This window comes from Neltuma alba, unplaced genomic scaffold, assembly GCF_004799145.2.
Source record: "Neltuma alba isolate B1F8T4 unplaced genomic scaffold, ASM479914v2 tig00011400_pilon, whole genome shotgun sequence".
NCBI lineage: Eukaryota > Viridiplantae > Streptophyta > Magnoliopsida > Fabales > Fabaceae > Neltuma > Neltuma alba.
This window is the reverse complement of record NW_021636088.1, coordinates 1-72,089: the sequence shown is the minus strand read 5'-3', so window position 1 is coordinate 72,089 and position 72,089 is coordinate 1. Positions and strand designations below refer to the sequence as shown.

The 72,089-nt window shown below is 32.9% G+C and overlaps 4 protein-coding genes and 1 long non-coding RNA gene across 5 annotated transcripts in view; 3 read left to right on the top strand and 2 right to left on the bottom strand.

Annotated features, from left to right (window-relative positions):
* The window catches only part of LOC114712926 (probable pectate lyase 13), a 5,084-nt gene extending 1,921 nt beyond the window's left edge, over window positions 1-3,163 (bottom strand). The window contains 4 exon segments of the mRNA XM_028897483.1: window positions 461-666; window positions 1,618-1,650; window positions 1,652-2,525; window positions 2,961-3,163. Of these exon segments, the coding sequence (XP_028753316.1) occupies window positions 461-666; window positions 1,618-1,650; window positions 1,652-2,525; window positions 2,961-3,094 (1,247 nt within the window). The 5' untranslated portion in view covers window positions 3,095-3,163.
* Window positions 3,164-35,532: 32,369 nt separating this feature from the next.
* Window positions 35,533-36,421, top strand: LOC114712925 (uncharacterized). The gene is made up of 2 exons (XM_028897482.1): window positions 35,533-35,589; window positions 35,687-36,421. The coding sequence occupies exons 1-2, from the start codon at window positions 35,533-35,535 to the stop codon at window positions 36,248-36,250; spliced, it is 621 nt and encodes a 206-aa protein (XP_028753315.1). The 3' UTR covers window positions 36,251-36,421.
* Window positions 36,422-42,636: 6,215 nt separating this feature from the next.
* LOC114712928 (uncharacterized) lies at window positions 42,637-43,167 on the top strand. Its single transcript, XR_003737292.1, has 3 exons — window positions 42,637-42,725; window positions 42,818-42,880; window positions 43,036-43,167. It is a non-coding gene; the product is annotated as an uncharacterized LOC114712928 (long non-coding RNA).
* Window positions 43,168-44,560: 1,393 nt separating this feature from the next.
* On the top strand, window positions 44,561-60,578 carry LOC114712932 (pullulanase 1, chloroplastic). The gene is made up of 28 exons (XM_028897492.1): window positions 44,561-44,661; window positions 44,687-44,862; window positions 46,087-46,228; window positions 46,348-46,400; window positions 46,576-46,684; window positions 47,028-47,164; window positions 47,270-47,469; window positions 47,630-47,779; window positions 48,491-48,551; window positions 48,882-49,002; window positions 51,271-51,361; window positions 51,494-51,587; window positions 51,770-51,865; window positions 52,003-52,143; window positions 52,335-52,385; window positions 52,806-52,876; window positions 53,039-53,131; window positions 53,544-53,634; window positions 55,325-55,396; window positions 55,827-55,883; window positions 57,950-58,018; window positions 58,195-58,251; window positions 58,334-58,408; window positions 58,958-59,046; window positions 59,194-59,271; window positions 59,468-59,606; window positions 60,245-60,354; window positions 60,437-60,578. The coding sequence occupies exons 2-28, from the start codon at window positions 44,857-44,859 to the stop codon at window positions 60,576-60,578; spliced, it is 2,595 nt and encodes an 864-aa protein (XP_028753325.1). The 5' UTR covers window positions 44,561-44,661; window positions 44,687-44,856.
* A 1,019-nt stretch (window positions 60,579-61,597) lies between these two features.
* Window positions 61,598-63,094, bottom strand: LOC114712931 (uncharacterized mitochondrial protein AtMg00810-like). The gene is made up of 4 exons (XM_028897490.1): window positions 62,891-63,094; window positions 62,207-62,335; window positions 61,871-62,125; window positions 61,598-61,744 (listed from the first exon to the last, which is right to left on the bottom strand). Exons 1-4 carry the CDS (start codon window positions 63,092-63,094, stop codon window positions 61,598-61,600), a joined length of 735 nt encoding a protein of 244 aa, XP_028753323.1.
* Window positions 63,095-72,089: the final 8,995 nt, after the last annotated feature.

Here is a 72,089-nt window from a genome sequence, read left to right as displayed (position 1 = left end):
CTAAGTGAGTGTGAGAGCGTGTGGCTTTTTGGCTGTTTGGTCCCACAATCCCCTGTAACCCCTCTTCTTCTTTCATTCTTTCTTAAAATCCATTTATTATTCAACTTATAATCAAAATTAAAAAGACTAAAATATATATTTAGTCCTCTAATTTTATACAAGATTTTAATTTGGTTTATCTATCTTATGAATTAATATATGACCTAATACAATTAAATAGTTTTTATGTTAAGGGTGAAGTACAACTATTTTTAATGACAAAAAGGACAGAGGTCAGAGGGAGAGAGAATAATCAATAGTGCAAAACTGCAAGGTCCCGTAAGGGAACGGCCATGCTGGAGAGAGGACAAAGGCCAATTAAAAATTTCTGAAATAAGAGCGGTGGCCAGCCCAGTACAGATATTTCTGTGAAAAGACGATAATAGCCTTTTGGGATGTGGGAGAGGGAGAGAGACAGTACCTGGGATCGCCAAAGACGCCGGCGTTGAGGGTGAGCTGGTCGATCTGGACGGCGGACTTGGGATCGACGCTGGAGGCTTTGGCGTACTGAGCGCTGAAACCACCGCCGGACGGCACGAAGAAGGCGCCGTTGACCATAATGTCTCCCTCCGTCCGCCAGTTCCAGTCCGCCCACTCCCCCTCGTCTGTGTCCACACGCTTCGTCACCTGCCCATCCATCCACCTCACACCACTTCATTAAATTCTTCTTATTTAACCCATAAATAACTAGTTATTTCTCATCCCTTTACAATCATTCAGTTTTATTCGATATTTAAAAAATCATTCTTATTTATTCTAAATAACAATCCTTCTTTTTAAATGTCCCATAAATTAAAAAATTCTTCCATAAATATTTTTAATTTCTGTCCCACTGCTACAACAACAAAATTTTTATTTTGTTTAACTTCTATTAAATAGCTAGCAAAAAAATTCTATATAAATAAAAAAATTGAAAAACCCATTTTCAATAGGACTAATCTCTGGACATTACCTAATACTATCTCTAATCCTAATTATAAGAATCAGTTAACTAATTTAAGGAGATTAAAAAGTAATTAGTTAGTTATTTGTCCTAAATAAGTGTTGTCTTTCTTAAAATATCTTTGCTAATCAAGTGTATTAATTAGAACTATAATTATTAAAAGGATTATCTTGAAAAAAATTGAGTAAATATGAGAGACAAAATGGATTGGAGTCTTATATTTAGGACTAAAATAAAAGTCAAATAAGATCTTATATTAAAGAGCGAAGGTAGTATATGTTTTAAAAAAAATACTATATACATAAACAAGTCAAACAAAATGAACTCTTTTAGCATTTGATAAAACAAACACCTCAAGAAATTATATTAAGGGAGAAATTATATCAAGAGGTGTTCCTGTTTGGGAACACCAGACAAATAAACAAATTAAAATAAATTTTTTTATATTCACTTTAAAAATTATAGTTTGATTTTAATACTTAAAAAATTCATCTGTAAATCAAAATAAATTTTTTTATATATTTATTTTATATACTGTAAAATTATTTTAAAATTATATTTTGATTTCAATCTGACCTAAGTAAAAGAAATAAGTAATTAAATTAAATTAATTTAAAATAAATTAGTAAACTCACCTCTTTAGCATCGGGACTGGGCGGCGCAGTATAAACGATTACCCTGGCTGTTGATGGTGGGGTTAGCGCTGCCGCCGATGGCATACATCTCCCACTGCGTGAAATCGTTGTTCACCACATGAATATAACCCAGTCTACATCTCGGCATTCTCTGAACCAATCCTTCTCCGAAATGGTTAAACGCTATCGTCACCTGCATCCCCGTGTCCGGCAAGAACTTATCGTCGTGCCCCAGAAGCATCACTTCGTCGTGGTGCCCAAAGTGGTTGTTCGATATCGTTATCCCCGTCGACCCCATTATCGCGTCCACTAGTCCGTCTGTGCAGTATGACAGCGAGCAGTGGTCGATCCAGATCTTCCGGGACGAGAATATTGAGATTCCGTCGCCGTCCGATTTCCCTCTGTAACCGACGTGTGTTGGGCTTGACCGGATGTTGGTGTTTCCTGAGGGTTTGCAGTGGTGGATGTGGACGTTGTGGATGATGATGTTGGAAACGTACTGGAGCGTCAGGCAGCCGTGGCCAGTTATGTGGACGTTGGCGCCGCGGCCGTCGATGGTTTTGAAGCTGTTGAAGATGAGCTCGTGTTTTAGAGTGATGATCATGCTGCCGGAAAAGATGATCCAGAGGGGCTCTTCTTGGATCACTCCGAAACGAAGTGTCCCCGGAGTTGGGTTCGCCGGGTCGTGGTCGGATGAGTCAGTGACGACGTAGATCCGGCCGCCTTTTCCACCCATGGCGTCGCGGCCGAACCCAATGCCGCAGTCCGCGAGCTTCTGCCGGTTTGCCGCCCAGTCAGGGTCGCATCGCCAACAGTCGTCTACTGGATTGCCGGTGAGACAGCTACTACTGAGGTCCTTTCCGGAGCCGTCGAGTAGTTGCCTCCGGGAAAGAGATGCATTGACTCTCCTGCAAGGTAAAAAGAAATAAAAACTCAGTTCACAAATTAGGAGGCGGGAACACAAAATGCTCCGTCTCAGTTCGGATGCCGAGAAAGGGCTTTGGTTTAGCGAGATCAAATTTTTCAAAATGCAAAGAAAATGACGAAGAATACCCAGATGGGATTTTGCCGTTTTAGATGAAAATGCCGATGAATACAAGACAAGGATGAAGCAAGGTTCAGATTCCAGGTCGGAAAAACAGAGATGCTCTGTTTCTGACTTCCTGTTTCGAAGCGGAGTATAAAAACATGAGATTTTTGAAGAATGCCCAAATGAGATTTCCTTTTTGAACAAAATGTTGAGGGGTGATACAAACCCAGATGAGAATCAAAGCAATGCAAGTGACTGGAGCTGGGGAAATATATTCCCAGAGGAAACGGAAGCCATTAAAGAGAGAGGTTACCTGTGAACTTCATGAACCACAGCTTCAGGGTAAGGATGCTGGTGGGGCAAGGTGAGGTTGAAGGAAGCTCTAATGGAAGGAGAGAAGGAACTCAAGATACATAAGAACAGAATGCAGGCAATAGGAGGAAGCATTCTTGAAGGAACAACAATGATGAGGGAGATTTGTGGGGTTTAATATTCGTGTCCCTTTTCAGTAAAATGCTTCCTTCTTCCTTCCTCTTCCTTCCTCCTTCCTCCCTCTTCAGTGCGCAAGGAACTGACTTGCTGGATTAAAAAAGCCTGCAAATTGTTGGGAAAAGTGTTGGGTGTATTTATAATAAGCCAAGGATTATAATAATAAAAATTAATTAAATGATGACGGCAGCCGCAAAAATTACACAGGAACAACAGAAATAAGTTACTTTGGTGGTAGGGTTTTGGTTTTGAGGGTTTTGTTTAGTCCACCAAGAAAGCTGTCACCAAATTGTGTTGAGGATGGTGAGAGAGCATGAGAGAAAAAGAAACACACATTCTTTCTCTCTCCTCCTCCATTGAAGTTTGCCGTTGCAGGCTCTTTCGGTTTCTCACATTCCTTGCCTTGCTTCCAGGTATTGCGAGCATAAAACCAATCTGAAAGACAGGGAAGTTATATATTATGGGCTTATCCGAATTGTGAAGCAGTCTCATTTGCATTGTAAGTTTTTTTTTCTTTTTCGTTTTTGTGAATCAAAATAAGTTTTGAGGGGCGGGTTTGATTAAGATTCTTGGCCGGAGCAGGGGAAGTTCAAAGATTCGTAGATTAACGAGTGTCCAAAAAAGCGTTATCAGTAAGTAAATTGACTTTTCGGGAAGATTGAGGGTAGATGCAGCTGAAAAGTTTGCATCTTTCGGGTAATATTTCACGCTTGAGAGGTCGGAAACGGAGGCGGGCTTCGTTGGAGAAAAGCGCGTTTTTTCCCTATCGAAGATAAAAACTTGAGAGGAGCGGGCCATAAAGTTTTAAAAAAAAATATCTGGGGATTCATCTGCAATTTAGCACAAAGTTTTTTGTTACTTTTTATTCTATAGAATTAGGGAAAATGCTGGGAATATTAAATTTTTGTTAATGATAATTATACTAATTAAACAATTCTTTTTTTACTTTTTTTTTTGTTAGTTTTCATTCCACCATTTAAATTCTTTTAAAAAACAATAATTTAAATATATTTTTAATCAATAATAATTGTATGATTATTTGATTATTTGATCCTTAAAATATATTAAGCAATTCAGAAAATATAACAAAAATAATGTATTTTAAACATTATTGTCCATTAACTTGGATGAATAATAAATAACTATTTCAGTAAGTTAAGTTGATGCATGTTGAAATTGAAACATACAAGAAGTTATCTTTGCTTAGGGGAAGACAACAAAGGCGAAAAAAAAGGAAATTTGGGAAAGATTAGAACAAAAGGGTAATAAAAGGGAAAAGTCGAGACTGCAATATTCTAATTTAAGTATCTAAGGGTTCAGAATCTTAAAAGAGAAAGTGATTCTGATATAGTATTATACAAATATAGTTAAATGATTAAAATGTTTTGTATAAAGTTTGAAAAAAAAAAACTATCAAATTTGTTATTATAAGTATGTTTTTTATTACTAATTGTTTAATATTTGTTATTGACAATACATTTCTTTTTATTTGTTGATCAACACTTATGATTATTAGTTCATAATTATTAATAATTTTTTTAATATAAAGTTTTTTTTATAACTGTATTTGGCAAAATAGCAAGCAGATATTATTTCCTTCCCTAAGATCTTAAAATTTAAGTACCTGAATTAAAATCAAGTCCTTCGTATGTCATTTTTCCAGGGGTGAATGTGATGGGTCTGATGGGAATCAGATTCACTTCATCCTCGTGAATTTTGTACGGAAGCCTCTTCAGAACATGATCGCCAGCTCATAAATATGCCTGCCAAATTTTCCAATTGGATGCTTGAAGTCTGAATGTAATTTTGGTTCCTGTACATTTTATTTAGATAGGCAGTGTTAAAGGTTTCTTATAAAAATAAAATCATAATTTTAAAATATTTTTAACATATAAAATAAAAATGTTAAAAAAAATTTCTCGTTTTGCAGAAAAATATTTGTAAAAACACTTTCATATGTACCACATATCTCTGAGTAAGAACTTAGCAACATAATTTTTTTTACCAGCTTCGACATAATTTTTTAAAAAATAAAAATTTGAGTAAATATATATATAAAAAGAATATGCACTTTTTAAATACTGTATACTATCTGAGATCAAATTTAGCTAATAAAAACAGGGCAGTTTCTTTGAGTCCAGAATGCAATGCAATATTTTATTTTGGGAGAATTATATTGGGGTCCTAAGAGAAAAAAATTATCCTAAGAAAAAAAATACCTGTAAGTCATAATCACAAATGAGTAGTTGTTATTTACTACCCTTAAACTTGTTATTGGAAGTTACTGAGATTTTTTACTAATTATCTTTCTTATTTGAGATTTTATAGCAATTCCACAGTATGTTTCTTCATAATTTTAATATGATAATGCACATACTTGTACAAAAGAAGCATTGGGATTAAAAAAAAATGAGAAAAATCAAACTCCTGTGCGTGCGAGTGTATAAACTCTCTCTTTTTTCTTCATAAATAAATTTTTTTAAAAAATAAGTTGTCCTTTTTACATATTTATTAATTTAACTATTTTTTTATTTATGCAAGTTGATTATTTGTATTTCATAAAAAATATATATCAAATCAACAAAGAAACAAATTAGAGAAAAAAAATCATTGAATAGTCCTTATTTCAAATTTTATTCATCAAAATGACCTGATATGTTTTAGGAGTATTACAGTATCATGGAAAGAAGCGGGGTCGGCCCGCCGTGCGTCGTTACTAGAAAGCCCAACCGCATTCATAGTGTCTTATGTTTAAGGTCACTTGATTATATCAGATTCTTTTGTCTTGTTATTGGGTAGCAAAATTAATTAACATATTAAAAAAAAACCTTTACAGTCCAAAAGTGTTTATTTAGAAAAATGGAAGAAGTGATAGCCGATAGGTCTCCATAGCTACAAATTATATACTGGCCCTCTTGCTTTTATTTAAAATAAATTTTATTATTCATAGCTTTTGATAAATTTTGTGTACTACTATATATTATTATTTCTTGTCTTAATTATAAAGTCTTTTTGTAATCTACAAACGAGATCTTATAATTAAGACAGAAGCTAGTATTACAACTTGCAACGTATCGAGTGTTGAAAAAAATTTAATATAGAATATTGAATAAAAAAAATAGAGTATTTGTTACAATTTGCGACGTATATAATCAATTATACGCCAAGGAGCCGACATGCTCATCTGCTTCATTGTTTTTATATAATAAAATGTCGGCTATATACTAAAATGGATGGATATGAATACTTTAAAAAAAAAATCACCAACTCAAATTATTCTTTCATAGAAAAATGTTTGTGTTATTATTTAATATTTATGTGTTATTATTTAATATTGTAAATACCAGCTAATATCATTGTTCACATAAGTTAAAATTAGCTGCTAGTTTTTCAGAGTGTGAATGGCATCTATCTCTACACACACACACACAATGGTATTGCAAGGTGCCAAAACACTAGATTACTGCCTCATTATCAATAGCATATATGCAAGTTGCAGTACTGTTGCGAAACACAACGAATGATGGGACGGTCAAATAGAACCAAAAGCTAGAATAAACCTGAAAAAAAATTAATTTTACAAACACACAAATATCAATGATGCTTAAAAATTTTATAGAGAAATTTAATTAAAAGTCTCTGATTATAATATAATCATGCTAAGATAAGCGTGCAATTCTTTTCTAGCTGTTCACCGATGTTTTATGGTCAAACAAAATTAAAGATGGATCGCATGTAAATAAAAAATGATTGTTGTTAGTAAAAATAGACCACACGAGCACTTTTAAACTGTAAACTAGTCTTTACCAGATCGGAAATGTTAAAATTAAAAGTTTAAAACCTTTTCAATAAATATATTTTTTGAAATTTAAATTTGTAATTTTTTTTTTACAGAGGTGATACCATCATAATCTTGATTGTTTACTGTTAACCTTATTAGTAAGATTCTTTAGTGTCCGGCAAAAAATAAAGGAAGATTCTTTTGTCTGAAAATATGTACGTGGATATTGTTAAACATTGTACAAGAGGTCTTATCACTTACTTGATTGAATAAAAAAATTACATGGAAAGTGATTTTTTTTTTTCCTGCTTTGAAGGCAGGTGATAATTTTAACAGTTTTTTTTTTTTTGCCAAAATTTTAAGAGCTATTAATGATTGCTTATTTGTATTTTTTTTAAAATATATATAAGATATTGGGCTGTGCAAAAAGCCGGTGAGTAGGTATGACTCGGTCCAACCTGAGCAAGCTTGATCTAGTTTGATCCAGAGACTAATCTTATTGGGCTAGACTAAACTGGGGACTAACCCTTCAGACCAGTTGGTCTAGTCTAATCTAGGCCGAGTTTTTATTTTTTTAATTTTCAAATATCATTCATATAATTTAAATTTTTTTTAATTTTTCTATATAAGTTTTTTGTCAATTCAAATAATAAAGATATATCTATTAACTTCCTAAATGATAAGAATGTGTACATATTTTCTTCAAAATATTATCTATATTGATAAGGATTAATAAATGAAACGTGTAATTATTGAGAAACTGAAAGGGAGCCATCAAATTTGATGAAGTTTTGATCAAAAGTTGTGCAAAATTTTATGTCGTAAGTTGCAATCTTGCCTCCCATTGAATAAAAATATATTGAAGTTCTAGATTGGTTTGAAGCAGTCCACTAGACCAATTTTAGTTCAACCCAGCCTCGGTTTGATACTAGACTGAATCAGACTTTTGGCTATCTTTTTTAGTCCAAGATCTTTACTGGATAAGACTTCAAGTTGATAACAAACCCCATCCAACTTGGTCCATACACACTCTTATAAGATATGATTATGATTAATATGAGTTCTTAGATAGTATTCCCTATGATCCTATTTAAAAGCATCAAATTTGGAAAGTGGTGTGTCTATTTTATAAGCTTATTTTAAGTTTGTCTTCATATTTAATACATTTTTTCAATATTGTTTTTAGTTGCTTCTCTCTTGTCACATTTTCTTACACATTCTCTTTCATCTTTTTCTGTTTATTACTCCTAAAATTCTTAACATAAGACCTATTTAACTAATTTGATTAGATTAAGGAAGTTAGGTAAGTTAGTTAATTATAAGAAATATGACATGTTTTTCCTAAAACACCATAATCTTCTTTCTCAATATTTTTCCTTCCTCACTTACTTGATTATGGCTGAGGGAGTATCTATAAGAGTAATTTAGAAAAAATTAATAAATATGAAAAATAGGTCTTATATTTAGGATCAAAATTAACTTAATCATTAGGTCCTATATTAAAGACTAGAGGAATATAAGAGCATATTTAGAAACAAAAGTCTATTTCTAACATATTTATTGTTTTTAATTATTTATTTATTATTCATAAATTAGTTATTTAAAATTTATAACAAATATCGAAGGATCATTTTATGTGAAGCGAAGTTGGAGAATGCAGTATTAAGAAGGTCAAAACTATGATCATTGCAACTCTGCAAGTTGAATATTTATAAATTGTTAATTACATTTCCACCACAACTAATTTCTCTCGAGACCCAATTGACTTCAAAACCCATAATTGACGTCCAACATTGTCTATCTGGATGCTCTATATATGCAGAAATAGCAGCTCATATTTTTCAGATATTTAAAAGCTAATTAATCATATTATTTGCTCAATAGAGAAAACTAAGCACTTACCTAAAGTACTATCAAACTTAATATTATTTTAATCGTTATAATCTTATTTATGTTTCAATTTAATCACTATAATTTAGCATTTAAGTTAGAATATATATATTAATTTTAATCAAATCAAGACATGTATATTTTTTATGTCTCTTTGTTTTATGATAAACTCTTATTATTATATTTTTAAAATTCATTTATTTTGATTTGATTGGATAAAAATATATTAAGCACATAAAGCTAAGTACTTGAGTCTCTTTTTCCTTTAAATAATTAAGTCTTATGGGTATAGCATATTTTAATTGAATTGTCATCTTCGAACTTTTTTCAATTTATAATTAACTTTTGAAATATGACTAATAATTCTGGAGCCAGTATCTTCACAGTTTAATAATACAAATAGACTGAATAAAAATGATTGATGCATTTATATATGTTATGCAGCACCGGTTACTTAACTACACTAATACGTAGTTGAAACGATGAGGTGGAATGTGATGATGATGATGATATATCATATATGTTTAATTTTTACTATAATTTGGCATGAAAAAGGATTTATGTTAAATTAAATTAAAACACAATAATATTGATGATAATTAGATTATAATGACGTTGGTGATGACCCACATCAGCAAAAGTCACCACTCATAAAGTCCCAATGGATGATGTTAAAGTTTGAATGATTAAGAAGCATCATGATTATCACTGAAATTTAAGTAGATAGTAATAATTTCGCCAATGCAAAAAGGTCTTCTTCTTGTCTGTTTTTTATTTGACCTGAAGGTCTTCTTGTTGTTCTGCCTTTTGGCTTTTGCATAATGGGACTTGGAATTAAAATCGCATGATTGCTTATAAATTACTTCTCATTATTAAGTTTTAGATTATTCAACATTTGGACAATTCTTCTTCCCTTACTGCTCATGGCAATAATATTTTCTAGCATTGCTTTTTATCAGACTAGTTAGACTTAATAATTATGTAAACAATATCACTTTCTTTTTCCCAACAACTTTTATTGGAGAGAACGAGCTTGAGAGAGAGAATTTATCGTCTAGACATTTTTTTATAATAAATACAATGATGTTAATATGAGGACTTAAATGGGATAAAACGATGAATTAACAGACAAATTTGATGCAATTTTCAAGTATCTCTCGTAATTACGGGGGAAAAACAATTTATATCCATAAATTATCTGTTATAAAAAAAGGGAGTGCTATAATTTTTTCAAGTTTATAATTATAAATATTTTATATCCGTACCATCTTAACATTCATGATTAATCTCAACTGTCTATTTTGAGGTCAAAAAAATTATAATTATTATGTTATTTGTAGAGGGACCATGAGTATTTTATAGTAGTGGAAGACTGGAAGTTAAAGACCAATTTAATTTCCCCTGAGATATGAGAGGCAAAAGGGAGAACTTTCCTAATTAAATTTGTTCCAGGCATAACAATTATAATTCATTAAATTATTTATTCATCTACTTACTTATTTGTTCAATTTAATTCACATTAATTTGTTATTTAATTTGTTTAATTGTGCTATTCAAAAGTAATACATCGATATAAAAAAAAAAAAAAATGAAATATGTATAATGCATTAAAATATATAAGTGTTCACCCTTACACTGGGAGAAAGAGTGCATGGAATTTAAAATATGAAAAATGCATTGAAATTGACATGGAAAATGAATGTAATCTCAAAGTATACAGTCAAATTAGCGTCATAGGACTTGTTTGTTTAATACTTATTCACCCCAATATAACTAATTATGTTTTATTGAATTGAAGGTCTTAGAGAATTATCTGCTTGATAGAAAAGGACTACCCTACTTCAATGAATTTATATAAGTAATATTTATATTTTGTACATAATTTATTATTTATTTGTTTTTTTTTGCTAAGCACTAGTATCTTCCTATTAGAGGTAATCTGTTTGAGATACTGTCGAGTACTGAATGTGAAAAACTCTTTCAACAAAATTTAAACTTTAATTTGTCATATTATGAAAAACTACCCTCTTCTGCTAGATTCAATTCCTTTGGTTTTATTTTTTTCTTAAATTATTCCTCACGTAACTTTACATATCACACTCCAATGAACAGGCTTTGTGTGTGTGTTTTTTAATTATGATAAGGTCTTCACGAAATATATATATATACACACACACCTAAAAGTCACAAAAAAATGAGGTTATTCTAGGGCTTTATTTTGAATTGGAGAAACATATACCATTGATTTGAAATTATTAGGGGTGCTCACGGGACGGGACGGGACCGGGACAGGCCCGTCCCGGTCCCGTCCCGGTGAGCAGGGACGGACAGGGTTTTAGTCCCGTGTCCCGTCCCGTTCCCCTCCCCATTTTTTTTTTTTTAAAATTATAATTTTTTATATGAAATTTTTTTATGTTATAATGCTTATTTTTTGTTAGGCTTCTAAAGATAAAAACATTATAAAATTTATGTAAAAACTCAATTATATAGTATAAAAAGGTGTAAAAAAATACTGTAAAAAAAATACGACAAAAAAACACTATATAATGGCTTATGAATTATTTTATTGAGGAAGAGATATTGTTGAGATAATATTACAATTTAAGAGTTAAAAATCACTATAAAAATAATTATTATTATATAATAAACTGAATAATCTAATAATAATATTAATAAATAATTTTTTTTAAAAAAAATATCCCGGGACGGGACGGGACGGGACAACCCCGTCCCGCGTCCCGTCCCGTCCCGTACTTGTCCCGTCCCGAAATTTTTTTGTCCCGTCCCGTCCCGTCCCAAACTCACCGGAACCGGGACGGGACGACTGGGACGGGACAAATTGAACATAAATTATAATGAATTGTGACCTCCTATTCATAAGTAGCTTTCATGTCACTACAGTCTACAACAGAGTAAAGGCTTTATTGTTTGTCAAAGGAATAGGGTCCACTCTATAACTAAAAACGTAAGAAAATAAGAGCCTGGGAGCCTGCGAAGCCTTTGATTTGACGGATGCATCAAATGCTTACTACTCAAACTGATCTTTTTCTACAAATTCGGTGCTTGCTTACTTTGCTTAATTAGCTCATTTCTTTAATTAATTATTCATAATTTCACAAGCACCATTATTTTTCTTAGCACGGGTTGTTCAACGTGTGACTAACTATATTTATGGTATACATTTCCTATTATTGCACATTGTTTATTGTGAGATGCGTGGTTGGGTTATAAATAATAATGTTTTGTTGTAAATTTCATATCAAATTTTAGATGGCAATAATGAAATTTGTAGAGTCTCCAGAGCAATAATTCAGAGGTTGGAGAAAGCAAAATTAAAGTAGGAAAAGAATAGGGGGTGATGTCTTTTCGGATTAAGACCAAGGCTTTTCTCTTGGACCATTAACCATTTTCCATGAAGTTTTTGTAAACAAACAAACAAGTGCATTGCACCTCTTTTATTAACATCCCAATATACTTTATCTTTTAAATTTATAATTTTTTTTATTGATTAAACATATTAAAATATTTTTATTAAGAAAACAATATCCAGTACAAATAAATTTTGAAAAATTTAATATATATTTATTATAAATAATTAAATTACTTTTTTTATAGATTAATTATCTAACTCTTTGATGCACCAACGACAAAAGAGTATTGAATTAAACCCAGTAAACTTACTAAATAGAACAAGGTTATTGGCCCGTAATTTACATCATATGTAGGGTTAGCTATAATATTATTTGTAGAATGTGAATAATGCAGTTTATTGTAAATTCTTATTTTGCGTATACATATATATATCTCCAGTTTTAAATATAAGATTTAATTTGTAGCATAAATCATAATATAAATTAGATCTTATATTTAGGATTAAAAGTAATATATTGACATAAATAGAATGGCACCAAAGGTAACCTGTTTTTGTTAATTATAATTTTAACATGTTTAATTTTCTGTTTTTAGCAGTCTTTTTTTTCCCCCGATAAAGAAGAAAACTGTAAACACTATCCTACATTACAATAAAAAATAAACAAATAAAAATAATCTAAAATAATCAAATGAAATTCGGGAGTATAGCCAAAACACATTTGGCCAACATATCAATTTCAGAGTTCTTCACTCTTTAAGTGTGTTGAAGATGAACAAATCAATCTCGTTGAAGCATTGTATGATTTTCTAGGATTAAATTCCAGTTTATCTGTTACAAGAATTTATATTCTTATACCATTAATTTAGCTTTCAGGCCCATTATTTAGCATTCGTCATGTTGCCCTCAATTTGTCTGCATGATAACTACGAGCACTATCGAAAAGTTTTATATATGGGGGAATTTTTTTTTTTAAAAAAAGTTACTTATTAATACCTCCGGTCTTTAATATAAGAGTTAATTGACTAATTTAAGTAGATTAAAGAAATTAATTATGTTAGTTACTTGTAATAAATAGATGCTTTTTTTTCCTAAAGTATCTTTACTAATCAAGTTTATTAGCTAAAACTATCATTATTAAAAAAACTATTTTAGAAAAAACTCAATAAATATAAGAGGCAAAATGGATTTGGGTCTTATATTTAGACCCAAAATAAAAATCAAACAAATTATCATATTAAGAACCGGAAGTTGTAATATATTTAAAATTAAGATATATACTAGGTTAATCAAAAGTAGTGTAATTAAATAACTTGCTTCCAATATATTTGTTCATTTAATCCACATTTTTTATGCCAGAGATATATTCAAAAAATATCTAAGGATATGAGGATATATAACAGCATCTATTTTCTTTATTCTTGAGTGCATGTTTAGTCTAGATTAAATTGGTTAAACTTTTAATGTAAATACATTTTAAAAGTTCTTACTCGAATGACAATAGCCATTCATTCTGTGTTTTGTTTGAAATAAAAATACCAAATGAGTAAAATAAAAATTAATAAATTATTTCTTCCTAAAAGCATATGTCATATCAGAAAATAGGACCAAGAATGTATTTAAAAGGCGTATATATATTTTTTTGTTTTTTTGGAAAAAGAAAAAAACAAAGAAATGATCAAGTAAGAAACTATTGCAAAGATATGAAATCTGCATTAGTATATACATCTTCAGAATTACATTTTTTTATAAAAAAAAAATCATTTGACATATATATAAATTCGTGTCTGAAGAATTTGAATTGTGAGGTATTTCGAATGCGCGTTTTGGTGCGTAAAATGTTAGGATGTAATAGTATTCTCACACTTATTATATTATTTGCGATTCTTAATATAAATTTATTTTTATTTATATTAAGAATCAGATGTGGTATTTTAGAAAGGGACAATGACAAAAAAAGAAGTTAGAATTTTACAAATGTCAAATGAGAAATGTCAACAAAAATCTGTTGTCATTTATAAATTTAGACTTGTCAATATTAAATAAAATTGTGTTATCAAATCTGATCTGGAATTTCTAATTTCCAACTTTTTTTTTCTGTCATTCTTCTTTTTTGAAAAGCTTGAACTCACCATTTCCCATTTAAAAAAAATATTTAAGAGAAATGTTCTTTGTCATTGGATTATATAGCCAGGCTTGTGTCTTAATTTTAATCCAAAAAAAAAAAAAAGCCGTTGGATTTGTCATCTCCGAATAGCGTGACATGCCAGTAATGGAATTGTGTCCATATTTGTGTGCGCGCCGAAAGTCAATTGTGATCTTGTAAAAAACGGAAAGCTAGTTTGGTTATATAAATATATATGTATGTATATATAAATTATTAAGTAACAGTTTGACATTATATGGGAAGTGAGTAGGATCCATGAAAAAGTAGAGCAAAAAATGAGTAAACTCATGTGTCTTTGCTTCCCCCGGGAATAGAATAGAAGCGAAGGCTAAAAATGGAGGAGACAACAAATGAGCCAAGATGACCTTGAGTGGAAAAAGGAGAGATTAAGACACATGAATCAATAATATCTTTCTGTTAAAATGAGAGGAGTAAAGCCTGAAACAAAGGGAAAAGAGAACTAATGAATGGGTATAAGAGTCACACAACTAATTTAAAAAGATTAAAAAAATTAGTTAAGTTGATTAATTGTAACAAATATGTGCTGACTTTCATAAACTATTCTCTTTAATCATATGCATTGAAACTACTTATTGGTAGGAACTCTTTATAATCAATAGATATTTTAGAGGAAAAAAAGCTACTACCATTAGTCTTTAATATATAACCCAATTGATTAACTTGAGAAAATGAAAGAAGTTGTTAAATTACTTTAAAGTATTTATATTTATCATTTTTCTTCAAAGTAATTTGCTTCACTTATAAATTGATATATAATTTAAGGATATACATAAGTATTTTAGAGAAGTCATGAAACATGTGTTATAATTAAGTAATTTAGGAACTTTTTTAGTCTTTTCAAATTTTTCAGCTGAGTCTTATATTAAGAACTTGAGATAGTATAAATTTGAGAGACAAGAGAGACTAAAGCCTTATATGTAAAAACTAAACTTAATCGTACAACTAACTCTTAGATTAAAGACCATGAATAAGTCTATAACTGTACTCGAGATGAAGAACTTTTCACATTTCGACTAGAGTCTATTAACATTTGCACATTCTAATACTTTCAATTCAAGTAAAAAGAGAATCTCTCTGTTATAAATATTAACAACCACGATCAAAGGACCCTGTCTAGGAGGATCGTACATATCAACTTGGTTGTATTATAATAATCAGAATGCAACTAGGTCTGTATATTGGATGACTAAATATGAACACGGTTTCAAGGTTGATCAGACAAAGGAGCTTGATATCTGTGTATTATTGTATCTCAGGATAAGAAATATGTGAATGAGATGACTGTGCATGGAATGCCTATCTACGTGTATTTAGTTTGTCTTTGTAAAAAGCAGGAAAAGAGGAAAAGAAAAGACCAAACAGATAATAATAATTATGCATATTTTGAATCAGAAAGATGGGGCGAAGATGGAGAAAGCAAAATTTGACAAGGTTGCTATGTATATATATAATATGATGTGGAAAGACAAATCAATGAGACGAATACAATTGATGGATTAGGAAGAGAGAAATTAAAGGTTTGAAAATTGTGATATGAGTATTCGACTTTATGAGAGTGTGACTGTGAAAGAAGAAAAAAGGGGAGCGTAGTTATATGAGATGAGCCCACAAGCATGATTCATTAATAACTTATCTTGTGCTGAGACATGTCCTACATCTATCACTTTCTTTCTCTTTAATCAATTAATTTAATGTTAACGAATTCAAATTTAATTATTAGTTGTTAGGTCTAAAAATAGGTATTAATTTTCTTTTTGCGATTTTTCGCTATTTATGCGACTTCAATTTAAAATTTTGATTGAGGAGTATTGGGTATTTTTCATCATTTAATTCAATTGCATGAAGCATAACTAGGGTACTCAATAAGAAGGAGAGTATCTTGTTTCTTGAATTGGAAAGGAGGCCAAACTAAAAGGCGGGAATAGAAGTATAGAACCTCCGCCTCCCCCATGCAAGACTTCTCCTTTAGATTTTTTTGGAATCACATTTAAAAGTACTTATAAATACATTTTGTATAAGTCGAGATAAAATTTTTTTTATATATTTATCTCGTATTCTATAATTTACGATTGAAAAATTATTTATAAATTATTTTAAACCGACCCAAAAGAGTTTTTGACTAGTTGAAGTGGGAAAGTGTGATTTATGATGAACGGGCCTGGGGCCTAATCCATAAAGAATGGATAAACTATAATCGAACAAAGTATGATTGTTCTGATCTGTTTCCAGATCCCTATGCCTTTAGTTAGGGTCAACTCAAATGACTCATTAACATTACTTTAGGGCATTAACGAATGTTCATAGTCCTTATAAAGGGTTACTCACCAATGTAGGACTTTAGTGGTCTTAGAGGATTTGAAATTGCACCCAAGAAAAAGGGCAAGCTTTATTCACAATCTTTCAATCACTTGTGTCGATCCGCTGTGACATAAAATGAGAAACTTTAATCCTTTCAAAAGAGTGTCTACTTTAGAATATGGGTGGGCTATAAAGTTTTTTCTTTCCAAGTTCATGCATGAAATCTGACTTAAGAGCGGGGAATAAGCTCCTATTAAAGTTTCCCGCTATTTTTGTTTTTAGGGAGAATCATATATGTAGAGCTTTCAAATGAGAAAATTAATTATTTATAAGTTCTGTTGGTAAAAAAAAAAATTTATAAGTTCTAAATATTCCAAACTTTTATTAACATAATCCACATTCTTGTTGTTTTAACTAGTTCTAGGTCACTTTTATACCACTACAAAGTATGTGGTTAGGTTGAGACACCGTAGGGCTTAAAACATTTTTTTTTCCTCATTTACATGGTCTTGCCCCTTAATTTTAATTAAGAGGGCTTCTGTTTCTTCCATTTTACCGGCAGATTTCTCAAATTTTTTGTAGTAACATTCAGTGGTTAAAAAAAATCACCAACTCAAATTATTCTTTCGTAGAAAAATGTTTATGTGTTATTACTTAATATTGTATATACCAGCTAATATCATTGCTCACATAAGTTAAAATTAGCTGATATACTTATCTTTTCAAAGTATGAATGGCATCTGTGTGTGTGTGTGTACACACACACAGTGTTATTGTAAGAGGCCGAAACACTAGATTACTGGCTGATTATCATAGCATTTATTCATAATTATAGGCCTGCAAGTTGCCGTAGCGTTGCGAAGCACAACGAACAGGACGGTCGTCAAATAGGACCAAATGCTATAATAAAACCATGAAAAATTAATTTTTCATGGAGAAAATTAAATAAAAGTCCCTGATTATAATATAATCGTGCTCAGATAAGTGTTCATGTTTACACAAAATTAAAGATAAATTGCATATAACTAAAAAACGATTATTATTAGTAAAAATAGACCACACAAGTAATTTTGAACTGAAAACTATTTTTAATCAGGTTGATAGTGTTAACATTAAAGGCTTAAAACTCTCTCAATAAATACACTTTTTAAAATCTAAACTTGTATTTATCTTCTTCTTACGGATGTAAGACTGCTTATCATCATAATTTTTGTTGTTTGCTGTTAATTTTATTAGTAAGATTCTTTAGTGTCCGGCAATTTGCATGCAGATATTGTTAAACATTGTACAAGAGGTCTTATCACTTATTTGATAAATAAAAAATCACATGGAAAATGATTTTTTTTTTTTTGGCTTTGAATGCAGGTGAAAATTTTAAGGGCTATTATTAATGATTGCTTATTTGTATGTTTTTTTTAAATATATATAAGATATGATTACCATTAATATGAGTTCTTAAATAGAATGACATTAAAATAGAGTATTTTTGATTCAGAAGGTCAAAACTATGATCATGGCCACTTTGCAAGTTGAGTACTTAGAAATTGTTAATTACATTTCCACCACAACTAATTTCTCTCGAGACCCAATTGACTTCAAAACCCATAATTGACGTACCCCATTGTCTATCTGGATGCTTTGTATATGGCACCAATAGCAGCTCATATTTTTCAGATAAACTAGCGTTTAAAAACTAATTAATCGTATTATTTTTTTTTGAGCTGTAATCGTATTATTGCTTGAAGAAAAAAAAACAACTAAGCACTTCACATTATTTATGTTTCAATTTAATCACTATAATTTAGCATTATATATATTATTTTCAATCAAATCAAGACATGTATATTTTTTATGTATTGTTTATTCTTTAATAAAATCTTATGATTAATATTTTTAAAATTCATTTATTTTGATTTGATTGGATAAAAATATATTAAGCACATAAAGCTAAGTACTCTAGTCTTTTTTTTTCCTTTAAATAATTAAGTCTTATGGGTCTAACATATTTTAATTGAATTTTCATCTTTGAAAATTTTTCAATTTATAATTAACTTTTGAAATATGACTAACTCTGGAGCTGGTATCTTCACAGTTTAAATACATACAAATAGACTGAATAAAAATGATTGAGGCAATTATATATGTTGTGTAGTACCGATTATTTAACTACATTTATCCACATTTGAAACGATGAGATGGAATGTGATGATGATGTATGTTAAATTTTGACTATTATTTGGCATGAAAAAGGATTTATGTTAAATTAAATTAAAACATAATAATATTGATGATAATGAGATTATAATGACGTCGGCGATGACCACATCAACAAAAGTCACAACTCATGGAGTCGTAATGGATGATGTTAAATTTCCAATGATTAAGAAGCATCATGATTATCACTGAAATTTAAGTGGATGGTAATAATTTTGCCAATGCAAAAAGGTCTTCTTGTTGTCTTGCCTTTTGGCTTTTGCATAATGGGACTTGGAATTAAACTCCCATGATTGCTTATAAATTACTTCTCATTATTAAGTTTTAGATTATTCAACATTTGGACAATTCTTCTTCCCTTACTGCTCATGGCAACAATATTTCTAGCATTGCTTTTTATGAGACTAGTTAAAATTAATAATTATGTAAACAATATCACTTTTCTTTCCAACAACTTTTATTGGAGAGAACGAGCTTAGATTAGAGAATTTATTGTCTAAACATTTTTTTATAATAAATACAGTGATGTTAATATGAGTACTTAAATGGGATAAAACAAGAAATTAACAAACAAATTTGATACAATTTTCAAGTATCTCTCGTAAATTTAAAAAAAAAAACAAGTTATATTCATACATTATCTCTTATTAAAAAAAAAAAAAAAAAGGGAGTGCTATAATTTTTTCAAGTTTATAATTATAAATATTTTACATCCATACTATCTTTACATTCATGATTAATCTCAACTGTCTACTTTGAGGTCAAAAAAATTATAATTATTATATTATTTTTAGGGGGACCATGAGTATTATATAGTACTGGAAGTTAAAGACCAATTTAATTTCCCTTGAGATATGAAAGGCAAAAGGATCAGCTTTCCTAATTAAATTTGTTCCACACATAAAAATTATAATTCATTAAATTATTTATCCATTTACCCAATTATCTATTCAATTAAATTCTCATTAATTTGTTATTTAATTTGTTTAATTCCACTATTCAAAAAGTAACATATTGATATATAAAATTAGTAAAATGTGAAATATGTATAATACATTAAAATATATAAGTATTCGCCCTTATACATGGAGAAAGAATGCGTGGAATTTGAAATATGAAAAATGTATTGAAATTGATATGAAAAATGAATGTAACCTTAAAGTATACAGTAAAATTAGCGTCATAGGTTTTGTTTGATAATACTTATTTACCCCAGTATATATAACTTACTATGTTTTATTGAATTTAAGGTCTTAGAGAATTATCTGCTTGATAGAAAAGGACTACCCTACTTCAATGAATTTATATAAGTAATATTCCATATTTCATACACACCTGAGAAAAAACTCTTGCTCATTATTGGCTTCTCTTCTATGCATAATTTTTTTTTCTTTTTTTTTTTTCTGTTAAGCACAGGTATCTTCCTATTGGAAGTAATCTTATTCAAAGCACTATCAGGCACTAAATGTGAGCAACTCTTTCAGCAAAAATCTGAACTTTAGTTTACCACATTATGAAAGACTAGTCATTTCTACTAAACCCAACCTGTTGGTTTTATTTGTTCTTCTTAAACATGCTCAACCAACTTCACATATCATACTCCAATAAATAGGCTTTTGTATTTCTTTTTAAAATTATGATAAGATATATATACCTGAAAGTAAAAAAAAAGAAGAAGGTTATTCTAGGGCTTTATTTTGAATTAGACAAACAGACACTAACGGTTTGAAATTATAAATGAGATTGAACCTGTACCCTCTATTTATAAGACGCTTTTTATATCACTAAATTACAAAACGAGGTAAAGGCTTTATTATTTGTCAAAGGAAAATAAGAGCGTGGGAGCATTTGAAGCCTTTGATTTGATGGATGCATCAAATTCTTGCTGCCCAAACTTGAACTTTTTCTACAAATTCGGTGCTTGCTTACTCTGCTTAATTAGCTCATTTCTTTAATTAATTATTCATAAATTCACAAGCACCATTATTTTTTCTTAGCACGTCTTGTTCAACATGTGAGTAACTATATTTATGGTGTACATTTCCTATTATTGCACATTGTTTATTCTAAGATGCATGGTTGGATTATAAATAATAATGATTTGTTGTAAATTTCATATCAAATTCTGGCCATAAATATGTTGTAAATAATGTATATGAGTGTATCAAAAGAAGAGTCTCATATTACTTGGGATTATAGGGGTCTATGTAATAAGTGATATTAGACTACTAAATGAGTCAAAAGGAGGAGTGGGCTCGCATGCAAAATGGGTCACTAGAGACAAATCCGGCAATTTACCCTCACTTCTTGTGCATGAGTCAAATGCGATACTAGGCACTTTATTAGAGATATTTATCTAATTAATATATCATTTTAATTACAATTATGCCTCTTCAATGTTTATAATTGAAGATTTTATTCATCTTAAATAGTCATTAAACAAGTTAATTACTACTTGAAACTGTTCACTTAATTATGAGTTAATTGCCGTTAAGTGCGTTTAAATGTGCCTAATGGTATTGTGATTCGCAACCTATAAAAGGGGCATGAGAATGAAATTCAGAAGAGACATTGAGTTTTGAGTTTTCAAGCAACTCTCTCTTCCCTCATCTATTGTTCTACCTTGCTGAGTTCTTCTATCTTTTGCTGTTCTGCTCACCTTGCTCTTGCAGAAAAAATCTGTTTAATTCTGGGGAGTGTCACTTCTTGTTTTGCCGGTAGTTGCAGAGTAGCTCTCAAAGACAGTGTAAGTAGGATACGACTCAGATTTACTATTGTTTTACAAGTGTTGCGGTCAACAAAGTTTGCATAATAATATTATAGAGGAGGTGGAAAATTGCTAGATTTTGGAGAAGTTCGATGCTGCCGCCAACGATATATTTTAGATGGAAATAATGAAATCTGTGGAGTCTCCAAAGCAATAATTTAGAAGTTGGAGAAAGCAAAATTAAAAGAGGAAAAGAACAGTGGATGATGTCTTTTCGGGTTAATAAGAGACTTTTCTCTTGGACGATTAACCATTTTCTATGTAGTTTTTACAAACAAACAAAAAAAAGTGGCACCTCTTTTATTAACGTTCCCATCTATTTTATCTTTTAAATTATAATTTTTTAAAAAAATTTTGATTTATTAAACATTTTAAAAAATTTTTCATTAAAAAAATATCCAATACAAATAAATTTGTGAAAAAATAATATATATTTATGAAAAATAATTAAATTAATTTTATAAATTAATTATCTAACTTTTTTATCTACCAACGAAAAGAGTATTGAATTAAACCCAGCAAACTTACTAAATAGAACGAGGCCATTGGTCTGTAATTTACATCATATGTAGGGTTAACTAGCTATAATACTATTTGCAGAATGTGAATAATACAATTTATTATAAATTCTTATTTTGTGTGTACATATATATTATCACCGGTTTTAAATATAAGATTTAATTTGTAGGGCAAATCACAACATAAATTAGATATTATATTTAAGATTAAAAGTAATATATTGACATAAATAGAATGGCATCAAAGCTAACCTGTTTTTGTTATTATTTTAACATTTTTACTTTTCTGTTTCTTGCGGTCCTTTTTTTTTCCCCCGGATAAAGAAGAATACTGTGAACACTATCTTACATTACAATAAAAAATAAACAAATAAAAATCATCTAAAAGAATCAAATGAAATTCGGGAGTATAGCCAAAACACAATTGGCCCACATATCAATTTCAGAGTTCTTCACTCTTTAAATGTGTTGACTCTTTAAATGTGTTGTAGACGAACAAATCAATCTTGTTGAATCATTGTATGACATTCTGGGATTAAATTTCAGTTTTTGTAATACAGGAATTTATATTCTCATACTACCGCTAAACTTTATGTATTTATCGCTAAACTTTATTTATTTATGTTCTTCAAGAAACTGATTAAAATTAGTTTAAAATAATAAATATGTAAAACATATACTCCTCTTGTCCTTAATATAAGACCTAATTGTTGAATTAATTTTGATTCTAAATTATAAGACATATTTCTCATATTTATTAATTTTTCCTAAATTACCCTTATAGATACTCCCTCAACCACAATCAAGCAGAAGAGGGAGGGAAGATATTAAAGAAAATGATTATGATGTTTTGAGAAAAATATGTCATATTTCTTATAATTAACTAACTTATCTAACTTTCTTAATTTAATCAAACTAGTTAAATAGGTCTTATATTAAAGATCGGAGGAGTATCTTTTTCCCAAATATGTCATTTAATGAAGAGAATAAGTAAAAGATCCAATAAATGAATCAAAAAGGAAAGAGAATAAATTGGGATAAAATTTTAAAAAAAAAATTAAATAGTTAGATAAAAATAAATGTTATCTTATAAAATAATCAGACCCTGAAATAAAGTTTAGCTTAATGGAAAGAGTATTAATTTAGCTTTTAGGCCCACTATTTAGCATTCGTCATGTTGGCCCCACAATTTGTCTGCATGAACTACCGGCACTAGCGAAAAGTTTTAGGGTGTGTTTGGTTGGAGGGGAGGGGAGGGGAGGGGAGGGAAAATGAGCCCCTCCCCTCATTTGGTTAAAAATTTTGGAGGGGAGGGGACATTTTTATGTCCCCTCCCCTCCCCTCCCCTCCCCTCCCCCATTTTGGCTCCCCTCCAAATTGGGGGTTTTTGGAGGGGAGCCAAAATTTTGGACCATTATGCCCTTATGGTTTTTTAATATTCCACTCCTACCCATAAAATATATTATTATAATATTTATTTCAAATAAAAAATATATTATCCTAAGTAAAAAATAAAAAATAAATACATTATTATAATTAAAAATATATTATAAAAATTATTTTAAAATAAAAAATTATTTAAATAAAAAATTATAATATATAAAATTAATTGTTTTTTATAAATATATTATTTATTAAATATATTTTAAAGCTGGAAAAAAAGATAGCCTAAAGAAAATAAAATTTCATTTTTCTTAGAGCATATAAAATTTGTTAATTTGATTATTTTAAATATATTATTATATTAATTAGAATAAAAAATTACTATACTAATTTTTTAATACACATATTAACATGATAAGACTGAATTTTTATTAAATTATATAATTTAAATTAAGATGTAAATTAATTTATATAATATATCAATAAAAAACATAAACTAATATGTAAGGGTAAAATGGTAAATTGATTATTACTATCCCTCCCCTCCCCTCCTTGAACCAAACAAGGGATCATTAAATACCCTTCCCTCCCCTCCTTTTTAATCAAACAAAACAAGGTGAGGATAAAACCTCCCCTCCCCTCCCCTACCCCTCCCTCCCCTCCCTCCCTCCCTCCCCTTCCCTCCCCTCAAACCAAACAGACCCTTAGGGTGTGTTTGGTATGAGGGATTTGGGGGGGAGGGGAGGGGAGGGGAGGGATTTTAATCATTTTCCCTTGTTTGGCAACACACAAATTTTAGGAGGGGAGGGAAAATTTTTTAAAATTTTCCCTCCCCTCCCCTCCTCAACCTCCCCTCCAAAATTGAGAGGATTTGGAGGGAAATGGCAATATTTTGTCATATTATGACCATTATGCTCATATTTTGTCATGTTATGACCATTATGTTTATATTTTGTCATGTTATGACCATTATGCCCACGCCTTAAATAAAATAAGAGCAAAATTGTCCATATTAAAATATTTTTCCCTCCCCTCCCCTCTTTTTTTATAAATCCAAACAAGATAATATTAAAATCCTTCCACTCCCCTCCCTTTCCCTTCCCTCCATTAAAATCCCTCCCCTCCCCTTCCTCTCATTGAGCCAAACATACCCTTAGGGAAAATCGCAATAACCAAAAACTGTAAAAATAAAAAAAAGTTACAAATAAGGACACGTAACGATATTAATATGAGTTTTGATAACAATTTTTATGAACAGGTTCTTGTATGCAATTTTTTTATTTGGCGATCTTTTTGTGTGATTTTTCTAAAATTTTACATATGGGACAATTTTTTTTAAAAATGTTTATTAATATATTTAAAATTAAAATATATACTAGGTTAATCAAAAGTAATGTAATTAACTAACTTACTTCCAATATACTTGTTCATTTAATCCACATTTTTTATACCAGAGATATATTCAAAAAATATCTAAGGATATGAGCATATATAACAGTATCTATTCTCTTTATTCTTGAGTGCATGTTTAGTCTAGATTAAATTGCTTAAGCTTTTAATGTTAATACATTTTTAAAGTTCTTAGTCGAATGACAATAGCCATTCATTCTGTGTTTTGTTTGAAATAAAAATACCAAATGAGTAAAATAAAAAATTAATAAATTATTTCTTCCCAAAAGCATATGTCATATCAGAAAATAGGACCAGGAATGTATTTAAAAGGCGTGTGTGTGTGTATTTTGTTTTTTTGGAAAAAGAAAAAAAAAAGAAATGATCAAGTCAAGAAACTATTGCAAAGATATGAAATCTGCATTAGTATATACATCTTCAGAATTACTTTTTTTTAAAAAAAATCATTTGACACATATATATAAATTCGTGTTCTGAAGAATTTGAATTGTGAGGTATTTCGAATGCATGCTTTGGTGCATAAAATGTTAGGATGTAATAGTATTCACACAATTATTAAATTATATCTGATTCTTAATATAAAATTTATTTTTATCTATATTAAGAACCAGGTGTGGTATTTTATAATAGCTTGAGCTCACCATTGCTCATTTAAAAAATATTTAAGAGAAATGTTCTTTGTCATTGGATTATAAAGCCAGGCTTATGTCTTAATTTTAACCCAAAAAAAAGAAAGGCCGTTGGATTTATCATCTCCGAATAGCATGACATGCTAGTAATTTATGGAATTACGGGGATGTTTGGGTAGAAACAAAAGTTACAAAACTATGATTTTAAAAATGTTTTTATGGTATACGAAGTAAATATGTAAAGGAGTTTGTTTCGATTTGCAAAAAAGTACTTCTGAAAAGTACTTCTGAGATTATCTAAACACCCTGTGTCTATATTTGTGCGCGCGCCGAAAGTCAATTTTGATCTTGTGAAAAACGGAAAGCTATTTGGTTATATATATATATATATATATATATATAAATTATTAAGTAATAATTTGACATTATATGGGAAGTGAGTAGGATCCATGAAAAAGTAGAGCAAAAAATGGGTAATCTCACGCGTCTATCTTTCCGCCAGGAATAGAATAGGAGCGAAGGCTAAAAATGGAGGAAACAACAAATGAGCCAAGATGACCTTGCGTGGAAAAAGGAGAGATTAAGACACATGAATCAATAATATCTTTCTGTTAAAATGAGAGGAGTAAAGCCTGAAACAAAAGGAAAAGAGAACTAATGAATGAGTATAAGAGTCACATAACTAATTTAGAAAGATTAAAAAAATTAGTTAAGTTGGTTAATTATAACAAATATGTGCTGACTTTCCTAAACTATTCTCTTTAATCATGTGCATTGAAACTACTTATTAGTGGGAACTCTTTACAATCAACAGATAGTTTAGAGGGAAAAAAGCTACTATCTCCAATCCTTAATATATGACCCAATTGACTAATTTGAGAAAATCAAAGAAGTTACTAAATTACTTTAAAGTATTTATATTTATCATTTCTCTTCAAAATATTTGCTTCACTTATAAATTGATATATAATCTAATGATACACATAAGTATTTTAGACAAGTCATGAAACATATGTTATAATTACGTAATTTAGTAACTTTTTAATCTCTTCGGACTTCAAATTTGTCAGTCGAGTCTTATATTAAGGACTTGATGTAGTATAAATTTGAGAGACAAGATAGATTAAGGCTTTATATGTAAGAATCATGCAACTAACTCTTAGATTAAAAAACATGAATCAAGCCTATAACTGTATTCGAGATAAAGAACTTTTCACATTTCGACTCAAGTCTATCAACATTTGCACATTCCAATACTTTCAATTCAAGTAAAAAGAGATTCTCTCTATTATAAATATTAACAATCACGATCAAAAGACCCTGTCTAGGAGGATCATAGATATCAACTTGGTTGTATTATAATAATCAGAATGCAAATAGGTCTGTATATTGGATGACTAAATATGAACACGGTTTCAAGGTTGATCAGACAAAGGAGCTTGATATATGTGTATTATTGTATCTGAGGATAAGAAATGTGTGAATGAGATGACTGTGCATGGAATGCTTATCTACGTGTATTTATTTTGTCTTTGTAAAAAGCAGGAAAGAATTTAAAGGTTTGAAAATTGTGATATGAATATGCGACTTTATGAGAGTGTGATTGTGAAAGAAGAAAAAATGGGAAGCGTAGTTATATGAGATGAGCCCACAAACATGATTCATTAATAAGTTATCTTGTGCTGTGAGAGGATGGCCTACATCAATCACTTTCTTTCTCTTTAATCAATTAATTTAATGTTAACTAATTCAAATTTAATTATTAGTTGTTAGGTTTAAATAGGCTTTAATTTTCTTTTTGCGATTTTTTCCCCATCCATGGGACTTAAATTTAAAATTTTGATTGAGGAGTATTGGGTATTTTTCATCATTTAATTCAATTGTATGAAGCATAACCAGGGTACTCAATAAGGAGAGTTTCTTGTTTCTTGAATTGGAAGAATAGATCCTCCACCTCCCCAATTCAAGACTACTCCTTTAGGTCTGTTTGGAATCACATTCAAAAGTACTTATAAATACATTTTATGTAAGTTGAAATAAAACTTTTCTCATATTCAGTAAATCATGATTGAAAAACTATTTATAAGCTATTATAAACGAACCCAAAAGAGCTTATGACTAGTTGAAGTGAGAAAGTGTGATTTCCATCTCGATTTCCTTAAACCCACGTACATTAACAACCCTTACATGCAATTTTGAATTAAAGAGCATATCACAGTTAATTACTCATAATGACTATTATTTTGCATTTGAACCCTATGATGAACGGGCCTGGGGCAGGCCTAATCCATAAAGAATGGATAACTATAATCCAACAAAGTATGATTATTCTGATCTGTTTCCAGATCCCTATGCCTTTAGTTAGGGTCAACTCAAAGAACTCATTAACGTTACGCTAGGCCATTAACGAATGTTCTTAATCCTTATAAAGGGTTACTCACCAATGTAGGACCTTAGTGGTCTTGGGAGGATTTGAAATTGCACCTAAGAAAAAGGGTAAGCTTTAGTCACAATCTTTCAATCACTTGTGTCGATCCGCTGTGACATAAAATGAGAAACTTTAGTCCTTTCAAAAGAGGGTCTACTTTAGAATATAGGTGGGCTATAGGGTCTTTTTTCCCAAGTTAATGCATGTAATCTGACTTCTTTTTTTTGCGCCAAAAGCATGTAATCTGACTTAAGAACGAGGAATAGTTTCCCATGAATTTTGTTTTTCCGGAGAATCAAATATATACAGGTTTCAAATGAGCAAATTAATTATTTATAAGTTCTATAAAAAATAATATTTATAAGTTCTAAATGTTCCAAACTTTATTAACATAACCCACATTCTTGTTACTTTAACTAGTTCTAGGTCACTTTTATACAATTACAAAGTAGGTGATTAGGTTGAGACACCGTATGGCTTAAAACATTTTTTGGCCCCATTTACATAGACTTCACCCCTAATTTTAATCAAGAAGGCTTCAGTTTCTTCCATTTTACCGGTAGATTCCTCAATTTTTTTTTTTTATAGTAACAGTCAATGATGCAAATAATTTTTTTTAAAAATATTAATAAATCTAGTTATTAAAATTTTATATAAGCATGCAGACCATAATTAACGTCAAGGTTTATAATATTTGTCCTTGCTCCGTTTCTCTATTGCGTGATTGGTTGGTGTCTTAAAACCACAACCAAAAAGAAAGTGCCCATAAGAGTTTTGTTGGGCTTAGGCCATGACGTACTGGGCTCTAATATAGGCCGGCCCATAAAAAAGATGCCTGGGCATGTCCATAAAAGAACTCTTTTTTGGTAAAAAATACAAAGCAACATACAAAACAGGAACGGAGGAAAAGAGACTAGCCTGAGCACGAAGTCAGGCTAGAGTTCCTAACATGCAGGATATGTTCACTTAAGGCTAAAACATCATTTACTACCAGTACCTGCAGTATTTAGTATAAGAATTAGTTGATTAATTTGAATAGATTACAAAAATAGTTAAGTTAATAATTTGTAATAAATAGGTGCTGTCTTTCTTAAAATATTCTTACTAATAAGGATATTGGCTAGAATTACTATTATAAGAAAGATTATTTTAGAAAAAAATGGATAAATATAAGAGACAAAATAGATTGAGATTTTATATTTATGACCAAAATAAAATTTAAACAAGTTCTTATATTAAGGATCAGAGGTAGTACTTTTCAACATCATTTTTCCCTGCTAATTGTGCCCAATTGTTATTACTTATCAGGTTATTTGCTAATACTGAGAGTTAAATAATTAATTTAAAGAGATTAAAAAATTATTTAACGTAGTTATTTGTAATAAATATATGTTAAATTTTCTTAATTATCTTATTCAATCATATGTATATTAGAATCACCTTTTGGTAAAAATCTTTTATAATTAATACGAATATTTTGAATAAAATATTATAAATACATTGTGATTAGCTAGTGTGTTGCGTGGATTAACAGACGTAATCACATAATAAAACAGAACAAGATGGAACGTAATGTCATAAGCTTTTTGACATTAAACGATGTCGAATTTTGGACCACAGCTAAAAAACGCGTCAGTGCACGACTAATTATTTACCAAAGAACGGGTCATCAAAAGATGGATTCAGCTTCTCTCCTTTGGCTTTTTCTGCTTGTCCGCTACTCCCATACCAAGTCGTGCGCCTTGCAAAATGGTGTCAAGTAACTAAATGAGGGAGGAGGCGGTGAGATGAAAAAAACGACTAGTTATGCTAATAATAAATTCATATAAATGATTCCTCCTCATATTTGTCTTTGATTAAAAAAAATAAAATCACAGAAAATTAAAAAAATTAAGCGAGTAAAATAATCGTAATAAGTAACATTCAGTATCCTGAAATATTTTTTTTACTAACAATTAATGTCGTGGAATAATTATTTATGCATTCAACACTGTAAAATATTTTCTAGTAACAATCTGCGCCTCTAGTTCTATATACAAGGCACTTCCAACATATTTGACACTGATAAAAAAAAAACTTAAACCACATTAACTCTTCATTAAAATATACGATTTTTCAACTTTACTCTTATTTAATATATAAACCTTTCAAAAAATATTTATCTACACTGTAATAAATGAAAAACAGTACATTCATACTAAAAATTTAATAAGATGATTTTTAAATAGGACAAAAAAAATTCTTTCTCTACCTTATAAATAGAACTAATGGAGTATATTGTAAAATAATTTTTTATGACTTCCAGTATTCTAAAATATATTTCTAGAAGCACATGTATCCTAAATTTAGTGTGGCCATTGCTATTGAGAATATTTCAAAGGCAAAATTGCATTAAAAATTATTTTAGTATATTGGGTGCTTTTTAAAAAATACTTCAAGATATTGATCGCACCAAAACTTATTTTAAGATACTGAATACTAATTAAAAAAAGACTTAAAGATACTAAATAAAATCTCCTAAAAATATTTTCTCAGTAATATTGAGGACACTAAATGTGGGATACTGGGTGTTTCTAAACATATTTTTAGAGTATTAGATATCATAAAAAATTATTTTGGGATACAGGTTGTTACTAAAAAAATACTTTAAGATGTTAAATACATAAATAATTATTTTAGAACATTGAGTGTTACTGAAAAAACAATAATGTTACTTATCACAATTATTTTACTCACTTACGATTTTATTTTTCCAATGAAAGAGAGATTTTTATGGTTGCATAAAATGTATGGGAGGAGGAATCATTTTTATTAATTTATTATTAGTATAACTAGTTCTTTTTCATCCGCCCGCCTCCTCCCCCTCTCATTTAATTTTTTTGGCACCTTTTTGCACCGCGCACAGCGTCGTATTGGGGCAGCGGACAGGGGTGGATGAAAAGGGTAAAGGAGAGAAGCTGAATCCCAAAAAGACGCGTGGGCATGTCCATAAAAAATTCATTTTTTGACCAACAAAGGCTCCGGATTCAAACCCCAAAAAAGAAAATAAGAAAAAAAAATTAAAGAGAGAATGACAGAAAAAGAAGCTGAAATTACAAATTCAAAATAAAATTTGGTAACACAACTTTATTTTATATTGACAGTTTTGAATTTGCAAATAACAACAAATTTTTGTTGACATTTCTTGTTTGACATTTACAAAACTCCAACTTCTTTTTTGGTCATTGCCCCCTGCTAACTGTACCTGATTATTATTACTTATCAAGTTTGTCAATAATAGTGAGTTAGATAATTAATTTAGAAAGATTAAAAAAATTAGTTAATTTAGTTATTTATAACAAATGTATGCTGGCTTCTCCAAACTATCATATTTAATTATATATAATAAAACCACTTTTTAGTAAAAAATTTATAATTAATAACAATATTTTGAATAGAATATTATAAACATATTATGATTAGCTAGTGTGTTGCATGGATTGATACACGTAATCACATGATAAAACAAAAGAAGATGGAAGGTAATGTCATGAGCTTTTTGACATTAAACGATGTCGAATTCTGGACCACAGCTACAAAACGCGTCAGTGCACGACTAATTATTTACAAAAGAACGGGTCAAAAACACCAGAACTTTTGTCAAAGGATTCAGAAATAAATAAATAAATAGTTATGACTAATTAGTATTTTTTTTATTTTATATGGTGTTTCACTGTTTCGAGGTCCAAACAGAATGTGCAGCCAATGATTGTAAGCTTTCGTGCATGCATGCTATGCTCCCATTAACATCACTTCTGTCTACTTCACAGAGAAAAGTTTGCCACTGAAGTGATATTTACAGTAACATTAACTCACTTATTCTTTTGCTTTTTTAAAAAATAAAGTAGAAAGAATGATCTATGGAAAAAATGCTTGGTGGTCTTTTTCAAAAATAAATATTAGTGGCAATGACTCAGGAAGTTAAAAATTAAATTAGACACAAGATTATCAAAATATATTGATCCCAAGTTTTTTCCCTTTAAAAAAAATTGAATTACAGATTTTTTTTTTATGTTGATATTAATGTGGGTATAAAAGGGGGCAACTTCCCAATCAACCACCAACGTCCAACACACATACAAGTATAGTGGTCCCTTGATTGTTGTAAGATTTAATAATTAAGTTGATTTTAATTTTAAATATAAAATATTTTTATTATATTTATTAATTTTTTTAAATTATTCATATTGATACTTTTTCAACTATAATCAAGTAAAAGAAAGGGAGAAATATTAAGGAGGATAATTATGATGTTTAAAAAAAAATATGTTATATTTCTTGTACTAAATTATCTAATTTTTTAAATATTATCAAATTAATTAAATAGGTTTTAGCCATACTTAGAGGAGAGGGAGCGTGTGTGTGTGTGTATAATTACATGAGTATCCAAGACACAAGCCTCATAAGTCAAATTTAGATTTTAGATACCTTATAGGATCTAAATCTGTGCTCAATGCTAGTTTGTTTAAAATTCATATTAAAAATAATGATTTTAGTTTGGGGAGTAAACAGGAGAAAACCCTGAGCTAAATAGTATATTTTTAACTTATTAAAGCAAGATAAAAATCGATTATTTTCAACACATTCTCATATTTATTCCGGAGTTTTTTCCCTCTCCATTTTGTGCCTTACTTCTTCAATTCTCCTTTATTAAATTGACTTTTGATAAATGAACTTTTAACGAACTGACTTTTGCTAAATTAAAATCTAAACACACCGTCACATGTAATGTCATATAGCCATGAAACCATTTAGTTTAATTGGTAAGAAATTATGGTAATTTAATTAGAAGTCTCGAATTTAATTTTAGAAATAAATATAACGATGTTAAATACTTAGTGCTGAAATTTATTGCCAAAAAAAGGGACAAAAGGACAATAAAATATCTTAAAAATTGTTAAAAGATAAATCACTGTGGGTGACTTTTAAAACAATGACCGATCACTAGAACTCTAGTGATTACTCTTTCTTATATGTTGACTATTTTTTTTAATTATTGACTATATTTATTTTTAGAACTCTAATGACTATTTTTATTTAGCTATTGACTACTTTAGTATTGCGATTGACTGCTTTTATCTTTAAATTTTTGGTGACTACTCTTATTTAGCTATTGACTACTAGTTTGTTATTGTTTGTTATTGACTATTTTTATTTCAAAATTCAAAAAATACATTAAGTATTGTTGAAGACCTGGTGACTACTTTTTGTTTAGTTATTTACTTCTTTTTTTTGGCCAAATTTGTTTAGTTATTTACTATTATTATGTAATCCATAGCTATATAAAAGTAGTTATCATAACTTTAAAAATAAAAATAGTTAATAGTTAAATTAGAGTAGTTAATAGTTATATAAAAGCAGCCACTAAAAATAAAGATAGTGTTATCATTTTATAATATTTTAAAATTATAAAATAGTACAAAGGGTCTTATTTAAGATTTTAAAATTTACCTACCTTAATTTTTCTTTTAACATTTTTAAGAGTATTTTAGTTTTTTTTTCCTAAAAAAAATCCCACTCGGTTTGATCAAATTAGTTGTTGATGTGCAGGACAGCTGCTTCAGCCTTCAAGCACCATCATCCCACCTGAGACGCTGTGGGGTCCTTATATTTGGAAAATAACCATTAGCATTCAAATATTCTCCTGTCTTTTAGAATTAATTTCTATTTTTCTCTGCTTTTCCCCTTTCTTTTCAAAGATCTGATTTATGATTATGACCAGAACTGGATACCCTGAGCTCAAAAATAAAAATAAAAATTCACAAGTTTTAGTCATTTTCACCCCCTTTAATTTTTAGTCATTTTTTCCATCTTCCAACCAAACCCCGCTTAACTCGTATACGTAGTCATGTATAGTTTCTTTTCACAATGTTTCTGGGTTTTCATTTCATTCTCAATTCATTTTTGCATACAATTGTGACTTATTAATTAATATGTCCAGTCTCTAATACCACTCGCTGTTATGAGTCTTATATTGTGGAATCTCACAAGTGTTATGGGGTTTATAAGTTCAAGGGGTTCTGCCTTTTAATAAGTTAGTCTTTTGGGATTGGGCTCTTCTCTTAGACTTATGCTTATCATATTGGTACTTTCATTGGGAGTCGACCAACCGAAAAGGATTACCTGCGAAAAGTTCTGACTGGTAAGAAGACTAAGTGAAGTGCTATAGAGTGGAGCAGTTGGGGCGTCGGCTCTCGAGATGGGTGCTCTGTTATGAGTCCCATATTGGAAAATCTCACAAGTATTATAGGGTTTATAAGTTTAAGGAGTTTTCCTCCTAATAGATTAATCTTTTGGGATTGAGTTCTCCTTTTGAACTTATGCTCATCACACTCGCTCACAGGAAAAAAAAATATATAGGGATAAAAAATTAACATATCCAAGCTAGATAACTAATTTCAGGCCAAAAAGAGAAAAAGCCTGGACAGCCAAATTTTTTTAAAATAAAATTTCAGGCTATATTTATAAGCACCGGATCGGCTGTAGTTTGCTTACTTGACCCAAACTCGAATCATTCACAAAGCCATCGAAGAAAAAGCCACATTTCAATACTTTTAACATAACTTTACTGCTATAAAATACAATAATGTGAATCGTTTATGTATAACCTTTTGAGTTCAAACTGGGAAATGGACGATGAAAGAAAGAAAGAAAGAACAAAGGAAGAAAGGAAACCAAGATAGAACGAGTTTCCACATAGCTTTATTGGTCAAAAAGATAAGCGCAAGCACGTACACACAGCTTGATAAAATAGACCCGACATCTTGAAGCTTTAATCATTCCTCATGCCACACTTCCTCACCTTTCCTTCGTTCTTGTCATCAATCGCTATAACTCCTTGGCCATTTTTCACTCTTCCCATTCAACATTTGCTTCCAACAACTCATATATCCTCCTTTGGTATGATGGAAGAGTTTTTGATGAAAATAAAAGTGAAAGTAAAATTGAAAATAAAAACAAAAGTGGAAGAGGAAGTAAGTTTTTATACTATTCTCTTTCCTCGTAGCAGCTAGGTTTATTGTGAAAGTAGTAAAAGCATGTTCTTGAATCGAGTATAATGGTATTGTGCCATTTATGTAGCTGAGTATAAAGTCTGTGTCTAGTGAAAAAAGGTTTGTTACTGTTATTATTGTATTGGGATGACCAAAATGTTACTTTGAGTTTCACACGCACGTGCTATCTGCCACCCACTACCTAAAAAGCCAGGAAGAAGAAGATAATAATGATGATTCAATAAGGTCCAAGTTTGCCTACTTGATAAATCATCTTACATTTCCCATTTTTCCCCACCGAATTCCCCCCTCCTCTTTTTTGGTACACGAATCCTTTGTCCTTTGTGCTTTATTAAGAGCTTTGGAATTTTGTGACCCTTTTTTTCCAACTTCCTGTCCCCATGAATCAAAGTTAAAAGGGGAGCGTGCCCTTGCAAGACACTAGTACAAACTTCAATTTCCATCCCTTAGCATACACCCTGCAGAAAAATGGAAGATGAATGCTTATGCAGCCCTCTTAACTGGGAATTCTACCACCACCAAGAGGTATATACATGAATTGTTAGTTAGTTAGTTAGTTAATTCAGTTTTTGGTTGTGTCCTCAGCATTGTGATGTGGTAATTTGTTGAGCTGATCTTGCAGGGATTAGAGGAGCTGAAGCACGCTATTTTGCAGACAACCTTGGAGCTAGAGGAAGCGATTGTGTCTGCAAAAGAGGAGATTACAAGAAGAGAATGTGAGTTGATGGAAGTGAATGATGCTCTAAGCAAAGCCATTAAAGAGAGAGATGAATCCTTAGCACAATGCCGGAAGCTAGAGCAGGAAAATCTTCAGATCCAGCAACAAACTCTTCATCTGCAGACCCATAATGAAGATGGAGGCTTAAAGAAGCTGAAGTGTTTATCATCATCATCATCACCAGATACAGAGGCTTCATTATCATCATCAATAATATCATCCGGTTTTTATGAGTGTGAAGATGATGATGAGAAGAAGAAGAAGAGGAAGAAGGCATTGCCAGAGAAAGGGAAGCTTCTCAAGGCAGTGATAGCAGCTGGGCCTCTTCTTCAGACTCTGCTTATGGCTGGAGGACCCCTGCCTCAGTGGCAGCATCCTCCTCCTCTGCTTCACTCCATTGACATTCCACCATTCCCATCTTCTTCTTCTTCTTGTTCTCTTACTTCTTATTTCCTGCCTTCAAAATAAACACCGAATCTGATACTAACAATGTAGTTTAGCTTCTCCCTCCATTATTACCATTATGCATGTTTACGCCAAATATGTAAGTGTGTGTGTGTATATATACATAAGGGAGAATGGGGTAATGTGAGGTAAGTTCCTGTTAAAATATGGATGGGAATTGAGTAAGCTTTTTTAGATTGCGACCCAATTTTGTGCTTTGAGAAATAGATGGTGATGTAAGGTATTGTTGTAAGGTTAATATAATCTTTGGTCCTTCAAGTTTGTTTTTATTTTAGTTTTTGCCTTTTAAGTTTCAAACCATAAGTTTTGATATCTTAAATTTCTTTTTTTTTTTTATGAAGGTGAGACTGCTTATTATCTCAACTAACAGTTTATTGATGTCTATTTATTATTTAATTGTTATAACTTCATATTTGAAAATAATATAGTATATATGTTTTTTTTAAAAAAAAAATTTGATGAAAAGGCTCGTTATTGTTTTTTCAACCTAATTAAAGTAATTTATGCAGTTGCTTATACTAAATACTCCTTTTGCCTCATGTACGGGCTACTTTGTTTTTTATTTTTCCTTTTTTAGCATAAGTCATCTTATCAAATTTATTTTAGGAATGTACGATTTTATATCTAATTTTTTGTTCTATATTTATTATTTTCTTAGAATGAATATATATTAACTATAAATAAAATTAAAATTTTAAAATAAAGTTAATAAGATTTAATATTTTTTATTTTAATAAAGTATATTGAAAATGGCTCATGAATACAGTGTATTGCTGGCAGATAGAATGGAGTGCAGCAGCATAAAATGAGATGGAGGCGAGGGATCTGTAGCTTCTCGCGGCATTCTGTTTTAGTTTTTCTTGTTTGGGCTTTGGCCCTGTTTGTCTGCCAAACAAAAACGAAAAGGGATTGAAGCAATAACTGTTACTATTATTGTTTAGAGCGTCATTTTTTTTTAATAAAAGACTGAGTATCATAAATTCACCAAGAAAATTATCTTTCCTCATCAACCACCCCCTCTTGCCTAAAAAGTAGAGGTTGATCAAGGATACAAAAGTTTGCCTTCATATGGTGAGAGGACATTGCTAGGTAATCAACCAAAAACAAGTTATTCTTAGAGGAGTGTCTTACAATAACCTACCAATTCCTATGTAAGGCTAACCTAGTTTCCTCAGTAATATCTCTGAAAGGATGATTAGCATCACATCCTCTTACAACCAAATTGATCGCCTCAATAGAATGACAATATAGCATAATGGATCTATGTCCCTTAGCCCAACATATGTTAAGGCCATAAAGAATAGCAAAAATTTCAGCAACAACAGGAGGAATTGAAGTGAGTTTGCAGCTGAACCCTGTGATCCATTGTTCTTTTTTATCTCGATCGCTCCACCGCATCCGCTTCTTCCATCGTGCGGAACTTGTCCTTCTACCCCCAAAGTGATATAATCTCATAATGGCTGTGAGGGATTCACGGATTTCATGCTCATATTGTTGAAAAATGCCTCAAGCTTTAACTATATCATTATCCATACAAGCTCTTAAAAGACTCAACTGGACATTCTAAATTTCTGATCCTCACTAAAATCCGTCATCCTAAAGAGCTGATTACATCTTACGGTCCAAATGTCCCAATAGACGTAGCCAAAGAGTGTGGGCCATTGGAATTTTTTTAGTAAACTGCTTCCCCGCTTCATGCTTCAAGTCCTAGTGAGTCTATTCTACTCCTAACGGTTTAGAGTGTTATTTCCATACGCATATGTCACATAAGGATTATTTTTCCTTTTTTTTTTTTGTGTTGGCAGGTTGGCAAAAAATTATATATTTGTTTTGCCCTATTTATTTATGAGCCACATTGTTAAATTTTTTATATAAATATATAATTTTATCTTTTATTTATTATTGTTTGGACTGCAATTTTTTTTTTAAAAATTAAATAATAATGAAGTTGAAAAATTATTAAATTTTATACTAGAGTTAATGAAATTTAAAATTTTTCTTAATGTAAGAGGTAACTTATAAATATGATTAGAGAAATAGTATATTGGAAATTTAATTTAATTTTTTTGAAAGAAATTATGTTGGAAGAGCTGCTTTTAGTAACTGGTTCCGATACTTTGTTAATTAACAAGTACTATTCCGGTCCTTAATATAATATCTATTTAACTAATTTGATTAGATTAAAAAGTTAGGAAAGTTAGTTAATTATAAAAATATGACATGTTTTTTTTTCTAAAACACTATAATAATCTTTCTTAATATCCTCTCTCCCTCTTCTACTTAATTATGGTTGAGGGAGTATCCATATAGATAATTTAGGAAAAATTGATAAATATGAGAAATAGGTCTTATATTTACGACCAAAATTAACTCGACAATTAAGTCCTATATTAAGGACCGGAGAAGTAATACATCATTACATTAATCCTAATTCTAATCAAAACGAATATAGTACACAAATATAGAGCTAGTTTCAGTACTTACCATCTTGATGAGCACCTTAAACTAATCAGATCTGAATATCTATATCTTATTTGAATAATTCAAATTTATAATATTTAATTAATTATTTTTAAATAAAAAATTATTTTTTTGAAAAAATAATAGTTAAGAGAGTATCTCTATTTAGATTTTATACATATTAAAATAATTATTTTGAATAAATAAAAATGAAAAAAATCAAATCCAGACTATTGAATTGAAATATATCGACGATTAGGATCTAATAAGTTTAAAATGCTTAAGGGATGAGCACTCCCACAATATATATCAACTAATCACTATCACTATTCACTATTACATTAACATTAATTCCAATCAAACAGATACACAATTTGCCAATCAGAATCTCTACTACATTAATGTTAATTTCCACCAAACAAAATACTTAATCAGTAACGGATATATAATTTGCAATCAACAGCTGGTGCATATTAATCAATCTTGACTCTTTTTATTGTCTTTTAATCTAATTATAATGAATTATAGTAATTTTTATAGTACTTCATACTAAATATTAAATTTAAATAATATACTAAAGAGTCAGGTCCTTTAATTTTTTTTTTGTCAAAAGTAATTTAATCTTTCTATCTATCTACTTTTATATAAAAAAAAAACGTAGGAAAGGTGGTTTTAAGAATTGATTCCAATAATGCTTATATAAATTATTAATTACTAAGCAATTCATTATTTAATGTCTGTGATTTATAATAGTAGTAAGTGATATATTATTTAATATATTTTTATATTCAGTGTTACTTAATTTCAATAAAATAAAATATATAACCAGCGAACAGTATCCATAATTACATTTATGTTAATTTCCAAAGGGTTAATTAATCCACAAGTCCTTATAATTTTAATGAATTTTGAATCAGGTCCTTATAGTTTTTTTTCTTTTTATGAGATCCTTATACTTTTACTTTTTTTTTAATTAGGTCTTTGTATTTATTTTTCTTTTAATTAAGTCCTTATAATTTCACTAAATTTTTAATTAGGTCCATATAGTTTTAATTTTTATTTATTAATTAAATATAGGCTTAATTAAATAGATTAATATTGAAATATAAAATATTAATAATTAAATTAAATCAATAATTATGTAATAAAAAAGTAATGGAATTAATTAATTCAGGAAAATTTTTTAGAACGATTAATTTTTTGCTGAAAAAATTAAAATCATTATAATAATTCAATATCTTTAGAATATTATTGTTTATAAACTAATATTAAATAATATATACTATTTTATGTTTATATAATAGTACTATTAGAATTTATAAAATAAAGAATAAAAATTTAGGGATTTAATTAAAAATAAGGTGAACTTATAAAGACTTGATAAAAAGAAAAATAAATACAAGGATCTAATTAAAAACAAGTGAAAGTATAAGGACATGATAAAAAGAAAAAAAATTATAAGGACCTGATTCAAAATTAGTTGAAACTATAAGGAGCTGTGGATTAATTACCCCATTTCCAAATTAGTTAATTCATTATTATTGGATTTAACGTTAACACGTTATTATCGGTAATGGGTATGGAAATGTCAATCAATAACTGGCCTCCGTCAATCAATAACGGGAGGATTATCAATCACCAACGGTCGGATTCTGGAGCGGGAAAACTCACTTCCCCGCTCCCGCCAGAGCCACTTGCTTATATATACACTCCCGCGGTACTTTTAATTTAATTTATTTTCCAAGCCTCCTCTTTCTGATTCCCTTCTCCGTGCGATTGCGAGTTGCGATTTTCTAGTTTCCTTTTCACCTTTGGTAAGCAGAGTTCGTATGATTTTATTTCTCGTCAAATTCAGAGCCCAGACCGTATAGTTGAGTTCTGTATGATGTTTCAGCCTTTCAGGTATGGCTTTGATGTGTCTTTATCTGATGTCAGTGGTGGATCTAAGTTTTAATCATCGCATTTTCCTTTGTGTGGTACTGACACTTTAGTTTGGCAAGCGTCAGCTGTCTTTAAAATGATTATTCAGGTCTCTTGATGGTTATACTTCGCAGGCAATTAACCATATTGGCCTTCGTGTTGTGTACAATCATTTGCAAAATATTTAGGCTTCTGAATTATGCTTACTGCACTCTTTTCCTTCGGTTTTCTATTTATTTATCAATATTCGTCATTTCTCCATTGAGTTTTAATTTTATGTTATCTTGAGCCTTCGCCGTTATTATTTTACTGATATCTATAGGGTAGCGTTTGGACCTATCTTCGTGGCTAAAGTAACTGATGATATCACCTATCTCACTCTAAGAATAATTAGTTATTGCACTCAACTTTTAGAACATTTATTGTCAGCCTTCGGAGTTTCATGCAATTCTCCTTTCTCCTTGTAAAGTTCGGGTACCTTTTGCTTGTTGCCATATAGTGCCGGTGACTTCTCTGTGCAACCTGAACTTCGCGGTGGTTATTTGGCATTCAACTTGCAGGTAGCTTTCACCTTCTAAATCTTTCTAGTTTTAAAGTTATTTTAGAATGTAATTTTTTTTTAATAACTTTGCTGTTTTGCAATCTTTTGTACTTTTTCGTGGCCTATTATCTCCCTATTTGATTTAACAGTACTAGTGATGGGAAACTGGAGATTGGTTGAAGGAGAATTTACAAGCAAGTTGCAGTCTCAAAAATATGCTTTGGTATGTGTTGCTTGCGAGGTTAGAACCTAATAATATATTCACTTAGAAATTTACAGTCCCTGATTCAACATTTGTGGGGTCGTCTGCATGGCTGCCCGGTTGAGAATGATTCTAGATATTGTTAGGATTTCTTGTTTAAAACTGATCACGGGCAGATCTTTTGATCTGCTTTATCATTGAGAGCCTAAATGAAATTATTTGTTCAAGAAGACATTATCTTGTTTGATTTTTACTGTCTTGTCTTTCTGCTACGATGGTATATGGATAGTTTTAATTTAAATTTTTGTTAGTTTCTTAGACTGTTTGGATAGGTTAATCTGTCTGCCTCCGATCCATCTATTTATACGTGGTTAATATTTGGTATGATAAGATCAGAGCCTTGTCTCTGAATTTTTTCCTTGGTGTAAGGTCCTAAAGGGCATAACACATTGTCATGGTAAAATTTGGCTCCCAGATGGCTCAGAATTCAGAAAACAAGTGACTTCATCAGGATAAGTAACTTGTGTGTTCATTCAATTTATGAAAACTCTCCATTCATGATAATTTGGCACACATTGGATGGTAACAATTACATTCAATGGTCCCAGAGCATGCTTTATGCAGATTTCGGATGTGTTTGCATTAGTAATAATTCATCCCCACCCTGCCTAGTTCAAACAAGCCGAGTAGTTGGCCACATAAGGAAGTTTCTATAAAATATAAGGGTAACCAGAAAATTAGAAACTAAGACCTAGGAGATGGGATTAGTGGCTTAATGCTGATCAACAAGGATAAGTCTGTCTGAGACAAATCCTTTTGGTCTTTTTGGCAAGGAAAAGTAATCGTTGTTCAAAAAAAAAAATGTCTTGTAAATAAGGCTAAGAACATTGCAGAAACAATTTTGGGACATGGCACGATTGCTCAAGCAGTACTTGATCTTAGGGAAGAATATCAACAGTGCCACGATAATAGCAATATAAGTAGAGAGGGAGCATTGAAAACAGAGCACATCATTACATTGTGAGCCATTTCGTAGGTTTATTGAACACCAGTCCTGTATTTATGTCATTCGATAAGGCAACTTTGTTTGGATTTATCTTATTTTTGTTGTGATAAGATTATCATATTTTAAATTTCTGAGTTAGTTTATATAGATAGTTGTTCTTTCAGCCTCCAATCCATTTAATTTTGTATGGCTTGAGTAAGAATCAGAACACTGAATGTTTGAATTTCTTTAACGCTGCATAAGTGTTTTGGCAGATTTTCCAATACTAGAAGTTATACCACCAGATTCAGATTAGCAACGAACTTTTATTACAGCTATTCAAGACTATATATGATGGATACAACTGGGGGTAATCTTCTAATTGATACATTGGATGACAATTCCAACTTTAATTTATGCTAATCTTATTTCTTAACATTGTGTACTCACTATCTTGGAAAGGTACAATCTGGTGGTAATTCAAATGGTCCATTCCGTATAGTTGAGTTCCGCAAGATGGTTCAGGTATGACTTTGATGTTTCTTAATCTGATATCAGTCATAGATCTGAATCATAATCATACCCTTTTCCATTTTGTAGTAGCAAAACTTCAGTTTGGCACGTGTCAATTTTCTTTTAAAATGACATTTTTGGTGTCTTGATAGTTATATTCTTTACAGGCACTTAACCATATTGGCCTTCGTGTTGTGCAATCATCTGCAAGGAAGTGGGGCCCTCTGTGAACATTCTCGACGAGGTTATGAATTATCAAGTTTTGCTTGGTCCGCCTGTAATTGATTAAATATTCTATAGCATAGCTGTTATGTTAAGCTTAGTTTCTTTTTGTGAAACATTTGTCTGTTTTAGTATTGTTCATGCAAGTGCTATGCTCAACAAACCCGTTAACGTTCCATCTTAGACAGTAACGTGGAACAATCTTGATCGTTTGACCATTGATGATCTTATACACTTGGCACTCAATTACAAGTTAGTTTGTTTATATCATGTTGATAAAAACAAATTCGTACGCTACCTCCTAGACTTATGATTGAGGAGCTGCTTCCTCGCGTCTATCTAGATGTACCTTTTTACGTTTTTGTTAATACAATGCTGTTATATTTACCAGCCCTTTAGTGTTTTCCTTTAGTTTCTGCCATGGAAAGATTCTTATATTTTTACTAGAGTTTCATACGAGTCAAGTTACTGTTCCCCCCCCCCCCCCCCTTTTCAGATTGATGGGTTTAGATTTGATCTTACGGGTCACATTTTGAAGAGAACAATGGCATGTAGCTTTTGACATTTCGCGACGAGGGTTAAAACAGGCTTGTATGTATAGATGAATGCAAATTTTTATTCAGGAGACCTATCTACAGACAAGGCACTAAAGTGCAATAAATGTGTTTTGCTTTGCTAATTGTTGCAATCAAATTATTTATGGACGATTTCATATTTTACACTGCAAATAAGTTGAATAGTTCAAAGGATGATTTTAGCCTCTTAGGATGACAAGCAGAAGACTTGCCAACTATCTTACGTGCAATTATAATGAAGCCCTCACCCTTAAGTCAAGGATTGTCCACACTTTCCAAGCTACTAAAATAGGTGTTTAACAGCATATATCTATGCATGACATTCATAAACCCAATCAAGACATAAATTCAGGATTTTAGTGAGCATCTAGATGTTCTTGTTCTTTATGTTGTCTTTATTCGACAAGATTCACTGGGAAATTTATCTCAGTAATCTTCCATGCTCTCTCTTTTAATGATTTCCTTGCCATGTTTTCCCTAAATATTCTCCTTTCGACTTTTTTTTTCCCCTTCTCATTTTTCTTCACAGTTAAATCTTTGTGGAGCTGGAATTGGGAAGTAGGTATAATTTCTTCATGGACTTTATATATTAATTTTCTTTCCTATTGCTGCTTAAAATCAATGTCATGAGGCTGATAAGCTTGATAATCGCATAATTTTGTTTTGTTACTGAATTGCATCTGAACTATTTTGCTGAGGGCGGCACTGCTGCTTGTTATCTTAAACAAAACCTAGCTATAATAGCATAATTTGGCTTTTTATTAGTTTTTTAAGCGCTGCTTTTTTTTTGAGTGAATTTACCTTTCTTTCTCCATATAAGTTCCTTTAATTCCTTTATATAATTTCATGTTAAATCCACAAGTTATTGATAAAAAGCTATCAAGTGTAACTGGTTTGGATCTTGTTGCATGGCTTATAAGCTCGATGGAATGGATTCAGATTCCAAAATCTTTCTTTTTCAGTCCTCGTAACGGGGAATTCTACAACTACCTCGAGGTACAATCTAACCTATTAGTAAGAGACTCACGCCATAGGAACTGTTAGTCAATTCTTTTGATATAGTCTGAGTGATATCCTTGTTGAACTTGCAGGATCAGCGGAGCTGAGCTGCGCTTATTTGCACCAAACAATGTGGGTTGATCGAAATTGATGATGCTCAAGTGATTGCTGGCGCCGGGGGTAGCTCGTAAGATGAAGGTAATGGCGCGCTCTTGCTGTCACTTTCCCTCGTGATTCTCCTGTCCTTCTTTTATATCATTTGTTGGAAATCCCCTGAAAGAAAAACTCTATAAAATAACTTTTTTTCGAATCGTTACTAATATTTTTTTTTTCCAAAAATGTCTCTCCCTTGTATTTATTATGAATATAAATTTTTTATAACGTGTTCATATCTTCTCTCTCTGTGTCTCTGTGAGACTCCAAATTCGACCAATGAACGTATGATGCAGATTTTTTATGAATAAAAGCAAATGTAAATGAGTACATCTCACACTTTCAAGAGATTTCGTAAACACATCACTGTTTCTGATTCCTAGTGTAAGCAAGACGCTGAATGCGTAGGGAAGAACAAGCTGCCTCTTATCCCAGCACACAGTCCGAGCTATACACTGGAAAATGCTTCGTTTAGTATCTTGTTCCCTTCCGCTTCCTCTATCTCCCACGACTCTGCTTCCCACATCTTCCGTCGCTCATCTCTCGATCACCTCAATTGTGCATCCTTCATTGCGCTTTCGACGTCGTCGCCTTTCTCCCCATCTTTCCCAATCCATTTGTTGCTCTCTTTCTCCTTCTTCTCCTTCTAGTTCAACTTCTCAGGTTTCTCTCCGTTTGCGATTTTACTGTTGCTGTTTCTTGCTATTTTTAGTATTCCGGAAGTGCTCTAGTTCCTTCATAAAGATCATCCGTACAACCGCTGGTCTATTGGATGCTAAAGAAGCGGTCTTTATAGCTGCTGAATAGATATTACTTTAAATTGAAATGTTAATGATACGTTACAATCCGTTTTGGTTTTATGCCTTATCTATATGATAAATTAGCAATCCATAACTATGCATGTGCTTCTGAAGTGATATATTATGAAAGAAACACAAATGAAATATCATATGCTTGAACAACTATTATGGTTTTGAGCAGATTAATTCATATGATGATGGTACAAGATTTTGCTTCAGTTTCTTCTTAAACCATTGCGCAATGTTCCTGTTTGTATGTCCTTATACTTGTTATTTCCCATTCTCTGAACATTATTGCAGTGTGTTACTCTTAATTTGCTACTTTTTTGGATGTAAAGGAATTGCTCATATGGTTTTATAATCTGCATGTAATGCAGTTTCGCTTGCATATGTCTGTGTGTTCGCTTAATCTTCTTTGTTGAGCCTGTTTCTTGAGACAACTAACAATTATCTTGAATTGGTGGCTCAGATGGAGGATAATTTGTTGTACTCCAGAGCACATTGGGTCAGTAAATCTTTGATTGCGTGGAATGAGGATATTGGGGATGGGTTTTGCTATCTACTTGCTAGTAGAGATGCCTCTTTGTCCATGGCAAATAATGAAATTCAAGGTCCAAACTCTAACAAAACGTTTAACCTACCACAGTAGTGCAGCGTGTTGAAGAATACTCATGTTTTCCTATGTACAAGTGATTCCTCGTGGACATTGACCCTTTCCAGTGTTAAACAGGTGAAGATGTGAAAATTAAGCTTGAAGAAGATAGAGCCGGCCTTCCTACATATGTAAATTGCTTTTACCCATAAAGCCTTTAAAATTTATTGAAAGATCAGGCCCTGTAAAGGGGTGCCTTTGTGATTTCATTGTGTGTGAGAATTTTGTGGCTCTCATCTACAATGGAAAAGGGATTATAATGATGGTTTGATTACGGAATTACCTCAAAGACGTGTGTATTGTCAGGTGGTGGAAAAATTTCCGCATATTCAAGATTATAAAGCTTTTAAATTGCCAACTTCTTTGGACGTTAAGGATCTTCTCAAATGTCAGTTAGCAGTTGTTATCTATGACTGTAAGTCCTTTATGTTTTCGTAGCTTCCAGAAGCAGATTTCTCTCAGACAATAGTTTCACATGAAGCCTTCATTATCCTATAAGCAATGAGGAATCATTTCAATAATTATAGTACTATATTTCAACATAATATTTTACTCACAATTTGGTTTCTATAATGATGGTGAATTGCAGGGTAAAATTGATAATTTTATCTTTGTTTGACAGAGTTTTTATATTATAGTTCATTTATCACAAATGTTGCAGTGACTTATAATTTGTAGAATCTTTTTGCATTCTGTTCCTTTTTATTGTTTATTGATTATATTGGCATGCTACTCGCGTCTATTTCCTTTTCTCGCAGCTGATGAGAAGTGCAGGAATTGTACTGGTTTGCAGTTACCTGGTGTTATAGATGAAGTTTTTTCATATAATGGCCCCCTTGGTGCATTTTTCTCAAGAGATGCTGTTTCACTTTACCTATGGGCTCCTACCGCTCAGGTATGTTATGTTTCAATCCCCCCCCGGGGGGGGGGGGGGCAAAAAAAATAATGCTTTTACAACCTTAGCTGCAACTCCCCTCAATATTTTTTCATGTTAAAACAGGCGATACATGCTTACATCTACAGGGGCCCAACGGGAGAGGACCCTATTGAAATTGTACAGTTGGAGGAGGATAATGGTGTTTGGAAAACTAAAGGACCCAAGAGTTGGGAAGGCTGTTACTATGTCTACGAAGTAAATGTTTACCACCCTAGTACCTTGCGAGTTGAAAAATGCTATGCCAACGATCCATATGCTAGAGGGTATGTCAATCAAGTCTGTTGGTAACCTCTCATTTTTTTGTAAATTCAATCCAGATTTAAGGATTATTGACTATTACCATTCACTGGTGCTTATTTCTGTTGTTTGCAATTATATAAAAAATTACATTTCCCACTTGCTTTGTTGATTTCTATTTAGCAGACTTTCATCAGATGGCAGGAGGACATTTTTAATTAATCTTGATTCTGATGAGTTAAAACCTGATGGATGGAATGATCTGGCAAACAAGAAACCTGTTCTGCATTCTTTCTCAGATATAAGCATTTATGAAATGCATGCAAGAGATTTCAGGTGAGAAGTGTCATATGCACTATTTGATTTTACTCATAGGCCATCTTTCATGACAATCAGAGACAATAAAGATTTGATGTGAGCTTTTGAAGATTTTATTTGGAAAAAGATCAAAAAACATGTGTGCATGTACGATTAAAGTTGGAGTGTTTTATCTTCTCTTGTCCTTTTCTCATAAGATGTGCCAAATTTATTCGGGATTGTAATTATAATTCTTCTTTTGAACATGAATTCTAATAAACTTCTATCTTTGGGCATTGCACACGAAGATGGATGTTGATAGATTTATGGTTTGACTTTGTAGAAAGAAGAGAAAGGTAACATAAGGACTCAATGAGAGAGAATTAAAAATGAAGAAGACAGAGGGTAGCCGTGTTGTCATATTGCTCTCTGACTACACAATGTCTTGGCTTCTGAATACGCATACTGCTCTCTTTTTCTTTGCTTTTCTGTTTATTTATCAATATTTGTCATTTCTCAATTGAGTATTAATTTTCAGTTATCTTGAGCCTTTGCTTTTAGTATTTCAGTGATATCTATAGGCTAAAGTTTGGACTTCTATTGGTGGCTAAAGTAACTGATGATACAATCTATCTCACCTTAAGAATAACTAATTATTGCACTCAACTTTCAGAACATTTATTGTCAGTCGTCTGAGTTTTATGTAATTTGTGGCTAAAGTTTGGTAACTTTTTGCTTGTTGCCATATAGTGCCAATGACTCCTCTGTGCAACCTGACCTTCGTGGTGGTTATTTGGCCTTCACATTGCTGGTAGCTTTCATCTTCTAATTCTTTCTAATTTTAAAGTTGTTTTAGAATAGGATTGTTAACTTTGTTGTTTTGCAATCTCTTTGTTGCATTTTTGTGGCCTATTATCTTCCTATTTAACAGTACTAATGATGGGAAACTGAGCATTGGTTGAAAAAAATTTTACGTGCAATTTGTGGTCTCAAAAATATGCTCTGGCATGTGTTGCTTGCTAGGTTAGAACCTAATAATATATTCAATTAGAAATTTGCAATCCCTAATTCAAGATTGAAAAGATTACTGTACTGTTAAATGCTGTTGACAAATGGAATAACTATAAATATATGTTTGAAGGATTCAGCTGGTGTACTTCATCTAAAGAAATTATCAAGTGCCGGCATCACCCATGTCCATCTACTTCCAACTTTTCAGTTTGCTGGAGTTGATGATCAAAAGGAGAACTGGAGATCTGTAGGTAAAATATGTTTAATAATTAAATTATATTTTGAATAAAATAGTACTACCTATATTAAATCCTTTTCTCTAATAATGGAATTGTACTTCTTGGAGGGTCAAATTCAACCTTAATATTTTTAGTTCACTATTAGTTAAGGATATGGATATAAAGATAGAAATTTAATTAAATCTCATGTAGTTTTGAGTGTTATAGATTGATCAATGTTCTTAACCCCCTTTTGGTTGCTTTCTATAATAGAAATCTCGTGTAGTTTTAGATATGTTGGTTGCACATGCATTTACCATCTCTTATAGTCTTATGTTTTCGTGACATTTGCGTTTGGAGCATTGGATATTCTCTTGCAAATACTAAATGGCTATACCTTTTAATTTTGAAACTTATACTTGAGATATTTGATAGAGATGTGTTCATGAGTCTACTGACTTAATTTTGCTTATGCTGGAAACAACACACATTGAAGAACATGTGCTTTGCAAATGTCGTTTATTAGTTCATTTTTAATATTAATCCTTTATTTATTTGTTCAAGAAGACATTATCTTGTTTGATTTTTACTATCTTGTCTTTCTGCTATGATGGGATAGTTTTATTTTAAATTTTTTATAGTTTGTTAGACTGTCTGGATACGTTAATCTTTCAGCATCCAATCCATCTAGTTATGTGCTGTTTGAATAGCTGGTATAATAAGATCACAGCCTTGTCTTTGAATTTTTTTCATGGTGTAAGGTCCTAAAGGGCATGACACATTTCCATGGTAAAATTCAACTCCATGATGGCTCGGAATTCAGAGAACAAACGACTTCATCTGGGAAAATGCCTAGTGTGTTCATTCAATTTATGAAAGCTCTCCATTCATGATAATTTGTCACGGATTGGATCGTAACAATTACCTCCAATAGACCCAAAGCATGCTTTATGCATATTACGGATGTGTCAACAAGGATTACATCATTACTAATTCAGCCCCAGCATGCCTAGCTCAAAGAAGCCAAGTACAAAGTTTGGGTTGGTGAAAACAGCCAAATTATGTCTTGGTTGATCAACTGATGATTGAAATCGGGGGGAATTACCTCCAATAGTCCCAAAGCATGCTTTATGCATATTACGGATGTGTCAACAAGGATTACATCATTACTAATTCAGCCCCAGCATGCCTAGCTCAAAGAAGCCAAGTACAAAGTTTGGGTTGGTGAAAACAGCCAAATTATGTCTTGGTTGATCAACTGATGATTGAAATCGGGGGGAATTACCTTTTGTACAAGCGAGCAAATATTATCTGCCAATGTTTCACGGGAAACATATTCCTCTTTGGAGGATACTGCTTTCCTATTTGAAATCAAAAATTAAACCTAATGAATTGAGGCAAGGAGATTTATGTGTTATGCAATATTATAACCCTGTTGTTTATCTTAGGCAGCGTTTGTATTCAAATGGAAATGCAGCAGTGACGCACCACATTACATCAAATTTGCGGATCAGGATAGGGTCTATAGACTTCTTGGCCTAAATCCAATATTTGAATATGTTTGGGGAAGAATCATGACTATTCTCCCTTTACTTTCCCTGAGAAACCTTTTCAGAAGTTGAAAGATAAGCAGGGAGAGAATAATTCAAGGGTCTTCAAGTTCCCAAACCAGCAGCTGAAATATTGGCCTTGATGGCCTGTACTGCTCACTGTAGTGTGACAAAGGGTGGTAAGCTGTGGTACCACTTTTGGCAATTGGGTTGGCCACATGAAAGAGGTTTGCTATAAAATACAAGGGTAACCAGAAAATTAGAAACTAAAACCAAGAGATGAGACTAGTGACTTAATGGTGATCAATGAGGATAAAAGTCTGTTTTGAGACAAATCCTTTTGGTCTTTTTGGCAAGGAAAAGTGAGCGTTGTTAAAAAATTGACTTGGAAATAAGGCCAACAACTCTGCAGAAAAAATTATGGGACCTGGCAATACGAAAGTACTAATATATTAGCTATAAGTTGGGTATGATTAATATTAACATCTTAGCATGAGACACATCGTTACATTATGTGTCATTTTGTAGATTTATCGAACATTAGTTCCTGATTATTTCACTTGACAAGGCATTGGTTTTTCTGGATTTTTTATTTTCTTTTTGTGGTAAGATAATCATATTTTAAAATTTTGAGTTAGGTTACATAGATAGCTATTCTTTCAGCCTCCAGGACATCTATTTTTGTATGCTTTGAATAAGAATCAGATCCACAAATGTTTGAGTTTCTTCAATGTGCAAAGTGTTTTGGCAGATTTTTCAGAACTAGAAGGTCTGCCACCAGATTCAGATCAGCAACAAGCTCTTATTACAGCCATTCAAGACTATGATGGATACAATTGGGGGTAATCTCCAAATTGCTACATTGGATGATAATTCCCACCGTAATTTTTTTTTTGCTGACAATTCCAACAATTCCAACCATAATTTTTACTAAAACTTATTTTTTAACATTGCGTACACTCTATCTTGGAAAGGTACAATCCTGTTCTTTGGGGGGTTCCTAAAGGCAGTTATGCAAGTAATCCAAATGGCCCATACCGTATAGTTGAGTTCCGTAAGATGGTTCAGGTATGACTTTGATGTTTCTTTTTCTCATGTCACTCATGGATCTAAATTATAAGCATCTCATTTTCCATTGTGTAGCAATGACGCTTTAGTTTTGTCAATGTCAGTCTTTTAAAATGATTTTTGGTCTCTTGATAGTTATATTCTTTACAGGAACTTAACCATGATAGTTATATTCTTTACAGGCACTTAACCATATTGGCCTTCGTGTTGTGTTGGATGTTGTGTACAATCATCTGCAAGGAAGTGGGCCCTTTGATGAGCATTCTGTCCTTGACAAGGTCATGAAGTGTCAAGTTTTCTTTGGTCCTCCTGTAATTGATTAAATATTCCATATGCATAGGTGTCATGTTAAGCTTAGCTTCTTTTTGTGAAACATTTGTCTGTTTTAGTAGTGTGACACAAAGTTTCTTAATAGATTGTTCCAGGTTACTATCTAAGACGGAATGCTAATGGGTTTGTTGAGCATAGTACTTGCATGAACAACACTGCCAGTGAGCACTTTATGGTTGATCGTTTGATCATTGATGATCTTATACACTGGGCCGTCAATTACAAGGTAGTTATTTATATCATGTTGATGCAACATAATTCACTGAGGAGCGGCTTCCTTCTGTCTATCTAGATGCACGATACAATGCTGTTATAATTATTAGCCCTTTATTTTTCCTTCAGTTTGTGCCATGGAACAATTCTTATATTTTTGCTAGAGAGTTCCATGTATGTCATGTTGCTTTTTTCCTTTTTCAGATTGATGGGTTCAGATTTGATCTCATGGGTCATATTATGAAGAGCACTATGGTATGTAGCCTTTGACGTTTCACTAGGGTTAACACAGGCTTCTATTTAGAGATTAATGCAATTTTTATTCATGATGCCTGTACACAGATTAGGCACTAAAGTGCAATTTATATCTTCTGCTTTGTTAATAGTTGCATTCAAATTATTTATGGGTGATTTCATATTTTATACTGCAAATAAGTTGGATAGTTCAAAGGATGATTTTAGAAACTTAGGATGACAACCAGAAGACAACTTCAATAATATTAGTCAGAAAGTACAGTACCAACCATCTTACATGCAATTATGATTAAGCCCTTGCCCTTCTGAGTCAAGGATTGTACATAATTTCCTAGCTAGTAAAATAGGTGTTTAACAGCACATATCAATGCATGACATTCGTAAACACAGCCAAGACATCAATTCAGGATTTTGTTGCAGGTGAAAGCAAAAAATGCACTCCATTGCTTAACCAAGGAAAGGGATGGAATTGATGGTTCGAGTATCTACATGTACTTGTTATTTATGTTGTCTTTGTTGGATAAGATTCATTGGTGAATTTATCTCTGCAATCTTCCTAGTTCTCTCTTATAATGATTTCCATATTATGATTTCACCTGATATTTTTCTCTCAACTATTCCTTCTAATTTTATTTTATTTTAAAAAAAAAAAGATATGGTGAAGGATGGGACTTTGGTGAGGTTGCCAAAAATGGACGTGGGGTAAATGCTTCACAGTTTAATCTTTGTGGAACTGGAATTGGGAGGTAAGAATAGTCTCTGCCTTGACTTTATATATTATTCAATTTTCTTTCCTATTACTGCTTAAAATTAATATCATGAGCGTGATATGCTTGATAAGATGTTACTTGATTGAGCATTGTTACTGAGTTCCATCTGAACTACTTTACTGAGGGTGGCGCTGCTGCTTGGTATCTTAAACAAAACGTGGCTATAATATTGTAAAATCTAATTATGTAATTTACTTTAAGTGGTTGTTTCATTTTTTTTCCCTCTTTTTTTTGGCCAACGGTTGTATCATTTTAATGCTAGGAATTGGTCGGTATACGCTTATGAATTTGCTAAATCCAAGAAGCGACCAAATTTTTAGATGCTTTTAGTTTTGTGATTGATTTACATGGAAGTTTTTCTTTTTGAGTTATTTTGAGTGCAATATAGCTTCAATGATCGAATTCGAGATGCTGTACTTGGTGGGTCTCCGTTTGGTCATCCACTCCAACAAGGATTTGCAACTGGTCTGTTATTGCAGGTATCATTCTTTCCTTCCTTCCTTCTTCCCTCTTCTTTTGAAAAAAAAATTATCATTTCTTCACTGATTTAAATGCTTTACCTCAGAGTAACAATCTTCATAGATAAATATCTGTTAGTTGTTCTAATGTCTTTATTCCTCTGTTTCTTTTCCACCTTTCTCTTTTCTTGGTTGACCTTTCCACCTCTCAATTTTTTAAAACTGACTAGAAAGCTGCATGTTGCAACGAGATGTGGAATGCTTGTACCTTGTAGTCATTGAATTCTTATAAGTTATGAATTTAGAAATATAATACAACAACAACAACGAACTTCGAAATATAATACTTCCACATAAAATGATATCTGCACATTAATACAAAACTAGTTATATATATTTATCTTAGAAATTGCATCTAAAACCTTGCACATAAGTAGTACAGATTTTAATGATTTCATATAGTTTCCCAATGGATGCTGCTGTGCATTACGGGTTTGGTTAAAAAAACATAGGGTTTGAGCAAAAGAGAGACTTCTGATATGAAAAATTAAAACGACCATAATTTTCTGGTCAAGGTGCCAATGAAATTTTATTTATACACAGTGAAACAGAATCCTAAAGATGCGGGAAGAGATTAAACAGAAATTAGGTAAGTTCATTCGAGTAGAAATTATGGGCTTGTTTGATTCTATTTATTTGTTTGAATGATTTATTTTGAAACCATGTCCAAAGACAAAAATAAAGAAAAAGAGTATTATGAAAAAATTGATTTGAAAAGAAGTTTTAAGAATGTGAAAACAAAATTTTTGTTCAATTTACTTGTTTTACTTAATACATATTGACATAATTTTCTTATGACAAATTAATTTCATACAACATCAGTGAACTAATATAGAAATGTTTTTGAACTTTAAATGAACATAAAATGATGTAGTTATAATTTAATTTGACATTATTTTAAACGTATTCGGAATAATGGCATTTATGTGAATAGTACAAGTATTGATTAAAAAAATAATTGTACCAGTTTATATTCACCGTATATAATTCTTATAATTAACCGCATTCTGTTTTGCTTTCAATAGATAGGCTAACAAATGTGTCTTCATCCATATTTTACCTACATTTTATGGTTATTTAAATTATATAACTTTTTGCCCAACATTTTTAATTATATAATTATATACATTGCATTGTAATATTCTCACGTGCTGGACAATGTGTATGCGTCTGCTTCTTGCAGTTTCAAATACTATGTCCATCCGCATAGTTGCTAGGAACATTATTTTTCTTGCTAATTATTTCTTGTGGCCCAGGGTAACAAAATTTTCATGCTATTGTATGTCGCAATGGCATGAATATTAAATAAAGATTAATTCAGCCTATACTCTTTCTATTTTATTTGGTTTTCTCTCTTTTTTTTTAAATCCAATCTTTATTCGATTACTTGACTATTTGTTTTTTTTCCTAAGCCATGCTTCCTAAAACTTTTTCTGGACAATAACAATCCTCCTCCCTGCTTGAAGTAACGCAATAGATATCTTTGTTGTTTCCAATTTTTATGTTTCTTGTTTTTGGAGCTATTTCATATTATGGCAAGGCTTCACTGCAATTAGTGATATCAAGCCTATGATGTTATTTATATTTTACTTAGTCGGTTGAATCAGGTGCAATCTGACTTCTGAGTATTAAAAAATTCTTCTATCTGCAGCCTAATGGCCATGATCACGGGACAGAAGCTAATGCAGACCTAATGCTTGGCGCATCAAGGGATCACATCCAGGTTGTTGGACTTCATGCATTTTCTACTTCATTCCATTATCTATTTTTTGGAAGTTAAATATTTCTTCTCATAAAGGATTGGAGTTATGTATTGGAATGTGGTGGTGGGATAATGGAATTTACAGTTACTGTAGATAAAGCTGATGGGGATCTTCATGCTTCTATTTCATTAAGTGGCTAGAGCTTTTGTTTGGCATAGAGAATGACGGAGTATACCCTTTTCTTAGCTCCTCATTTCTATCATTACAATACAATTGAGACAAATCTACATGCACTATTTACTGCTGTGGTCTTTTCAACTAATTTGCTGGAAGAATAATGCATCTCAAATAAACTGTCTTCATCACTTGAAGGGGAACATCTACTGACTATTGCTGATATAATTCATTGCTTTTGCAAACAAGTTCACCAAATTCTTTCATGCTTTTCAGGTTGGAATGGCTGCAAACTTGCGAGATTTTGTACTAACCAATTCTGAAGGAAAAGAGGTATAGAGCTAGGTACATTTGCATTCTTTACTAAGTTTGAACTTTCACCTTTTGCGTACTATTTCATATATCACCGGCAATGGTTGGTTGGTAAACATTGAATATCAGCTTCACCCTACTACTATGATATCTCTATGCTTGGTAGTCCAATCTACACCAACTTATGTGTGTGTGTGTGTGTAGATATAATGTCAACATAGCCACGTGCATAAATATGTGTAGAGCAAATATACTTTGAATAGTCCAATGGTTTATCCGTGTGCGTACTATACAGTATATAAAGAGATTAGGGTATACAATCAGTAAACGGCTGTGATTATGGAGATATTTCCTCCTTGATATTCTCTCCTGATCTACCCAAGATATTCGCCCAAGTGTGTGCCTATAAATCAGTCATATTGTACAATATTTATTTTATATAATTACCACTTTCTGTTATGTAATTATAATTATGAATAAGAAAATACTTAAATATGATATAAATAGGGTTTAAATAAATATTATTAGGATTTAGATAGTATTTAATTATATTAGTAGGATTTGGATAGATTAGGATATCTAGATAATATTAGGATATTTACTTAGATTTATATCTATTAGGGCTTTTGCTTATAAATAAGTATTTGCCATTCTTTGTAACTCAGTTTTTGCAATCTGATTAGAAATTATTCAGTTTCTCTTGATCCTCTACTCTTCTCTAATTCTTCCCTATTTCTGTTACTCTTTTTCCATTCTCTTTCCTCTTTCACTCTCCTATTTCTTTACTTCTCATAACACTTTTCCCCTCAAGTTGGATCATAGATATTGATCATGTCCAACTTGCTTATGAACTTCTCAAAGGTCTCTTCTGACAACCGTTTTGTGAGAATGTCTGCCAATTGCTGCTTGGTTGGAACATATGACAAACACGCAATGCCTTCTTCCACCTTTTCTTAGATAAAATGTCTATCAACTTCAACATGTTTGGTTTTGCTATGTTATATTTAACGCCATGCTCAGAGATGCCTTTTTATCACAGTAGAGCTTTACTGGTGAATCAATCTTCACCTGAGCTTCTTCTATCACCCTTTGAAGCCATAGTCCTTCCATAATACCCTGAGCTAATGCTCTTAGCTCGGATTCTGCACTACTTTTGGTCATATCTCTCTGTTTCTGATACCATGTAGAGCCAATATAGTTTGAATAGTCCGATGGTTTATTCATGTACAGCATATATACATATTAGGGCATACAATCAGTAAATGTTTATGATTATAGAGATATTTCCTCCATATTATTGCTCCTAATCTACCCGATATATTCGCCCAAGTATATGCCTATAAATCAGTCATAATATACAATATTTATTTTATTTAATTGCCACAATATGTTTTCTTGGCATACATTTTATGCATGCTTTCATGTCTCAAGCCCAACATTGGGAGTATGATGGGAGATCATGGGTATGTATGGAGTTCCATCTTCTAATGAGGCTAAAAGATAAGCTGTTGACTGCAAATTGTCCAGATTGTGGGTTGCTAAACACAACAAAAACTGACCCATGATCATTCCTATGAAACTTTAGATTGATCAGGGCTGTTGGCCATAGTTAGGGGCTGTTTCATTCCCTCTTCCAGATAGAAAAAAGGTGTTAATGATGGTAATAGCTGCATTTTGTACCTGTGGCACTTCTGGAAGATGGTCATGGCAGAGATCGTCCTGCCTCTAGGTCTTGCATGAAGACTAATTGAAAGATGCTCAGAGTATGAGTTTTAAGAACTGTAAAGACAACCCCCGGCTAGCAGGTAGGATCAGGACATGAGATACAAGACATTCTCTACCCAATGAATATGAGCTGTACTATGTGATATGTAGGGACCAAACCCATATCTGCTTGCAACCCTGACTGGTTTCTATACTGCATTCATGTTGAAAATATTTTATGCTGCATGCATGTTGAAAATTTGCGTGGAAAAAATCTCACAGGATGATTGAATTTCCTCTTTCCAAAGATTAGGCTGTCGAATTTTTAATACCATCGGCATCATGATGAAATTAAGATGAGGATAACACCATTCGAATCTCAGGTAAAAGGTTCAGAAGTTCTGCTACATGATGGGATACCTGTTGCATATGCTTCATCCCCCACAGAAACTGTAAGCTTCTTCACTTTTAATTGCCATCATCAGTTCAGTACTTTTCATGAAGTATGCACTGTATTAGGAAGAACCAGCAAAATTTTAAATAATAAATGTTCACAGTCATTGTTATGAATTTTAAGAGAGGGGATAAAGCAGTTGGAACGGGCAAAAATTAATTACTTGTTTTGCAGGTTAACTATGTTTCTGCTCATGACAATGAAACCTTGTTTGACATTGTGAGCTTGAAGGTATGCTTAGTACACACAGCATTCTACTTTTTTCCTTGTACTTCCTCCTAACCTCTGGTGTGTTTCTGTCCCTTATTTGCAGGCTCCAGTGTCTATCCCTGTAACTGAGAGATGCAGGATAAATCATTTGGCAACAAGTATTATAGCCCTCTCACAGGTTCCAGCAGTTCATTAATATCATGCAGTATAAAAATCTCAAGCTTTTACCCGTATATTTTATGTACTAATATGTATTCTTGTCTTTAGGTTTGTTAACTTTGTCAAGCATGCTTCTCTTTTCATAGATTATGTTTGATCACGCTATTTTTCACTTTCCTTATAAATTAAGTTTTGAAACACTGGATATTAGGGAACTATAATAACTTATAAAGCTCAGATGTCTTAAGAAAGAGCTGTATCCATGTTCTGACACATTTTGAACGCTACGTGACACTCTATATATTGACACTTGAAATTTTGCCATGTCACCGTCTTTATGTTTGTGTTAGTGTTCTTTTTTTTTTTTAAAAAAAAAAAAAAAAGCAAGTATGTGTTGCCTATGTAGTAAAGGGTTCATAGCATGATGGCTGACTGTGTTTTTTGAAATTTAAGCAGTTCAGTCAATTGGGCCACTGAGTTATTGTGTTACCGATTTCTTCATCATGAAATCAGCCGCTTTCCTTTTTTAGTTTATTATTTCTGGTACTCAGTCATTTATGTTTCTTAGGGGGTACCATTTTTTCACTCTGGTGATGAGATACTCCGCTCAAAATCACTTGATCGAGATTCATACAATTCTGGAGATTGGTTCAATAGGTTGATTCTACAAATTCTCAGTTTCCATAACCTATAACTTATTTTCAATCTTGCAGATAATTCTGTTCAGATAATTCCTTTTCTGTCCTTGGCAATTTATTGTGTTTCCTTCTGCATCTAATATTGGTTTTCCTCCTATGATTTCAGGCTTGATTTTTCATACAATTCTAATAATTGGGGTGTTGGGCTTCCTCCACGGGAGAAAAATGAGAAGAACTGGCCACTGTAAGAGTTTAAACACTTTATCATCACCGTTTAATGTATGCATTTCTTATTTGAGTGTCAACTCATCAGGCAGTATATGATATAAATTACCATATTCTGGTGATGAAATTGTGTGATGCAAAAGATCTTATTATTGATTTACTGTTTATGTACCATCTGTTGCTTCATTTGGTAATCTTGTGTCTTTTTTAATCAGAATGAAACCAAGATTGGCGGATCCATCTTTCAAGCCTCTGAAGAGCGACATCCTTGCCAGTTTAGAGAATTTTTTAAACCTGTTGCGTATAAGGTACTCATCACCACTATTCCGTCTGAGGACAGCAAATGCTATCCAGGTGAATACATTTTGAATATCTTCCTATGGAATCACTGCCTTTATTAATCATGGAAACTAAATGCTCCTTTAACTTGCCAAAGGGAATAACCTAAATTGGTGACCAATTATCTTCACATATGGATATTTCAACTCCACTAAGCACCATTGTTTCCTTTCCTTTTTGGGGCTCATGTTCTTTTTCAGATATATTTTTAAATTTGTCTGTGAACCGTACCCTCATTTGGAAAAGCTAAATTTCAGCTTATCCGGAATTTCCTTTTAGTGTAAGGTATTCCAACTGTCACTTTTTCTAAATCCTAATCTTCTTGGCCTTGTATTTTAAAACATTTCGGTATGAATGGTTTTAGTAGCAGTAGTAACAGTCGTGAAGCTTTTGAAACTCAATTTGACAGCATTTAAACTTCAATATGTAGCATCTTGAATTCTCGATATTTTAAATTCTCGTATTTCTTTTGCTTCCAAGAAATACTATCGTGTAATTTGACTGAATTTTTATTTGATTTAAATCATGATTTGCTTCTCTCTTGTTTGGATATCCTTTGTGGAACCGATAATGGTAGCTAGAGCGCAGAGCAATTCTTAATGCAAATCTCTTAGGAGTTCCAAGACTAAAAATAGTATAATCCATTTTTTTAGGAACGAGTACGATTTCACAATACTGGACCAACATGGGTTCGAGGGGTCATAGTGATGAGCATTGAGGATGGCCATGATGGCGTTTCAGGCTTGTCACAACTTGATCCAATGTATGTATACAAATTGATGGTAATTTCCGGTCTAATCCCAATAACATTCTTTGAATTCATTTTGCGGACGATGGTGTCACAGGTATTCGTACATTGTCGTTGTTGTGAATGCAAGTCCCAGCGAGGTATCATTTGTTAGTCATTCCCTGCAATCAAGAAGTCTTCAGTTGCATCCTATTCAGGTGAAATTACTGGAGATCTCTATCTGTATTTTTTTTTTTTAAAAATCTATTTTTACTATTTAATATCTTATCAGTGTTTTTTCTTTGAAAAAAAAGGTTTTATGTGTGTGTTATACTACCTCCGGTCCTTTATTTTATTATAAGAGCTAGTTGGGGAGTTAGATTTAATTATAAATATAAAATTTCAATCCATTTTGTCCCTAATATTTATCATTATTTTCCTAAACTATCTCGATTGCAAATATTAAAGGAGTTTATATCAAGGGTTTTAATGCAAATGATATAAGAGGGTATTTTAAAAAAAAACTCATACATACTTTTGACAAATAACCAATTTAACTAAATTTCTTAATCTATCCAAATTAATTAAGTAGATCTTATATTAAAGACCGGAGGCAGTATATAAAGAAGATAATGATGGTAGACTGTATATGTGTCAGTTTGTATATGTTGGGATGCTGTTAGACTTGTACGTTTTTTTGTTATTTTGTTTTTGTCTTTGTTTTTTTTGGATAAGAAAGCCAAACGCGTTAAAACGAAGAAGCAAGGTACATGAAACACATGATTAAGCAAACCCACACAAAAACAACACAAACTAGAAACGCAAACATGATGCATAAACACAAACATAAGAAACACATAAACTTGACAAAGTAACTGAAAAGTAAAAACAGATATAACTAATTGGGAGTGATAACTTTTGCGTAACATGCCAATAGAAAAATGTGGGAGAAAATGATTGATTTTCATTTATCTAAAGAGCAAAGTACAAGCTTGTGCATATACAAAGGAGAGTAAACTGAAAAATAAAGACAGATGCCATACGCCCGAGGATGAGTCACTAATCTTTTCTAAGAATTTATTTACAATAGAGTAATAAGAGCTGTTAAATGGAATATATTTGTTTTTTTATTCATGATCAAAAAGAGGGAATATATACATAAGAGAGGAGCCTGGGCATTAATGGCTCATTATTAGGAGATATTAGGGGATAATATCCTATCATATCTGAGTTGATTCGATACTAATTACAATATATTTATATATCTTTATAATCCCCCTTAAATTGGAGCATAGATGTCAATCATGCCTAACTCGTTACAAAGATAGTCAACCCGAACCCCATTCAAAGCTTTAGTAAGGAGGTCACCTAGCTTATCATTGGATCTCACGTGTTTTGTTGAGATGAAGTTTTCCTTGATCTTATCCTGAACAAAATGACAGTCAATCTCAATGTGCTTTGTGCATTCATGGAATACCGAATTAGATGCTATGTGTAAGGCTGCTGTATTGGCACACTATAGTTTTGTTGGTAATGAGGTTTTAAGACCAACCTCCTTCAGTAACTGATGTATCCAGACTATCTCACACACAGATTGTGCCATAGCTCTATATGCTGTCTCTGCACTTGACTGGGACACCACATTTTGCTTCTTGCTCCTCCAGGACACCAAGTTTCCTCCCACAAAGATGCAATATCCTGTAGTGGATCTTCTCGTGGCTTTTGAACCATCATGATCAGTATCACAAAAACACTCAATATCTATGTGACCATAATCTCTGTATAATATCCCACAGCCTAGAGACCCCTTCAAGTAATGAAGTACATGTTCTAAGGTTTCCCATTATCTGATAGTAGGTGAGACCATAAACTGGCTAAGCACACTGACAGGATAGGTGATATCAGGATGGGTCACAGTAAGATAATTCAATTTTCCAATCAATCTTTGATACTTCTCTGGATTCTCAAAGGGCTTGCTCTTAGCGGCATCAATGGGATTCTCAAATGGTATGCTTCCCTGCATTAAGCGGTGCATTATAAACCATAGGGGAACTGTTTGGCGTAGCCTCTAGTTTTCTAGTTTCCTTTAACAGGTCAAGAACATACTTCCTCTGAATCAATAAGATGCCTTTCTTACTTCTCAAGACTTAGACTCTAAGGAAGTACTTCAATGGACCCAGATCTTTTGTTTGAAAGTGAGAGTTAAGAAAGGACTTAAGTGATGAGATCCCTGAGGTATTGCTCCCTGTAATCACAATGCTATCTACATACACAACCAATAGGATTATGCCGGTGTCTGTTCTCTGATAGAACACATGCCAAACTTCTGCACAACAGTACTGAACTTGTCAAACCATGCACGGGGACTCTGCTTCAGGCCATATAAGGATCTCTTGAGACAACATACTTTCCCACGCTCCCTCTAAGCAACAAAGCCTGGTGGTTGCTCCATGTAAACTTCCTCAAGGAGATCACCATGCAAGAAGGCATTCTTGATATCCAACTGATGGAGATCTTAGCCACAAGTTGCTGCCATAGAGATGAAGAGACTAATAGAGGAAAGTTTTGCGACAGGGGAGAAAGTTTCGAAGTAATCAACACCATAAGTCTGAGCATAGCCTTTAGCAACCAAACGAGCTTTAAGGCGGTCAAGGGTACTATCAGCACAAGTTGTAGGGGTTAAGACCCACTTACACCCAATAGCCTTCTTCCGTGTCAGTAAATCTACTAAGGTCCAAGTACCAGCCTGGTTAAAGGCCGCTATCTCCTCCTCCATAGCAACACGTCAACCCGGGTGGGCTAAAGCTTCATGAAGGGTCTTAGGCATGGAAACAAAATCTAAAGAAGAGACAAAGGCATGAGAGACAGGGAAGAGGGGTTATATGAAACAAATGAAGAAATAGGATGGGCGCAAGTACGTTTGTCTTTGCGAAGTGCAATGGGCAAGTGAAGGGAAGGGTCTGGATCAGGAACAGGAGGTGTCTCGAAGTCGGAGATAGGTGTAGGCTCAAGATGAGAGATGCTCAACTCAGGATTTGATGACAAAGCAGATAATGGAGGAGTAGAACCTAGTGCAGTGACAGTGGTCTCCTTTGAACGTCTTGTGTAAACATGAGACACGGGTGATAGTACAAAGGCTTGAGTAGTAGCTGGAACCAGAGGTGGTGGTGTTGGTGGCGAGATAACAAAGTATACCAGAAGGTTGTCCTCCTCCACAGAAAGAGGAGGTATAAGTGAAGCGGAAGGAGAAAAGTATGGAATGAATTCCTGAAAGGTTACATCTGCAGAAACAAGATAATGATTAAGAGTAGGAGGGAAACACCGATAGCTCTTTTGAACCCGAGAGTATCTAAGAAAGACACACTTAAGAGACTTGGGATCTAATTTAGAGACAGATGGTCGCACATCCCGGACAAAACAAACGCACCCGAAAATCCTGGGATTAATAGGAAACAAAGGTTTGGAAGGAAAAAGAGTAGTGTAGGGAGTGTTACCATTGAGAACCGAAGAGGGCATGCGATTAATGAGGAAGCAAGCGGTGAAGACAACATCAGCCTAGACAGTTTTTGGAACCTTCATGTGAAACAAAAGTGCTCGTGCCACTTTTAGGAGGTGATTATTTTTTCGTTCAGCAACATTATTTTGAGCTGGTGTATCAACACAAGAAGATTGATGGAGGATACCATTTTGAAGCATATAGGATTGGAATGAAGTAGAGAAGTATTCTTTGGCGTTATCACTTCGTAAGGTACTAATAGAAGAATTAAATTGATTTTTAATCTCAGCAGAAAAGGCACAAAAATGAGAGAATGATTTAGAATGATTTTTTATTAAATATAACCAAGTTGTAAGAGAATAATCATCAACAAATATAACAAAATACTGGAAACCAGCTGTTGACACAACAGGACACGGACTCCGAATATCAGAGTGAACTAACTCCAAAGGGGATGAAGCCCGTTTGATGACTCGAGATACTAAAGGAAGACGATGATGTTTGCCAAACTGACATGAATCACAATATAAAGATGACAAATATTGAAACTGAGGATAAATCTTTTTTAAAGAAGACAAAGATAAATGACCCAAATGACAATGTGCTTCAAAAGGAGTGACACCACCGGTACAAACCACTGCACGAGAACCTTGCTCGTCAAGGAAATAGTGTCCACCAAATTCATAACCCCTACCAATAATCTTCTTCGTCAAAAGATCCTATATCAAGCAATGATCGGGAAAGAGTGAGCAATGATCGGGAAAGAGTGAGACCCAGCAGTTTAATTGGCGAGTAAGTTTATTAGGGGAAAGTAGGTTAAATGCAAGGTCAGGTACATCTAGCATAGATGACAAGTGAATGGAGGGGGTAGGTTTAATAGTGCCAAATTTGACTACTCAGGAATGGGAGCTATTAGCAATAGTGATAGTTGAGGGATTGGTATAAGAATTATAAGTGGAGAAGAGATAGCGGTTACCTGTCATGTGGTTAGTGGCACTAGAATCTATGATCCATTTAGAGGAAGAAGAGACAAGAGCAATAGCCTAATTATCTGTAGTAGCAAGGGCACTCATGGATGGTGTGAAAGATTTTAATTGGGCATATTCAGCAGCAGAGATTGTAACCTTGTCATCAGCTAGCGTTGCCACATGTACAGAGTTATTACGTTGCTGTTTGTTTTGCAGCTTACAACAAGTATGCTTTGTATGGCCTGGTTCTTTACAATAGTAACATATCACCCCACTTGAATCTGGAGTCGCTCCCCCTTACTTAGAATTGCCACGGTTAGTCGTCCTAGGACTATCATTTGGGCCTCGACTGATTAGAGCACTGACAGGAGCATTGGTAGCTGGTGATGAAAGGTTCTCAGTCCTCATCTCACGAGAGAACACCTCTTGAAGGTTAGAAATCTCAGATCTGGATAGAATTTGAGAGCAAACAGTCTCATACTCAAGTGGGAGACTAGTGAGAAAACTCATGATGGCCATATGCTCTCGTTGAGCTTGTTGAACCTTCAGATCAGTAGTAAGAGGCATAAGGACATTCAATTCTTCATACATTCATTTGAAATCCATGAAGTAGGCTTTGAGAGGACGATCCTTCTTCTTAGCGCAATAGAAAGCTTTGCAAGCCTTATAAACATGAGAGATATTGCCCTTACTAGAGTATAAAAATCCTAAATAATTCATCAGTTCTTTAACAAATTCACAGTGAGTAATAGAAGGGACAATCTCACTATCAATAAAGTTGTGGATCTATAAAAAGAGTCGTGCATCGTCCCGTAACCATGACTAACAAGAGTCAGCTGCGAGGAGATCGTCAGTTAAATGATCCTCTTTCTCAATGCTTCACAAGTAAATACGAATTGTCTTCCTCCAATCCAGATAATTTGTTTAGTTTAATTGTGCTCAGTAATCTTAATAACTACTGGAACCACTTCAGAAGTAATTGCAAACTTGTTATCACCCATGAGAGATTAACAAAATAGAGTAATAATAATTTTAAAAGTGATAAGTAGGAATAAGTAGCCACAAACAGTCACACTAGGGACCAACCAGCAATATCCAGATTTAGTCTTAATCAAACTGAAGACAAGAGGCAGACGACCAAATTTGAATCACATGCCTAACACAGCAACGTTGCTTCACAAGATCCAAACAGCTCTGGATCAATACAAAGAGGAGCACCCAGATCTGAAACTCACCAGGGATGAGCCAAAAAAGAGGGGACGAATCCAAGGGAGAACTTCGGCATCAAAAATCAGCCAAAAAATGGGACGGCGCGTGAACTTACTGTCGCAGGCGATAGCGCATGAGAGCCATGCGCTGCTTGGACGGTAACAAGACTCCGGTGGCTGGCCGGTCGGGACCTTGCGACTCCTCCTGGTCAGCGTGTGCTCCTACCAGAGGCCAGAAACAGAAGCCCTAACGGCAGGCACTTGAGGCTGACAGAGGACCAGACGTGTAAGGCACAACAGATTAGAAAACCAGAGAAAATGAAACCCTAAATTGTCAGCTCTGATACCATGTTAAATGGAATATATTTCTATTTTTATTCATGATCAGAAAGAGGGAATATATACACAAGAGAAGAGTTTGGGCATTAATAGCTCATTATTAGGAGATATTAGGGGATAATATCCTATAGTATCTAACTTGATTCTATACTAATTACAATATATTTACATATCTTTACAAAAGCAAAGATATCTCACACTTCCCCACAAGCTAGATCTTAGATATTAATCATGTCCAAATTGCCTGTAAGATCTTCAAAGATCTGTCTTGAAAATCGATTAGTGAATATATCATCTGTTTTCTCTTTTGATTGTACATGGATTAGGCACACAATCCCTTTTTCTACCTACCCTCTGATGAAATGCCTTATGGTGAATTGGAATGTGGGATATATTTGTGGCAGCCTTGCTACCACAATAGAGTTTATCGATGACTCTATCTCAACTTGTAGTTCTTGCATCAACTTTTGGAGCCCTAGCCCTTTACATATACCATGAGCATACTCGCAACTTTAGGTACAGATTAATGAAAACCCAAGACTTGGCATGCAACACCCTTGTATCAGCGACTCATAAAAGCATAGTAACCTTGACAGAACAAATATCAATCTGAACCATGATGATTTTGAGGCAAATCCCAAGCCATCTCCGAAAATATGTTCTAACGGTAGCATGAAAGAATAGAGCCAAAGAAACTTGACAAATCAATTGCATTGTGTTGACAAAGAGAGTGGGCCCAAAAGAACTGGTCATTTCTATTGATCATGAAAACAGAAAAACAATGTACACTTACACACTTAACCAATCCACTATTTATAGACTATACATAGCAAGCTCCCTAAGTTCCTAAGTCATACAACAAGCAAAGTAAACGGGCCGCGCCTTATAGGCCCAATACACAAGATGGAAAACACCCCATATATTTCATCACTCCCCCTCAAGTTGGAGGGCGGAAGATGTCAATAGCACCCAACTTGGACAACATCCTATTCAATGTTTCAGCACCCACAGACTTAGTGAGGAGGTCAGCTTCTTGACTAGCAGATCGGACATGCAGCAGCTTGATCAATCCTTGCAGGAGCTTCTCTCTGACAAAGTGACAATCAATCTCGATGTGTTTCGTGCGCTCATGAAACACTGGATTCACTGCAATATGCATAGCCGCTCTACTATCACAATGGACATCAACTGGCTCTGTCTGGTTGATCCCCAAGTCACTCAATAATCCAACCATCCACACTATTTCTGAGATTGCAGAACCTAAGGCCCTGTATTCAGCTTTTGCAGATGACCTAGAAACTGTAGCTTGTTTCTTAGTCTTCCACATGATTAATGAACCTCCCAACTTCAAGATATAGCCCGTGACTGATCTTCTAGTAGTAGGACAGGTTCCCCAATCTGCATCACAGAAGCACTTGAGTCTGAAATTTCCTTCAGCACTTAGGAGGATACCACGGCCAGGTGTCCCTTTCAAGTATCTGATCACCCCAAGTACTGCAGCCATGTGTGTCTTTGTTGGGATATGCATAAATTGACTCAAGACCTGCACAACAAAAGAAATATCAGGTCTAGTATTGGTTAAATATATTAAACGACCCACTAGTCGCCTGTAGCGTGCAGGATCTGGAAGCAAATCTGCTTTGCTATCCTTTCCTTCTTCATATGCTCTTAACCTCAGATTTTGAGCCATTGGAATGGTGAGTGGCTTGCATCCACTCAAGCTTGTATCAACAAGAAGATCCAACAAATACTTTCTTTGTGTTAGCATAATGCCTTTCTTAGATCTAGCAATTTCAATTCCCAAGAAGTACTTCATGTCCCCTAAATCCTTGATTTTAAAATTATTGTGCAGATAGTCTTTTAACTCCATTATTCCCTGTTCTGAGTTTCCAGTGATCAGCAAGTCATCAACATAGACTAATATTAAGACAAGACCATCAACATGTTGCTTAGTAAACATTGAATAATCATGTTTGCTTTGAAAATAACCAGCATCATGTAAAGTAGAAGTTAGTTTGCAATTCCACTGCCTAGAGGCTTGTTTAAGCCCATATAAAGACTTTCTTAGCCTGCACACCATGTCCCCCTTGCTCTCAAAGCCCTGGGGCAAGGACATGTAAACTTCTTCCTTCAAGTCTCCCTGTAAGAATGCATTATTCACATCCATATAGTAAACATTCCATTTATTTACAGCAGCAATTTTAAGAATAACTCTAACGGTTACCATCTTAACAACCGGGGAGAAAGTCTCATGGTAGTCAATCCCCTCCCTTTGAGTATATCCTTTAGCTACTAACCTAGCCTTATATTTGTCTATGCTACCATCTGGTCTGTACTTTATTTTAAATACCCATTTGCACCCTATAGCTTTCTTTCCTTTAGGTAGATGCACTATATCCCAAGTCCTATTATTTTCAAGAGCATCTATCTCACACTTCATAGCCTTTACCCAATCTGAATTCTTTACAGCTTCATTATATGAGTAAGGTTCTGAGACAGAGTCAATAGTACAAAGATAACACATATAGTTAGGAGAAATATTACCATAACTGATGTAACTCTCTATAGGGTACTTGCACTTCTGCTTCCTAGCATCTGATCCATCTTGTTGATCAGCCACCAAGTTGCATATGTAGTCCTTAGCCCAAACTGGAGCTCTTCTCTCTCGGACAGGTCTTGCTGGAGCTTTGCTACTGCTCCTGGTTTCCTGTTGTGCATCTGTGGAGCCATTATTGTCAACGAGTTCTCTACTCTCCATATGATTTGGAGACTGCCGATCTGCTTCTTCTTCAACAAAATCAACAAAAGGTGTATGATCAAAATAAAAGATGTCTTTTGGATTATGATTGGCTCCCCCTTTCATGGTGCCTATGTTATCTCTATAAGGAAACTTATGTTCCATAAAAGTTACATGTCTTGAGATAAACATTTTCTTTGCTTCTATATCATACAACAAGTATCCCTTTTATTGTTGGGGTACCCAAATATGGAAGGTATGGATCTGGGTTTTAACTTGTCTTTGACAGTCAGATCTGTGGCAAAAGCTAAGGAACCAAAGGTTTTCAAATTTTTGTAATCTGCTACCTCACCATGTATTATTTCATAAGGAGTTCTTGTAGAGCAAGGCTGATTTGAACAGTTCGATAATCTATTACTGAGGTATATGCACCAATATATACACTGGTCTTGGAGATCGCATGAGATACACCAAGATATGAGCTATACAATCAAATCTTTAATAAATACAATTAAATCAAATCTGATATGATCCCAATGATAATAATAATATCTCTAGCAATAATATTCGAATATCACTATATCGGTAATAATAATATTATTGAGGTATCATATCTTCATAATTACCATACTCCCCCTCAAGTTGGATCATATATATTCACCATGTCCAACTTGCCCACAAATCTTTCAAACTTCTCTTCTGATAGCCCCTTGGTGAGCACATCTGCAATTTGTACCTTCGTGGACACGTAGGATAGACAAATTATCCCTTCTTCCACTTTCTCACGAATAAAGTGTCTATCAACTTCAACATGCTTTGTTCTGCCATGTTGCACAGGGTTTAAGGCCATGTTTATGGCAGCCTTGTTATCACAGAATAATTTGAGTGGACCATCTATTTTTATATGAACTTCCTCAGATACTCTCTTTAGCCATAGTCCCTCCATGATTCCTTGGGCCAAAGCTCTAAGTTCTGATTCTGCACTGCTCTTAGCAACAACCTTTTGCTTTTTGCTTTGCCAGGAAACGAGGTTTCCCCATACAAATGTGCAATATCCTGAAGTTGACCTGCTATCTTCTTGTGACCCTGCCCAGTCAGCATCAGTATAAACCTCAACTGATCTGATGTTACTCTTTTTGAAGAATAAGCCGCGGCCTGGGGTCCCCTTGAGATACCTTAATATTTTGTAGGCTGCATCCATATGCTTTTTCCTTGGATCATGCATATGTTGGCTGGCAACGCTCACAGCAAAGCCTATGTCTGGACGAGTATGGGAGAGATAAATGAGTTTTCCCACTAGCCTTTGATATCTTTCTTTATCTGTTGTCACTTCTTCTCTCTCTTGCTTCTTCCTCTTGGCTGCATCCTGTTCTTTATTCTTTGTGGGTATCTTCCCTTTTTTAATGGTGCTAATGGGTACTTTGCTTGGTCTACACCCAAGCATACCAATTTCTTTAAGAAGATCAAGTGTGTATTTTCGTTGAGACACACATATCCCCCCTTAGACCGTGCAACCTCCATGCCAAGGAAATATCTCAGTTTTCCAAGATCTTTGACTTCAAATTCCTTATTCAGGGCTCCTTTTATCCGATCAATTCTTCATATTATTCCCTGTAACAATAATATCATCCACATAGACAATGATAATAGTATGAGATTATCATGTCTAGATACAAACATAGTGTGATCATATAGGCTTTGCTTATACCCTTTAGCCTTGAGAACACTGGAAAACCTGTCAACCAAGCACGAGGAGGCTGCTTCAAGCCATAAATAGATTTTCTGAGTTTACATACCTGATTTTTTCTTCCCTCATCAAAACCTAGTGGGAGTGACATATACACTTCCTCTCTCAAGTCTCCATTAAGGAAAGCATTTTTAATATCAAGTTGTTCAAGAGGCCAATCTAAATTCACAGCAATCGAGAGTAGAGAGTAGTACCCGTATAGTATTAAGTTTTGCTACAGGCGCGAATGTTTCATTGTAGTCAATCCCATGTGTTGGGTGAATCCACGAGCAACAAGTCTAGCCTTCAACTTGTTTAGAGTGCTATCAGCATTGTACGTGGGAGTAAACACCCACTTGCAACTCACTGGTTTCTTCCCTTTAGGTAGCTCTACTATTTCCCAAGTTCCATTCTTTTGCAATGCTGTCATCTCCTCCATCACTGCTTGTTTCCATTTAGGAATAGCCAAGGCTTCATGAATATTGTTAGGGATGGTAATACTGTCGAGATTAGTCACAAGTGCATGGTAACTCGGAGATAGAGAAGCATAGGAGACATAATTCTCAATAGGATGTTTAGTACATACCCTTGGCCGCTTTCTCAGAGCAACAGGAAGGTCAAGATCATCAACAGTACTACTGACCTCATTCTCATTATTTGTACCACCTTCAGGACCTTCCACCGGTTTAGGGATTGGAACTTCTTCAGAGATATGATGGTTACCTCTCGAGTGATGTCGTCGTGAGTACATTTTTCCCCATCTATGAGCTTCAGTTGGCACATGTGAGGAAGAAGAAGACTCAGGAAAGGATGGCGGAATAGGTTCAGGAAGGGATGGCTCCATAGGCTGAAATTCACTCCAGTACTCCCCCTGAATTGAAGGCTTAGGATAGTATGGCTCATGTTCGACAAAGGTAACATCACGACTAACAATCAAACGTTGGGACACCGGATCGAAACAGTTATACCCTTTTTGGGATGAGGAGTAGCCTAAAAAGATGCATTTGGTGGCTCGAGGGTCAAATTTAGAAGAGGGATGGGTGCCGATGAACAAACACTTGACAACCAAAGACTCGAAGTGGAAGAGTAGACTGCAAGTGAGTAGTCGAGTGAGTTTTCTGTAATTCATCAAGTGGGGAAGTGAACGAGAGCACACGACTAGGAAGGCGATTGATGAGTTGGATGGCGGTTAAGACGGCATCGCCCCAGAAAAAAAGAGGAACATGACACTGAAAGAGTAGGGCTCGGGCAACTTCTAAAATGTGTCTATTTTGCGTTCGGCTACTCCATTTTGCTG

Excerpts from the sequence above, each read along its gene's own strand:
- LOC114712925 (XM_028897482.1), top strand. The coding sequence starts at position 35,533 with ATGGAAGATGAATGCTTATGCAGCCCTCTTAACTGGGAATTCTACCAC. Across the intron at positions 35,590-35,686 it reads AATTCTACCACCACCAAGAG|GGATTAGAGGAGCTGAAGCA; the intron begins GTATATACATGA and ends CTGATCTTGCAG.
- LOC114712932 (XM_028897492.1), top strand. Across the intron at positions 53,132-53,543 it reads TGTGGAACTGGAATTGGGAG|CTTCAATGATCGAATTCGAG; the intron begins GTAAGAATAGTC and ends AGTGCAATATAG. Across the intron at positions 58,019-58,194 it reads CTTCATCCCCCACAGAAACT|GTTAACTATGTTTCTGCTCA; the intron begins GTAAGCTTCTTC and ends CTTGTTTTGCAG.
- LOC114712931 (XM_028897490.1), bottom strand. The coding sequence starts at position 63,094 with ATGGAGGAGGAGATAGCGGCCTTTAACCAGGCTGGTACTTGGACCTTA. Across the intron at positions 62,336-62,890 it reads ACTTCGAAACTTTCTCCCCT|GGAAGCATACCATTTGAGAA; the intron begins GTCGCAAAACTT and ends CGCTTAATGCAG. Across the intron at positions 62,126-62,206 it reads ATCCTGATATCACCTATCCT|GGGTCTCTAGGCTGTGGGAT; the intron begins GTCAGTGTGCTT and ends CATTACTTGAAG.